Consider the following 63,805-nt stretch of genomic DNA (forward strand, 5'->3'; position numbering starts at 1 on the left):
ACAGAGGAGGGGCAGTGTCACTTATTTGTGATCCTATTCAAGAAGCTCTCTCCCTGTGACTTCTTTTTTAGTACGTTCTGAAGCTTGAAGATGTCAATTGAGGGGAAAATACAATTAACAACAAAGAGACTAGCTGATCTTGGTTGGGAAAGGAAAAGTTTTTCAGAGTTTGTTCTAGTGAGACATCTAGCTGCCCTTGCATGCTAGTATCAGTACAAAACAGAAAGAAAATGGTTGCATACAAAGCTGAAAGTTTCAGATGCAATTAGGAAAAAATATATATTTTTATTCATCAGTGAGAGTAAGCTGAAAAATCGCATCCTGGCTGAGGTCTCTTTAAGTCTAATACATGTGTAAATTCAAACATGAGGGCTTCAGCACAAATAATCAGATTATTCTCAACCTTAGAGTTATGTGCTTCTCTGGAGTAAGATCTTTGTAAGAGAAAAAGGACCAAGTCTACCCAGCTGCAATCCCAGAGAGCTCATACCAGGTTTGAATCTACTCCAGGAAAGATAAATGGCTGCATATCCTTAATTTACAGGACTATAAATATCAAGAATGCTGCTGCTGTCAGACTGGAGTGTACAGTCCTCCATCAGGTGACATTTCTGTTTGCTCTGAGATGAGTAGCTTTTAGAAAAGGACTACAGGACTGAGCTGCCACAGCTTATTTTTAAAAATTCTCCTTAAAACCTTCTATGTCCCAGTTCCTGTTCTTTCCCATTGAGGGTTTATAGCTTGTTTTAGCAGAGCTCTTTTATGACATGATGTGACTGTAGCAGCTTTAGCATTTGAAAGATTAAATGCTGTCTGTCAAGTTACTCACATGGGTCTTAGCACTTGCCCCTTTACTGAGATTGCTGAGGGCTAAATTTTACCCTGACTCATTCAGTTTTTGGGCTCACAACAGAAGTTTGGCACCTGGAGGGGAAGACAGACACTTAGAGGTGTCTATAATGTCTACAGTTCGACCATGTACTGTAGTTACTAAACTACAGTTCCAGTTCTTGGCATATTCAAACTGTGCCTTGAAAAGGGAACAGAAAAGGTCAAAAACTTAGATACTACTTCTCCATTATAATGGTGAAGTTTTAAAAAGTCCAGGGCTTTTATTCTGAAATTTATTATGCATTCTTTATTTTGGCAGGTCTGAGATAAACCAGCAAACATACTAATGAAGACAAGAACTGTCCTGAGGAAATACCTCCTATTAGTTAATAAGCAGACACAGTGGCCTGGATTAGGAAGAAACATGACAACATTGTTGAAAATGAAGACATGTATCCTAAGTGAAGCCAATGGGTTCACAGAAGCCAGGGCTGTGTAACCTGCTGCTGCACATCAGGGTTCCAGCAGAGGAAATGAGCATTACACATGGTGAGAGCAATGATACACCAGGGTGAGATAAATTTACTGCTTAACTGCATTTCATCTCAGAAATATTAAAGTAGCATTTCTGTACTGAGAGAGATTCCGGAAGAACGGCTGTCCGGTGCAATGTGCCTTCCAGACGGAAAGATGATTGTCAGCTCTCTGGTTCATTAGTTTTTATCTTCACTGATAAATGAACACTAAGTGGTCAGTTGTTGACAAAAGCCCTCTTTTTAATTGGATACGTGAACTGGACCTTACACAACCTGGCAACATACTATCATCCCTGGACCTTGTCACTCAGATAAAGCCATCTTGGCTCCTGCAGGAATGCGGGTGTTCAGTGTCGACATTTCTGCTGTTTGGAGGAGAAGACCCCAGACATATATGCTCTAATATAAAAACAGAAAATCTTCCAAAGTTTTTGTTTAGCAGAAATTTGCCCAAAATAGGCAATAACCAAGAGAACCACATTTGAAGCCAGATAGAGAAAGTTGCATAGCTTGCACGTTGTTCATAGGTCTGATATGACCAAACACACTGAGAGCAGTTTGCAAGAGATTAGGGAGACCAAGGAGCCCCTTAGTCAGGAGTTCTGCTGTCACTCTGTCTCTCTATGGGCTTCCTAGGGAAAGGAAGCTCAAGATGTCACTAAAGAGACTGTGCCCACATCTGCCAAAGCTTTCTTAGACCGTGGTGGGTCCACTAGTAGAAAGAATTTGCCAGCACTGTCTCTTTTTCCTGAATAGATTTCCAAGATATTTTCTATGAGAATTTCAATGGCTGTGAAAGTTAGAGTTCATGAACTGCATATTTTTCCTTCTTTTTTGTTTTGTCTTCCGGATTTCTTTTTAGCCATTGATTTATCTCTAGCTGGGAAATATCCCAGTCTTTTGAAATACTTAAATTTTTGTTTTGGATTTGCTGCAGGTCTGTATAAGGGTCAGTCAAATTCCCCATCACAACAGATAATACTGCAGACACTCCTCCTTCAGCTTCAGAACAGCTTCAGCTGCTCCCTACATAGATGACTGTTCCAGCCTAGTCCCAAATCCTGGCCATCACCCCACTGCTGCCAGTGGAATGCACAAGGAATGGCAAATAGTCCAGGGCCCTCTCCTCACCCAGAACTACTTCAGACAGCCAAAAATAAAATGGGTAGTTTCACGTCTGTGTGATTGCTTATTTAGCCCATTTCATGGCAAGTGCTCACACAGGATGAGCCACCACAACACCTGAAAGAAGCCTAACTACTAGCAGAAGAATGGTGACAAGCAGCTGGGGGAACAGCAAGAGCAGATCCCATCTGCCTTAACATAGCTGGACCTGGAAAGGACCTATGACCACAGCCCAAACATCCTTCCTTTTGAAACAATCCTAAACATTCACTAGAGAGCAAAAGGTCAGCCTGTCCCTCACAACGTGCTGTTGCCTTGTCATGCCTCATCTCTTGAGCTTTGTGGTCCTTCCTCTTCTGTAAGATAGACATCACAAATTAAGAAGTACTGAAATACAGTTTTATGGTTTGTGTTAGTAGTCCATGGAGCTCTGAAAAGACAGCTTCTGCGAAAGACAAGTTACCACAATTGGCTTCTCAAGACTGCTCTCCTGGTTTCTGTTGTGTGATCCCACTGCTTGATGCAGTTCCAGGAGGCAAAACCAGGAGGCATAACCGAAAGAGAGTTCAAAGAAGGGAGACTGATAATAGGCCTGGTCTTAATTTGATAGCTGTATTGCTTAATTCTTAATTTATTTTGATGTTAGTTTTAATGACCCAGACTGAGTGATAGTCCAGGGCTTCTTTGCTGGGTGTTGATGGATTTAAATTGTTGAGGTTTTCTTTTTGTTCTTTTTATCTATTTCATTATGTTTCAGTTTGTTTAACTAACATAATAAAGTTATTAATAAAGATAAATCATTTCTGTCGTTGAACAAAACAGTTCAGAATCTTTAAAGAACTGAGTAGTGATCATCCAGCCAACTTAAAAGCCTGTATTTAAATCTTACTTCGTAAACTCATTTAAATCACATGTTCTTACATGTTCTGTCACTTGAAAGTTGTTTCCTTTGAAACTTTCCTCTTTATGCTTTCATACAGGAAATACGATAAACTTGTTTATTTCATTTGTCAGTTTTGTGTTTCTGAATTTCTTCATCAAATCTGTTATCTTCCCTAAGTATCCAATCCTTGCCCAAGTTATGTGCAGAGAGGGGAATAGTTTTACTGCTGTAATTCCAGTGCTGGAAAGACAAGAAAAGAGCAAGCAGAGGTGCTGACTTCTGAGAAGTGCAGGAAAAAAAAAGACATTAAATGGGCACTTTATTTTGGAGGTAACCTTGCAGGATAAGAAAGTCCAGTATTTTTAGGATCATGGGATAAATTCCTTTTGGAAAAGTCCTCCAAAGGTTAAATGGCTCAACTTTTCCAGTCTAATGATGCATCACAGTCAAATATTTGCTGATCTCCTTACTCCTTTTTCTGGACTTATATTTTCTTAGTTAACTCTACCTTCTATTGCTTTTTACTTTGAACCGGCCTTATCAAGTAATTAGCATTACATAACAGGAGTACATTTTATTTATTAGTGAATTGGGAAGAGCTAATTAAAAACAAACAATCTGTAAGCTGGAGGTCTGCTGAAATCAGCAATGGAGGTAATTTTTTTAATATATTCGTGAAGAGGACCCTGACAGACATAGAAGCCTCTCTTTTTCCTTGAGTAGTGTGGAGTTTTTCAAATTCTTCAGCTTTCACAAAGGGGAACAGGGTGATAGGCCTCAGACGTTAACAGAGCCAGGGGAAGGAGAGAAGCAACAGCTCCATTTCAAAGGAGAAGGAAGGCTGGGAATCCCCAGGGTCTCTTTAGGCAGGAAGAGTTAGTTTAAGAAGAAAAATATGATAACTGTTGAGAAATAAGCAATTTCCATTTTTTTAACTTTTTTTTTTTTTTTTTTATCATTGCATCATTCACTCTTCAGCAAGAAATTTCTTCACTTAACGCCCTGAGGAGGAGAGACTCTCTCTACTATGGAAATGTTGGTAGGGTTATCCATACTTTTTTGTGCTTTGGAAAAGACAAGAAATGCTATGTCTAGATGCACAAAAAGGCCAGCCTTATTTGCCACTCCCTGGTTTTCACCAAGTACAGATGCTTTTCCAAGGTTTATTGTACTGGTATCGTTTCTCCTGCTGTAATGCCTCTAGTGAATTTGCAGAGAGGAATAGCAAAGTTGTCTCCATTTTTATGAAAGTGGCAAGGATTGATTACAACCACAGTGTAAGGAAGTTTCTGAGCTTACTATGGACCACTGCTAGGAAGAAAACTCCTGGCAATTCTGTGCTCAAGCAGCCTGTGAGCAGATGAAAGGTAACAGAAGTGTTCAATAACGTGCACTGACCCTCACCTAGTTAGCGAAGTGAGGCTGTCAAACAAAACGGGGCAAACTGCACCCCCACGGTTTTCTTTTGTATTGTGTATGCCAGCCTTGGTATTTCTGTTTGTGTGGCTGGTAGCCAAAAATTATTTAAAAGGCCTTTTCAGACTGTAGCAAGGGAAAAAATCCCTCCCCCGTTTTGAACTTGGGGGTCTAACAGACTCACCCTTTCTGTCTAGATGACAGAAATTTGGGATTAGGACTGCTTCTTTCCTTAGTGCTCATACAGTTTACATCACAAATACATACTGATTGATACCTAGAACTTTCCACACAGAATGAACCCGAATTTAATTTAATTGTAGCAGGATTTTAACAGTCATTAACCATGAGTATTTACTTCTATAAGTTTTCTTTCCCATGAAAAACACACATATATGTAGATGCATTTTTAAGGAGTTGGGAACTATTCAAAACAAAAGTTATTTTGAGGGTTAGGAAATAGCTTGTCTTACAGCTGCCAAGTGATTTTGGAATAACTCTTTGTATGATGGAATGGAGAAAAAAATGGAGATAAAAACAGTCCTTCAGTTCAAGGAGACAAGATGTTTAAAAAAGGGAAGCATAAGGAAAGGAGGGAAGGAAAAAAAGCTTTTCACCTTTTTCTGCTCCTCCATCTAGATATACCTGAATTTTCTGTCCTGAAAATGTGAGGAGGAGCATACTTCTGCCTGTGCCCCTTGGCAGGCTAGATATAAAAGGCAGGTAGCCCTTCTTCCAGCATTTTTGTCTCTTTCACTTTAAGCAGGTTTGGAAGAGAGAAGGAAAACATTCATTGATAGACATGTGGAAATGTCATTAGTCAGGTTTAGATAAGTTTATAAATGTACAAAGTAGCTCTCAGGGCTAAACATAGGGTTGAGGTGAAACATCTGAGCCTCATCCAAAACTAGGGACCTTCAGCTGGGTGTAAATCAGGTATTGTGATACATTCCAGCTGAGGCACCAGTACAAGGATTCATCTCCACAGCCTGTAAAGTTCTTGACTTATATTTAGGATATTATAAAACGTTAATGAATAGTTGCAATAATTGACCATTGAAAAGCAGTGAAATGCAGCTGTCCCTTTGATTCATTTTGTGCTTGTTTTGTATTTTAAAGCAGGAAAAGAGGTTCCTTTCATTTACCTTCAGCACATTTCGTTCCAGTTTCACAGGATGATGGAAAGCCTTCAGATGGGCATAGCCATGATGATAAACACTGATTGTCTGACTCCAGCCTTGCACAACCTATGAAAGTTGCATACAGAAACCAACATTTCTATAAGCATGATACTGCTTTACTTTCATATTGTGGACTAAGATGAGGGTAAAACAACAAAAACAAACCATCACTCTTCCTTTCTTTTCCTTCTTCCTCTTAAAAACAGGCATTTTTGAGAGGAGAAAGGATAAAACCTTACCCGAGGCCTGGACAGCACACTGAAACAAGTGTGAAACAAAAAAAGATGAAACAAAATGTTTTCATCTTAAAGCACTTAAAAATACAAAAAAAAAAAAAAAATACAAATAAAAAAAGCAAAATAAAACCAACTCAGGACATTAGAAGTTATAAGTACTATTATATAAAATTGCTAAAATTCAAAGTCATGCCACTAGTAAGTCTTTTTGCTAAATAGATATTAGCAAGCTGAACAGAAACCCCTACCTCCCCTCCCCACCTCCAAATCTTGTTGACTTTTTGTGTTGTCTCCCAAGATTATCCTTTTACCCAAAACATAAGAGTACTCTTTCTGGAGGTGGTGAGTACATTCTACATTTAGGATGGTTAATCTGATCAATCCTGCAGACAGGTAAGTTTTAAAATATGTATTTAGGCAGTCAGAGAAATTAATTTTGGAAATACTACCTTTTCTTCCCCCAAAGTCAGCAGGAAAATTCAGCACTTAGATAAAGTTTATCAGTGTAAAATTTACAGAGGAACAAGGGAAGAGGAGGAATGAGAAAGAGTATGGCACTGAAAGAAAAACAAGCACCAAGCCTTTAAAATTTCTTGAGTGTAAGTTGAATGGCCGCTACTTCTTCAAACAAAGCAGACATCTCTACTCCTTCTTGGTATCAGGGTACATTGCTTGCAGTGACATTAACTCTTTTGATTTGCCATTAATGGGAAACTGCTTGCTTGGATGTTGCTGTAGAGTCAAATGTCAGGGGGAAGATACATATTCTGAAAGCACAGAGGAACAGGCACATAGAGTTTGTCTTGAAAAGAAATCTCAGAGTCCTTCACCTGGCACTGTCAGGCCAGAAGGAGATGCCACACTGTGGGAATCCTGCAGTGTGGCATTTCGTTTTATCAAACCCAGTCCCCACTTGTGAAATCTGAGGTGTGACAGACAGAGCACTGTCAGAAATTGTGGGGACAGTCAGTGTGGGATCTAAGTAAGACCCAGAGTGCCGCTTACACCCTGAAGCACTCCTAGCCTTAGCAGCTGCAACTTGTTTTCACAAATATCTGACAAGTTTCTTTGGCTTCCAGCCAGCTTGAGCTGTACCAAACACTTCTCTCCTTCCCCTAGTTCCTCAGTCCTTTGTAACTGCTGCTCGAAGCTTAGAGCATGTACCAAATGAAGCTCCTTTCCTCCCCTCAATGTGCAGACATCCCACCCCAATTAATTAACCCAACAGTGGCTTAGTCTCTAGGAAGCTGTGACTTCCCACACTTTATCCCCCTCATTCAGCTTAAAGACATCAGCACATTCCTGACTTCATCACTTGTTAACTCCCTTTTGTTAATAGCCAGTGCATCCTCTCTCGATGGCCTCCTCTGATTTCATATGACTTGAACTCAAACGCAAAAAATGCTGCGGGTTGTTCACTTGCTATGACGGCATATAAAAATCTCTAAAGTTGTGTTTTAGCATGGCTTCTGCATCCAGAATTGAGAGGCTTTCAGACCTTCTCAGTCTGTGTTACAACACTGCTCATCTTCTGAGCACCTGGTAAGGGGCAGCAAATCCTGAGTCACAGGCTGCTGTTTTGTGTTTGATTACCAAAGATTAGTCCCCTGGAAAAGTGCCAGAGAACTTAAGGATGGTGGCAACAGGGTCATATCAAACATCAGGTGAGAAGTTATTTTCAGCAGCTATTCCAAAAAATAAAAAAAACACATTAAATATAGCATCATGATGTGTCTCCAGACAGATTTTTAGCTATGCCAACAAAGCCTAGAATTTATGATATTTTAAAAAAAAATTCTCTATTTATATTTTAGAATGATAAAAAGTATTTCAAGAATCAAAGGGTTCTCCAGAGATGATCTGCAACACTCCCTTGCCTAAGTACAGGTTAATTTACATCTGTTTCATTCCACACCTGCTTGTTCAACATGGTCATTAAAAACCATCACTGATGCAGACCCCCTGATGGAATTCTCTCCTTTTCTTGAAATAGATTGCAGTGTTTAGCTTTGCATTTGATAGAGAGATTTTAACTTGTTTGCTCCTAGAATTTAGTGTTGAAGTAGGCAGCAGCAACAGCTGCTTAGAAAAGAAGTCTGAAGTACAGGAAGATGGAAAATTGTAAAACCTTAAAAATTAAAAAAAAAAATATTTTTTTGTAATAATATTCCACAAAATATCAGGCATACTCAACTTGAAAAGTCAGAGGACGCACATAAATTTTCAGCTGTTCATTTGACTCCAGACTGCTTGGATTAAAACAATTTAGATGGTCAGACAATAAGTAAGCATTCCCATAAGATTTCTTTCAGCAATCTTCATATCCAACTATAATGAAATAAACTTCACCTGAATTAATCAAGAGAAAAGTTCCTGAAGTCAGGGATGTTTTAAAGTGAAAATATAAGTTGTTTGTCCTTTTCACACTACACAAAATGCATTCCAATCATTTCTAGCTGATTTTTTCACCTGTTCAGAGGAAAATCTAAAGATGTATTTGTTTCTAAATCAATAACCTTGAGTTAGCAGAGGTATCCAGCCCCAGGCACTGAAGGCTGTATTTTAGCATAATGTTTCCTTACATCTTTTTCTCTTCTTACAGACCTAATTATACTCACCCTTGAAAGTCACTACGAAATCAATTGAATAGCTGGCATTTTACAGCTGTTGCTAGAGTTTGTCTAGTAGATACTTCAGTACATGATCTGTTCCTCTCCAGACAAAATAGTCCACAGTCTCCTGTGCTTACATCACTCCCTACATCCAAAGGACTCTTCATTTTGTACATCATCACCACTATATTTCCTGGCTCTCAGTATTTGCTGCAATTTTGCAGGTTTTTATCACACCAATGTCACCAGACCAAGTTGTTACTGTTGTTAGCCTTCCTTTCTGCTTTGAGGTCTCTAGGCTGGCTTGAGGGGGAACAAGCTGACACTGAAAAGGATTGCTCCAAGCCATTCCCTTTCTTTCCTTTAAGCCTTAGTTTCTGCCAAGGGCTGGACTGCAAGGAAGAAGAGAAACATATGGGAGAGCTAGCAGTCCTGCCTGATGGTTGCTAAGAAGTGCACAGACAGCTGTAAATTAAAGCAGCCTCTGTAATATTTTACATCAATGTTCCTCTGAGCATGCCAAAACCTGAAGATGAGAAGGTGCTGCTAACTTTGGGCTGTGAGTAGAGGGGCATCGCAGACCTTTAACCCAAAGATCCTCAGCAATGATTTTTTTCCCTTCATTGTAGACAAGAGATTGCCAGGACAAAGCTGCGAGGAACAAATCAATGAATATACACATTTCATCTGGTAATTCCTTTGTCTCTAGAATCTGCTGTGACATTTTCCAGAAACTATTGCAGTCATGATGTGATTGTGTTCTAGTTGTGATCTAGAACTGCAGGAACATGTCAGCAGCTGACATGCAGCTTGGGAAATGCTTCTGAAATTGAGAAGGTATGCCCAGACTGAGGTCCACCTCTCAGCTTCTAAACACAAGTTTTCAGGGTTTGACCATGGATTAAATTTGTTTTACAAATCAGGCAGACAAGGCATTTACCTCTCCAGCCATCTCCCTTTGGAACTGCTGTAACGCTGAATTTTGTATGTAGAAAGAACAATGGCTAAGCCAAATTTTTTTCATAGAATATTGCAGAGAGTACCATTCAGAAAGTTTTTACTGATAGACATTTCACATCTATAGAGTGGAAATGAAGACCATGCCTGCAGAACACTGTCTTACAATCTACGTAGATTTTGCCCTATGAACAGTCCTTCACATTTGCATTTCCTCCTGCTTCCTTTGAAACCAGCACCTAAACTTTTAACTAAATGAGAGTTGAAATGTTTGCAGTTTATGTGTTTTCTGTCAGAAACAATTGGGCACAACAGTAAGAGAAGTTTTCATCATACCTGTAACAAATACATTTGTTAGGAAGCAAAAGACAAGTTTGACTGCTGATGATCGGTATGTTTGCCTCTTCATTGTAAAATGTAAGTAACAATAACATAAACCAGCCCTGTTTAAACTCTTGTTTATAAAATTCAAGTAGTATTACTTTTTTTTTTTAATAGCTGGCCTAGAATAAGCATTAAAGTAGCTTTCATGCAATTCATAATGCCAAAAAATAAATGCAATTCTGCACATTCTTTCCTGAGAGCATCCACAAATGACGTGCAAGGCATACACATTGGCCAGAGGCCATGAGCAAAAGCATTGTGTTAAAACTTTGTATGACATCAAGCCAAAAAACTACTTAGCATTTGTATCTCAGATCTCAACTGAATTATGAATTAAATAACCAAATCAAAACAAAAAAGCATACAGCACACTACATCGTGTATCTTGTTATACACACACATATACACATGTATGTAAGTGGCATGGATCTGTTGTGAATGGATATAACCTTGGTGTTCTTGTATGTGTGTGTGTGTGCACTCGAATGCAAGACAGAGAAAAAAAAAATATTTGGAGCTACATTCAGAAAAGAACACACTCCCTATGCCAGTAAGTGGATTATATCCCAGGTGGGCTCCCTCTGGTGTTGAGAAGATAATGTATTTCCCCATTCAGCCTTATTTCTTTATGTCCATCAATGAGGGTGTTAAAAATTGCTAAATGTAGTCATGGCTTTATTATGGCAGAGTTCCTTATTCACATAGCCCCTTATGGATGGCACAGAATAGTACAGCTTTTCTACTGTCTCTCATCCAGTGTTCATGAATAATATGAGGCATATACACATATATTTATCCAGATATCTGTACACTTCCTTATGCCCAAGCAGCTTTCCATGCATGTACAGATTGCTTCTCACCTGAGATACACTGCAGTGCCATACTGTGAAACTCATTACCTGTAAGCAGTGTAACTCTTCACAGTTAAACAGGAGAATCTGAATGCCCAGAGAACAGCAGACCCCATAAAAGCCAGGATCTGATTCTCCAGTATGTGGAGAATTTTCACAATGCCTCTTAAGCTCAGATCATGTCTCTTCATAACACCCGTGCACTTGTGAAAGTCCAGCCCAGGAAACATATGAGGCACCCCAGCAAGTGGGGGAGTGAATACATAATTATCTATTTAACTGCTAGATTCTCAATTTTGGAAACCAGGACTCAGCATTGTTTAGGAGCATTGTGTCATAGACAATGGGTAGAATAATTTTAGCCATGAATATTAACTAGGCACCTTAACCCCAATCTTATTCTGCTTTATTTATCACCAATTTACCACCTTCCACTACACCTAAGGAAGTAGTTCTAGAAATTATCTCCCTCTTGTGCTGTAAAACTATCATTCAGTGAGAGAGTACAAAAAAACCATCCTCGCCCTTATTTCCCAGACGGTAAATGCTTAACTGTTTTTTTTGTGATGCAATCCTTTCCTTGGAAAAACAGCACCTTCCTTTTTGTCCTGTGATGGAGGTGGACTCAAGGTGACTCCAGCCTGGCTGGCTGGAAGAGCATGACCTCCCTGCAGCCACAGCACACCTCTCCCCTGCTGAAGTTCACAGCGGAGCTGGGTCACTTCCTGCAAACTGACACAGAAGGGAGAAGGAGACAATAAACACACGTGTCCAGCTGTTGCTCACAGATGTTCACTGACAGGAGAGAAGTAAGGAGACCAGGCTCAGCTCCCAGGCCCAGGGAGAGCATGTCCTCATGATCCCAGACCTCTGCTCCTGCTCCCAGCACGCCCAGCTTCCCCCTTCCTCCTCCTCAGCTCCTACAAGCCCTCCCTCTCCATCTCATTCTTCCCTTCCAGCCCACGGCTCATTCATTGCCACCCACGCCTGGCTCCTGCCTCCTCTGTCCTCACACCCTGTGTGCTGATAGACGCTGGCAACACAATGCTTGGGCCAGATCCCAGGCCTGGTAAAAGCAGGGGAAAAACCCAACATTCACTTAGTGGCCTTCTTGGACTGAGTCCTGAACACATAAAAGTAAAACTGGTGTTAATTTTCCTTTCCCTGGGACAGTGCCGTTAGAGTTGGCACGTTCTCCTTCCACCGGTGAAATAAGAAGCGGGGGGGTGGCAGTGGGGGGAGCAGGAGCAGAGGAAGAACAGAAAGCATACGTAAAAGGAGGAATGATTGCACACATGTGCTATGAATTCTCCAGCTCAGATTAATGTTTTCCTGTGAATTTAATTGGCTGCCTTCTGGTTTCGACCAGATGACCAGTTACATTTCAGGACAGTTATAAAGTGGAATCTAAATGAAGTATTTGGACAATGGGTGCCAATATCTGTGAGCTATTCCAGAAAATTATTAAATAAACAAAAAACATTGGAACTTCTAACTGCAGACAATAATTATTATTCTTGTTAATTCACATGTAATATTAATTCCTACTACTGACAAAAAAAACCACAAATCAACCAACTGCTGTTTCAAAAGATAAGCTGTCCCTGCATACTCATCACATGTATGGCACTGAGATCTTCTCTTAATGAGCAATCTAGCATCATTTATTGGAACAACTAGAGGGTTTCACTGCAAATTGACTAAATTTCAATTTTCTTCTTATTAAAATGTTCACCTTCCCAATTCCAAATTGTTGTTAAATGTCACTGAGAGAATAAAATTGTGATAGTAGTTACAGTGGGGGGAAGCACATCTGAGTAGCAAAACTTTAACTGCTGTCCTCACTTAGATGAGGACTTAGTTCTTTTCACCAGCCTGTCCGCTGATGTATGCTGGTAAATTAGCTCTGGTGCAGCCAGTTCATTCTCATGAAAGTGTCAGCATGATCTACCTGTGGGCCAGGTTCCCCCCATACTGCCTCTTGTGTGGGCTAATCTTAAACAGCTACCGAGAGTCATCATCCACAAAGGAAAACTTCCTGCTGGCATCAACCCACCACAGCTTCCTCCTAGACCAGCTACTCTCCTTCCTCTGTGTGGGTGTGGACACATGGCACAGGGCATTTTCTCATAGCTTTGGCAGTTCTTCACTGGCTGGTGGCATAATTCACTGGGGAAAATGTCCCTGATCCAAATGGCAATCTGTCCCGGCCTTATGAGCTTGCAGAGCTAAGCAGCACAAGAGAACAAAGCGGAAAGCAGCTGTTCCTGCCTGGGGACAATTATGAACAGAATTAAAGAGGTCCAAATGCCTACTCCTGCATTTGTTAGGAAACATCCTCTCCACCCTGCACCCCAGGACCCCCAGAGTGTAGTGCCAGAGGCGAGGCAACTGATTCCTGACAGCTCTCAAATGCTCTGTAACCAGATCAGGAGGCACCATCTGAAGAAAATGTGGTTCAGTGGATGCTCCCCCTAGAAAGGGTGGAGTTACATAATACTGTCAGAAAGAACAATTAAAAAGGCAAATTGCAGGGCCTTGGCTGTGCCTTATCATTCCAATCTAGCTCTGCCATCTTGGTCTGGACAGCATTTGTCAGAGCATCCTCAGGGAAGGGGTCATCACATAATAGAAACATCTTGTAATAACATGACAGCACCTTTCAGAAACAGATCTCAAGTCCATTTTTCAGCTCTAACTCATACGTGTGTAGCATCAAAACTATGATATCTGAATTCACTTTGGCCTCTTCTATGTGCTGAATTGGCTTTGCAAATAAAATCCTCTGCAATTCTGGGTAAGCGGACATTTCTCTTTTGAAAATGTACCCAGTCATCCTTAAAAGCATCTACTGGGAGTTAAACTTCCCCAGGTACTGGAAAATCAGATGCCTGCAATTCAAATGCCACAAATCTAAATATTTAGAATGATAAAAAATTTTTAATCTGTTTCTCAGAAAACTTTCTGACTCTGTTCAGACTCCATTTCTGCTCGGAAGGCAATAATGACTGAAAATATTTCTCTAAGTGATATATATAAGTGCCTAATTAGCATCCCATTCTCTGAGATGACTCTGGAAGGAAATCTATGGTTACAGAGACACAGCAAGGACAAGAGCCATTGTCTGGGAATTGAAGCTCGGCAAATCTAAACTGAAGTAGGATGGAAATTTTTTAACAGATGGGGTAATTGACCATAAGAACAGTTTGTGGGGAGTTGTGATGAATTCTCTCCACCACTCACAATTCCTAAATCAGGACTGGATGTTTTTCCAGTAGATAGACCAAACAAGAATTAAGCCAGAGAAAGCTAATGGCCTCAGTTGTAGCAGAGGTCAGACAAGAGGATACCAAAGGCCTCTCTCGGCCTTATAGTCTTTGAATCTCCTAAATAAAAAGTTCAGGGTTTGCAGATTGTAGCATAAATCCTATTCTATTTCAGGCTGCTTTCAAACTTGGGCAATGAAAGGAGAAGGAAAATAAACAGATGCTGCAAGACAAAGTCATGTGAGTGATGAACAAAAAGCCCTATCCATGCATCAAGCCTGGCAGAGCATCTTCCCAGGGGTCTGTCTTATCAGTGACCTGGTTTACTTTGGCCTATTTGTCAGTGGCAGAAAAAGAAAACAGCCCCAGAACCTGATAACTATATAGAAGTGATTGTATCATGTAGTGATAATGAATTTGAATAGCTCTATCAGAAGAGCAGTGTGGCCTGAAATATCCCTCCCCTTTTCATGGATGGTGACTTTTCTGGGTTGCCCCTTATCTAACAACAGGGTGTTTTTCCAGGGCACAAATTCTTTAAAAGCAGAGAAGTGTTAAGAGATTCCTTCCTTGCTTGATAGGAGTTACCTCCTCTTGGATGTGACAATTTGATGGCTGAACTCCAAACCAGACCTGGGGAATGGTCAGGTTCTAAAAGAAAAAAGAAGAACATAGATATCTGTTTTGAAAGCAGGCACTATGACAAATCTGCTTGGGAGCATAGCCAGCCAAACAGTTGACTCATCACAGCAGAGCAGACCGTGAGCTCCAGCACCACGGGGAAGAGGACAGGAAGGAGCAGCAAAGCCAAAGAGGGTGGTGAGAATCTCTTCAAGTGGGTCTGCGACCGCAGGGTTTGGCCTGTAGAAAAACCATGTCCAGGACTGCAAAATACACTGCTTTATAAGGGTTCCCTCAGAGGAGGGCTCATTTTGGACTTTTGTGGAACTCTAAAAGCTGATGACTTGTGATCCATTTCATGTGTTGGTGTTTTCCTATCATAAATTTCTCAATACGCATTTTCTGAATGAAAAGGAATTTCTCAAAAATATTAAAAAGTCTGGGAAGACATGCAAAATTTCAGCCAGCTCCATGACAACTCCTGCTGTTCTGCTCCCTGTGTTCTTATACCCACACCACCAGCATGCACTGCAAGGAACTGTGACGTTTACAGGGATGTTTGGGAAGGGAAGTTCCTGGATGTCAGATTTCTGAAAGTCCTTAAGTACCTGCTAGAAGGTAAGAAAGGGATGGAATTTTATGCTACTTGGAACTGCACTTTCAGGATCTTTTTCATTATTTCAATCCCAAAAGAGAGTCTATTTCTCAAGCAATGGTGATGTTTAACAGATTGGTGCCATAAACAGGCTGGGTAGACCTCTGATAGTTTTGAAAGATCAAAATTAAATCCATTGTTTGCAACAGATGGTTTTGCCTCAGTAAACCCCATTCAGGATGCAAACACTATCTTTGTGTCAGATACAGCATAAAATTGATGTAAGAATCCTCATCTAAATAACCAAAGAGAATGGTTGAGACAGTAAGACACTGAATGAAAGAAATCACTCATTTGGAGTGGGTAAGCTAATGTGTAATGCAGCTATGCATGATATACTCATGATCATATTGCAAATGTTTGAGCATTAGGATGTGAATCTATGCTCCTTAAATGCCAGCATTTTTCCAGAACCACAGCACTCACATCACAAAGCTTTCCAGGAATGGTAGATTGACCTCATTAAATTTTCATCTCAATGAAGAATCACAGCCCACTACCAGTACCAAACTTTCAGACACCTCTACGTGAAATTCGAGTTCACAACAAACACTTGAAATATTGCTGCAGTCTTGGGTGGAAGTGAATGCAAGCAAATAATCTGGTACCCTGTGCCTAATGGTGCTCTCTGTGTCTCTTAGGTATCAGAATAAGGATTAAAACAACCTATTGGATAAACAGTCAATCATTCAGTCTTTCCTGTGTCCCCAAGGGGGTTTATTTTATGCTGTAAAATACGAAGTTGGACTGGCATTTTCATGATCTTCACTTGCATAGTTACAGATGTTGCTGATGGTGATAAACTTATCTAGCTCTTTTAGAGTTCAGCCACAATATATTATCTTGATGACTGCTTATGGCAGTGGGAATTCCACAGATTAGCTAAATATTGGGAAAAGTAGGAATTTCTTTTTATAGGGACAAAATTTCCTACTTTTTAATTTTACTGATCAGGGGCACACCTCTCAGAGTTTCTATTATGTGAAAAGGTATGTCTCATTTCTCTCCTGGATCAAAAATAGTTTCAGAAACTGTAAATACCATATGATATTTATCAGATGGAAAAACGGCACTCATTTGCCAAAGTGCAAACTGGAATGAGACTTACAGCTCCTCACATGCTGGTGGTCTCCTGTAATGGGTTTGCATTTGTGACACCACAGCCCCCCTTCCCTCTCCCCCTCACCACTGCGTTCCTCCCAGCCTCCAACCTTTAGCTTGTCAGCACTAAGCTCTGTCCAATTATTCACCTTTTCAAAAGTGATTTATTTTCAGGATAACCTAATAATGTCAAAACCAACACTGTTATGCTCTATCACCCCCCAGGATGGGCCAGAGAAGGAAGGGGGTAACTATATTGATCTATTTTGCCTTGATGCTTTTACCTGAGGACAGATGAATTTTACAGTCAATGACTTAGGAATCGTTAGGTCAGTTTATTGTAAACAACTCCCTACTCCTCCTTCACACTTCTTTATAACCTTACTCTGTAGCATTTCTAGCACTGTTCCCTACCTCCTTTTTCAGAGGGAATTGTTTTTTTCATGCAGCTCCATCTCTGCTGATAAGGCATCACACGAGCTGACCAGTGATTTGTGCCACTGAAGAAATGAGGTGGAGTTTGTCAGACTGTCTTCCAAAGATTTTGTTGACTAAAATGAGAGCACTTTTGGCAAATAGTTCTTTTTCATCTTACAAGGGATTGGTTGAGTCTCAAAGATGTGCAAACTGGCAGTTTTACATCCCAAATAAGTGTTTCAGGAAAATCAAGACTAGCAGAATGCTTTCTCTGTTCCTGTTTCCTTTCTTGTAAGGAATAATTTCCACCACTGGCATAATCTCTGTCCATTTCTACCACATACATGTGTTACCTGGCTGATGTTGGCAGAATATAACTTAAGGCTGTTTTTACTTCCCCCTCTTTTTTTTGTGGCCACTGCCCACACAGTTGCTGCAGCACCAGTGAAGCAGTTTGTGCTCCCTCTGTTCTCTTCGAATGTGGTACCTGGAGGAGCAAGTCACTCTCTCCCTGTTCCTGGCTGTATGAAAACCAGGCAAGACTCTGCACAAAGATATGTGATGCTTTAAAAAAAAAATTGTAACTGCAGCTGAAAGAGGGCTGGCAGAACTTATTAGTGTTACATTCTTTTACATATACAAGCAGTCTCATGAACTCTTGTTCCATGACTGTGTTCATTCTGGTTTTGATGCAGCAGCCAATTCACACAGTGGCAAGAGTGTCTTTAAGGCTGCAAAGATACTCGGGTTTGCAGCTCCTGGAGAACGTGGAGAGATCCCTGTACTCTGTTTAAAGTAGGAGTCAGCAGATGACTTGGGATAATCTAATTTGTGCAAGGAATATATTTCATTTGCATTTTGCTCCCAGAAAAAGCAAAAGCACAGTAAACAACATCTTATCTACACCCATATATTCAGCTCAGTTCCATGGAGTTTTGCCATTGACTCAAACTGGAACAACATCAGTCTTTAATCATTAAAAAAACACACTTTTACTCTTGTTCTTCTGCACTTTATGCAATATATTATATCAGAATGGAAGAGACTTCTTTTTAGGAATGAACAAGCATTCTGTCATATTCCACAGGATTCTGGATGACAAATTTCTAGTGTAATAAATTGCCCACTCCATGGCAAATTCTTACATGCAGTCATTTTGCAAATGTTTATTTTATAGGTTCTTTTTTTTCTGTCATGGGCAAAAGAATATTTGTTTCCTGACATTCTCTCTACATTATTTTTCATTTAAAAGTTGGAAATTAAAAAAAAAAATCATCTATTCTGCTTGTTTTCTTCATGAGGAAAAATTTAAAAACATAAAGATTTAAAATAAAATTCATTTCTATTTCAATTATAGGGCCTGAAATGAATCCTCGTTATTGTGTCCCTGTACTTTTACTTCAATAAAGTTATATAAAAAGTAGGGTTATCTAATTTATGTAGCTAAATAACTTTAAATGTTTTCTTCAATTATCATCCTGGAGATAATAAATCTGTATTATTTATTATAAGACTAAATGAGGAAATGAGCACCTGAAATGTCACTTTTAAAAGTGCTTATTTCTGGTCTCTTCTGAAGAATCCTTCTCACATATCCCATATGACTATTAACAAAGCTCCTTATATTGGAACACATTAATATAAAGCAATTTGCTGATTATCATGCAAAGTCTGTAAAAATCCAGAGAGCACAAATAAAAACCACAAGTAGAATGGGACAGTGTCAAACCAAGAAGTTCCTGACCAAATTCCAAACACTGATCTACTTCTTATTGCCAGCCTGATTCCTGAAACAGGAGATAGGGAACTGTTACAAATGAAATGTTTCTTCTTTTTTGTTTGCATATGAATGACACTGAAAAATGTCTTTTGTTTAACTGTCTTACCTGGCACTGGGTCCTGATGCACTCACATCCTAACATGGAAGGATGCTTCTTATTAGGCAGAGCTTTGTATTAGGTACAAGCCTATCTGAATAGGTGTTACCATTCTGGTCATCACTTTGGGTCAGGCTAAATTGCTCCCTTTGTCTCTCTTTGCTGAACTGTGAGCAGAGGTGTCTGCCCAGCAGACTGTTAACCTGACATAAATTATCAGACAAGGCTACCACAACAGGAGGAGGAAGCCGAGGAAATGTGTGGGCTAGCAATCACCAAGCCTATTAAACTGCTTGGAAATCCCACCCTTTGGATTGGCAATTTCTCATGTTTTGGCTTGACCAAGAGGCAGGTTGGTGAAGCAAGAGGATCTGTGAGAGTGTGAAAGGGATGACCCTGGAAACAAAATATTGGTTTTACATCGCAGGGTATCTGTTACAGGAGAATTTCCTCTGGCGCCAGCAGGTATTTGAGCAGGCATCTGGATGGATCCCAAAGGGGGGAAGGAAATGGAGATGGAAGTTTTAGAGGGGATCAAGACTTTAAGCCTTAAAACTGTTTGAATGACCCACCACAACTAACCTGCAAGGTTTGATCTGCATGATGACTTTTGGTGATACAGGGTTTAAGACTGATTTCTTTTATCTTTTCCTTTTTTTTTTTCCTCTTTTTTTTTTTTTTTCTAATTTTTTTTTTTTTTTTTCATGTTGGTGGGAAATTCCAGCCAAGACTGCAAAAGGGAACCAGTAAAGGAATGCAAAGTCCACCCTCCATTAGTGATGAGGAAAATTATCTGATCCATCGCAGCCTCCTTTTCACTGCACAGGACACATTGATCATACAGCTGATCCTGAGAGATCTTTGCTGCATTCCCAGTGCTTTTCAAAACACTGTTAGTGGTATTGCTAACTGCAATCACAAAATATTACTGAAAAGATTGATAGAATTTTATCCTGCAGGCAAATTTTGTTGAATATTTGTTCCCCTTGGGCTTGGGAAAGAAAATCTTCCTTGGGGGTCTGAAGGCTGATTCATTAAATCTGAGCTGTCTGCTGAAGTGCTCAGTAAAAGTGACTCTGATTTATTTGGATTTGTCACTATAAAGGTCTCTGGAGACAGGTATTTATCCTATGGGATTCTTGACAAATTGGCCAAGTGGTCTGGGCAGTCCAGAAGGAGAATGGTCTTCTTTGACCCCTCACACGGCCAGAGAACAGGTAATTACTCCCCCAATCACAAACATGAAACAAAACCATGCCGTTGCCAAGACTTCTCTCCCCACACAGAATCTGGTTATCTGAGCTTAGACAAGGACTCAGCTCTATATTTGATCTCACTTAAAGACACATCTGAGATGAAAGTATAGTCTATAGATGTAGGAATAGACAGATAATGGGATGGATTTATGCTGGTGAGGGTACATCCTGCTGAGCTGGACCATAAGGAAAGGTGTTTGTCCTGCTGTGGTCAGAACTTATAAAATACTTGATTGTAATGCTGAAGGATCAACTTGGACCCTAACCTTGTCAGTATATTTTAACACCTTCCCACTGGGGTGAACTAAGTCAGGCATCCTTCTAACTGCAAGATAGAAGAGTCTGAGTTTGTCAAAAAGAAGGGAATTTGCTGTTTTCTTACAATCCCACTTGTGTGACTTTCCCCACATCATAGTGCATAAGGTGGAGTAGTGTCTAGTGTCAGTCCTTTCCTTTAATTATCTGCTAGCCTGCTTGAGAGCTGTATAAACACATTATGGTCTCTTGCAAGAAACAGATACTGCAAGTGCAACCATCTTTCCCTTTTAACTCTTTCTGTCTTTCCTGCCTTTTGTGCTCCTCTGAATTTTATGAAACTGTTTGATAAAGTGCACATTGGCCGAGTTTGTTTTTGGCTGACTAAAGCCACTATTAATTTATAGTTGTCACGAGGAAATATGCACTTTCAGGACATGATTAAAGACACTTAAGATCTATGTTACCTCTCAGACGTGGGTAAAATAAATTCAGGATGCCATATCCAGAATTGTTGTTCCAAATTACTAGAATGGAGTTGGTAAGAAAAATTCCTAATTACCTAAGTAAAGGGAAGTGCAGGGAAAAATCTGGGACAATGACAGCCTGTCTTGGAGTTAGCTTGCCACGACTTAGGGATTTTTACCTCTCAGCAAACAATTCTCCTCCCCATTCACACCCATGAGGTGAAAGAGAGGTTTGACTGATGTCAGTGTACTAGCACAGGCCTGAATCATTCAAATTAGAGCTAAACAAGTTCAGTGGCAGCTGAAATAAAGTGGGTGGGGAAGGTGGAATTAAACACAGTGTGATGGGGAATTCTGCACCAGGGACTGTCCTTTGGAAGACATGCACACAGATGAGTTAGTCTCAGCCTGTATAACAGTGAGTATTTGAGCCCCAAATAAACAATTCCATATTGTGTTCAGCATAAAAAATGGTGTGAAAGTAGCTAGAGTTCATATTTGAACCTCAGAAAGAAACACCATAAACTTTTAAAAGGCACTGACGTGGGGGTCAGTCTTGTAAAGGTAACAGCAATGGTCTCTTTACTCTACTTGGTGGTTGGATGACTTCAACCCAGAGGTTTTGCCTGGCAATCTGTCTTGCTAAAAGTCAGGGTAAGATAAACTGTACTCTGTCTCTGATTTCTGCAATAAAGAAAACAATTGAACGACTGGTCATTCATCACTGAGCCACCCTCCCCCCTCCCCAACACCTTGTATAGGGTTGTATATTCTGGAGATGTTTAGCTTTCCTCATCCATTTCTTCAAAAGAAAACAAAAATTTCAAGTAGCAAGATATGCACTTTACATCTTTCCTGTAATAACAATAGTTCTGAATTGAAAGGGACAGATCAGTAAGGAAGTTACTTGACTATTATAATTGGTTGCACATCACATCACATCACATCACTTGTAGCATTACGTGCTACGTGTTCAAGTAAGTTTAGTATCAGAGGGCCTCATGATATATTACAGGGCCCACCTTCTACAACTTTGCTCATAAATATATTTACCTCTTCATAAAAATTTGCATTCATTTTTATATATTGAGGAGCTCAAACTCAGCTCAGATCTAGCTTATGGAGTTACAAATGGGTGCAAATGCAGAAATTAGAGAATATTATTTGAGAAATTTCTTTAGCAGCTTTAGTTAGATGAGTTATTTAAGTTGTTGAGAAACAAACCTGGACAGAACAAGCTGCAAAATTTATAAGTTTGCTGTGACACAAGCAGTCTGAAAAGGGGAAAGATTGCATACAATGATGGGAAACAAAAGTAGTCACCATATATTATTGTAGGAAAAAGCAGTACCTTGGGTGCGAAGAAAACATCCAGGTTTGCTGTGATGAGCTGAGCATATGCTCAGTTATCAGGGAAGAAAAGGAAGCTCTACCCCTCCTTCTAACAGAGCCAGCTTCGTTCTGCTTGTGGTACAAAGTGCTCTGCTGCGGGTGCCATGCCTGCCTGGCTGCTTCCCACAGCCCTGCAAAGAGATGCTTCAGAGCACGTTATCCTGCACATGACATGGCCACTGCACAGGTGAGTAACAGGAAAGTCTTAGAAAGCTGTGGATGGAGTGGGGAAATTTTAAAAAAATCACTCAGGAGGAAGATGGGCATGAAAGCTGAGTTCTCTACAGCCTTGCTGCACCCTGAGAGACTGCATTAGCTCATGGTTCGAGGAAGTAAGACCCTTCATGGAAGAGACAATTAGTTACAAAAAGGCATAAAGAAGCCTAGTAATGGATTTTAACTCTCCTAGGGGAATCCCGTGTTTTTACTGGGGAAGGATTACAGGAAACCAAAGTAACACTTTATTTTTCTTCACAGAGTGCTCGGGGACTTTGGAGTAATTTAGTCAATGGTGATTTGCTACTTGTGCTATAGTGTTACCAATGATGGTACTCCTGGTCTGTTTCTTAAACTTCTGGCTTGTCACTCATCACTAGCAGGATCAAAACTCATTGTTTTTCTTCCTATGAAAGCAACTTTTCTATCTTTCAGAATTACTATGAGGTTGAGAGATGAGTGCTTTCATCTAGAATCAAAGTCAGGAAAGTATCCATTTTGTAAGACATGTGGGCATAAAAATGCGCCAATGTAAACATCAGGTATCTGAATGAAAAATGTTAATTGGCATTTCAAGAAATGAGGAGGCATCACAAAGATATTTTAGGCTTTCAACATATTTGTAGTATTCTAACATCAATCATTTTCTTGCATCTATCAGGTTATTTATCTTAGCTACCCTCAGTATCCATTACCATAGTGCCTAAGCCCCTTGTAATGTTTCTGTAGGGCAGGGAAGTGTCCTCATCCCTGTGTTACCACTGAGAGATTGCAGCAGAAAGGATCCTGCTTTTGTGGACACTTAGAAAGCCTGTAACACAGGAGAAAACCATTGCACATATGCCAGGTCTCTGGCTAGAGTCTTAATCAGAGAAGAGTTTGTCTCTTTTAAATTAGCCCGAGTTTGCACTTGGTTAATTTGCACCATAAATTGTAGAAGCAAGGTTGTGTTAGACATGTCACTGAGCCATTAGCTACACGAGTAATTCCACCAACACTTAGAAATGCAGGAAAAATCCAGGGCTTGCACTTCTGGCTACATACAGCCAAGGAAAGATGAAAGGCTACAGCGAGTCAGGGCATGGGAGGAAGAGAAATAGAAAGATGGTGTGTTGTATTGCTATGGGTGCTGCACCAGGCAGTTCCCAGAGACTTTCCCTGGAGCTGCCAGTTCTTCAGGACAAAACAGCTCTGCCCTAGAGAGCCCAAGCTAGCCCCAGACACCCAGTGTGCATTGGCACTCTACAGAAGTTTGCACTGATTCCCCTTCAAGTCCCTGTGCTCAGACTGGCTGGGCAGCTCCCCAGTGAGGGATCTGCATACATGGAAAACCTTTTTGAGGAATTCATTCACATTGTTAAAGAAAACTTTTGGGTGTAATGTTACACATCTTTTCCACTCTGTGGAAATTTCAGTCAATCCAGCTCCTACTGATCCCAAGTACATCTTTGTTCAGGCCTCACAGAATACACATCAAGATACTTCTGATACTTCTGCCAACAAATTTTGGTATCTGTTAAATGGAATTATATGTGATATCTGTAAATTTGCTATGTAATCCAAAATGCTTGCATGATAAAGAGAAACCTGCCTTATTTTGGTGCAAAATTTGGCAAACAGAGGTCTATTGTTCAGGGTGGAACAAGATGAAAAGATTTAAATAAGACATCAAAATCCTTCCTTAATGTTTAAAATCAGGAGGTTCTGGCTAACATACCTCTCCACACTAGCCTCAGCCATCATCTCATCTGATTTTAAAACATTAGCAAATACATATCTGAGTTCCATTCTGTTCTTTCTTAAAAAAAAAAAAAAATAGAGCTGCTTTAATCCCTTGGAACAGATGCCTTAACTTCCAGGCAGTTTCAAAAAACTTGCTTCTTCTGCTTTGGATAGACTTAGAGAAGCTCTTAGACGTTGTTTTGTACCTCCCCAGACTGAGCTGCCCAATTGTGCTGGACCTGGCTAACAGAAGGTCTGATGACTCATCTCTCTGCTTTCCTCCTTTCACCAGCTTTCCTTCTGCCTTAGTCACACCCCCAGTTAACAACTGCATACAAGGGAGTCTGAGCATCACCCCAGATCCGTATACATGAAAGAAAAAAAGAAAAGCAGGAAGGAGAAAGAGAGCCAGCCTACCTCCATAGTATGTACTTGAGGCTTTTTCCTCCCTCACTTCTGTACTTTCAGTACTTGGTCCTTTCTCAGCCTTGTGGGACTCCACTACAACACATGTTTATGGTCTTCTTTGCATGCTATTCCTGGTTCGTTGTGAAAACTATTTTTTTCCCTCCAAATTACTTAAATAGAGTTTTATTACGTGCTTTTGCAATACCACTTTCTAAAACAACACCATTTTCTATATGTATTATGAACTACGATATGCACCATAAAATCAGAGGACTGCACTGTGGCAAAGTGCCATGACCCCACTTTGGGGATGTTCCAGGAGCTCCAAGAGTCACAGTTTGTGAGGCATGTATAAGGCCTGTCAGAATCAAAAGAAATGCACAGTGACTGTGGTCTTTCTATGTCACTTGAGTAGGATGTGTATTCTGCTTTCTCCTCTGTCTTGCCAGCTAACATTTCAGACTCATCCACAATGCATACGCTATTCAGCTGACTTCTGAGTTGGTTGAACCCCTATGAATGATCACACACGTGGATAGCTGAGTATCACCAGTTTGCTGGTTTATTATATCAGTATTTTTAGCCAAAATATTTTTGCAGTTATGTCACTGTAGTTCAGCATGTGTTTTTAAAGGCTTAATGTGGCCACCTATGGTAAAATCCAAAGCCCCTGTGACAAATGGAGCTCAAGGGTGTCCAGCAGCACAAATTGTGGCCAAATCAATTTCTAATAGAGTAAAGCAGCCCACAAAGTGTGGGTTCCAGAATGTGATGTTTCACTTGGATGGGAACAGAGAACATAGCCCAGCCTTTAATATATACATATATAAACTATATACACATAGCCCATGCATTCAATGATGGATGCTGTGGGAATCCAACTTTCAGAAACTGTGAGCACTTTAAGTGAATAGGAATTTCAGAAAATCTGTGTCTAGGCATACACACATCATGCCATAAAACATGCGAGTAATAAAGTCTTACCAGAATAGCTGACATTCTTCCTGCCACTCCCCTACAAAGAGTTCTTCTTTTCCAAACTTCCCTCTGAAAAAAAAAACTTATACTTTCCAGAACTTGATCCAATGTGCTAATTACTGCAAAGCAAAGAGAACTTATTTCTTATCAACAAATTTCATGTCCTAAAGTCACAAAAATGCAAAGGATTAGCCAATAAAAAAACATCACAGAAAGAGATATTCAAAACCAAACAGTTATGCCTGCATTTTAATCCTTCAATGACTATTTTAAATAAGATATATTGGCTTTTTTGCATATTTCTCTTTTGATCACTTCATAATAGAGTCTGCAGTTTACAATGTAAAAGTATTTCAGAGATGCATTCTGGAAGCAATGCCTGGTAATGGTCTCTGCAGTAGAAACTTAAGAGGATACCTCTCCTCACTGTCTGTGAGGAATAAATAATATAGGAACAAATTTGTATAGGAATAAATAATAAAACAAACATGACACAGCCACTTAGGTTTCACAGAATATTCTGAGTTGAAAGGGACACTTCAAGGATCATCAAGACCAATTCTTCAGTGAATGGCCCATACAGGGATCAAATCCATGGCTCTGGAATTATTAGTCCCATCTAATTATTATTAGTCCCAGCTCTGACCAAATGAGCTAATTTCTCCTAGGTTTCTTTCATACAAGCATCTTGCTGAAGGAGATTCACTGGCACATCCATTAGCAGTACACTGAAAGCTTGGGCTGAGCACTCATGCCAAGGATTAGGAGTCTTGCTTCTGCTTCAATAACTTGTATATCTTACATGATTCTTGTTTCTGGTGTACACAGGTTCTAAATCACAGCAAGTCATTACTTAGCACAGCGTTAGAGCCAAGGGCCTCACCATAGATCTGGAACAGGAGGAGGATGTGAGCCACACCAGTATTTGATGAATTGATGATTAAGACTTGTCTTAACTCCTGATTAAGACACTGACCTTGTTCTAGGTATCTCTCTTAGGCATTAAGATATTTAATCATGGCTTTGCTTCTATAGAGGCAGTTTTTGCTATACTCATTTGTACAGGATGGTTTACCCTGTGAGCAGTCCTGCTGATTTTTGTGGAGCCACCCAAGCAAAAGGTACTTGGTGGCACAAGGATGGGAGGTAAAAGTCATCCAATTATTACATGTACAGGTACTCCCTGTGGTAAAAAAAATCACTATTTACTTTTGTCACAGATTTTGTCATCAGTGTGACAAAAAATATTAAAATACTAAATCTGTAATTAGGTATTTTGAGTTTCGCAGTGTTTTTTCAATATCCACTGAAGAAATTTTTCTTGAACTCCACAGCGGAGTTCCACCCACTTCCAATGGGTTTGTGATATTTCAAGGTTTAAAAAAATCACATGAAATGGAACTATGACTCCTGCATAATTTTCTACATAAATTTTCTTGGAACTACAGCTTATTCCCTTTTAAATTTTCTAATCAATAAGACTGAATTTTTTCCATTCTAGGTATCCACAAAACCTTCAGTTTAAAATGATCATAGAAGGAAATATTGCTGGGTTAGGGTTTTTTCCTCACAATAAAGTATTCAAGAAAAAAGTTTCTCAAGAAGCTCTGATTTTTCAGGGCTGTGAAGGAAGAGACTGGGGTTTCTTGGGAAGGGACAGTGATGCTGATGTCACATACCAATATGTGCCCCTTGGGCCAGTTCTCCTGGACAGCCTTTTTGCTCTCTTGGCAACGACATCACTTTTTTCCCTTGTGTATTGTTTTATGTTATTTTTCACAATGTTTTTTACCTTTCAAACTAAAACTGTGACCAGAAGCATACACACACCACTGGAAATGAGATGTGAAAGGGATTCAGACTCTTCCCACAAGCGACTCCACTGTTATGAACAATTTTGCTCAATTTCTCCAGCACAGTTCATACTCTTACAATATCTTATATTACTAATACTGGTAGTGTTAGTTATTTGTATATATTATATTATGGCATTATTTCACTTAAGGTACATTAAAGTATGCTTCTAAAGCATACTAACCATTTCACTTGGTTTCTGGGTGAGACCAAGAGTAACCAGGAGAATTCTGAGTGCAACCAGGATTTTTTTTAAAGCAGCAACCTGAAAACACTAATGCAGTTGCACCTTTCTTACTGATTATTCTCAAACCTGACTGAACATGATTCATGATCAGCTGGCTGCCTGTGGGTGACTTCCTTGGTTATTCTCCAAGGAATACACCTGTATTATATTTGGCCAAATGATTTTAATATCAGCAACTGATTATGTTTTCCTCAGCTCTGGGTGATCTGAGTTTCTTCTTGGGTGACTGTTTAATATGTACTGAAAATACAGTGCCTTGATAAATGACAGAAAAAATCAGAAAATGAACCAAGCTGTGTCATGCAAAACCATTAAATACTTGCAGAAAGCTTGGGCTCAAGTCCCAAAGTTGTTCTTGAATGTTACACCTTCACAAGAAAGGGAAGATTGGAGGCATAAAAAGTGGGACTTCTTTTCTAGAGGGAAATTTGTAACCTTCCAGAGACCAGCACAAGCCTGTGGCCTGTCTTAGTGGGTCTGTTACCTAGGAGTGAGAGAGAGATGCATGGCCCTGCATAACCAGAGCACTGCAGAGGAGAAAGTAATCTACAGGGTAAATCCACAGAGTTGCCAGCATTTCAACGTCCTTTTTAAAAGATGAATGAAGATGCAAATGCTCTGGAACAGCCAAAAGGACTTTAGCTCCATCTGTCTTTCCCAGCCAGTTATTAACCCAGTGGCCATTCTGTTAGTACCAGTCATCTAACTGGAGAAGCAAGTGGTTCCACCATTATCTGGGTGGATACAGCCCCCCCAGTTTTACCCTTCCCACAGGTCTGGGTTGGTTTCCACCCCATCAGTCTCTACTCCAAACCAGGTGCTGTTCAGAAAGTCAGAAGGACTGGGCTAAAGGTGAGGGAAAAAGGATTAAAAGTGGTAGTCAGATTAAGGGTACAAGCCCTGGAATTTCCAGGTGAGACATAAGGAGTGTGAAGGTCATGAAAGTCATGTAACAAACAAATAAGGACATAGACTAGAAGACATGTTGTTTTTCTTAAATCTGCCCATGCTGCCCCCCTTGGAGAGGGAATAATGGATAAATGTGTTTAAGAGTGTATAACAGTTTGTATGCATAAAGAACTCAAAGTATACTCTATGTATAATATGTGTAATATAAATGTATGTATAATATGTATGTGAGTATACATCACATACATGCAGAAATTAATACAAAATGTACTGCAAAATGAGTACAAAAATGCGGCCTGTGTCTCTTCAAAAGCGTGTAGCCTTTCTTAGGTCACAATTTTAATGACCACGAGTATTTAAAAATGTAAAAACTACAAATGTGTGGCAATTCTAAAGGCTCATAGCACACATGCATGCATATCTTGATATTCAGAAAGCATATGTAGCCTCATACTAAAGGCATTTTTAAAAAGCCATATCATTCCTTCTGTTTTTTACAACAAAAGTTTAGAAAGTACTCAAAGTTAAAAATAAGTGATAGAAAGGCTGTAAATATATATTGTTGTAGCTGTTTTGTCTTTTGGAAATTTCTGATGCTGAAAATTTGATGGACTCTCTGGTCACTCATGCTTACTTCAACTTGGTTTTCTGTCATCCTTGCTCCAGTAAGAGTCTTTTAGCTCAATTGTGACATCAATCACTTGGACTATAAATCTCTGCAATGGATATGGCCATTTAAATCTCCACCTGCACAAACAACAATCAGGCCTAGAAAATAAGGAGACTCATAAATCTCCACATTGGTGATTATTAATATATTGTATTTGCAAGAGCAATGTTATTAAAAAAAAGTTATTAATTAATTAGGACTGATATACTGACAATCTGTTTAGTTTCGTTTATATGCAGAGAAAACACAAACAGGGCAGAGTTAACACAACGTGAATTTAGAAGTTAGTGAATTCCCAAGAGCCCGGGGCTTGGAGATATGATATCTTAATGTACTTATCCTATTGTGAGTGGGAAGGTGTTATCTTCCAGACAAATGATAAAGAGGTGGTTTAAAGTTTAGATCTACTGTTTTTTCTTCTGGCTTACATGAGCCAATGAAGAAAGATGGATCGAGAGATAGGCAAGACTTCCTTGCTGGCTATCAAAAATTACACGCTGCCTCCTACTGAAAATTTAATCTGCAGACAGTACATAGCACTCGGCATACCAGCTTGGCCCTCCACAGTTTTTGTTGGGTTTTTTTAATGCATTCAGAAAACTCTATGTGATGCTTACACAGATCAGCAAGAGACTTTTCCTGTGGCTCCAGTGACTTTGGATTAACTATTAAGTCACTGGTGACATCTGAGGCTGCACATCTTTTTCTGGAGCTACATGAATGCTCAGATAAGCAGCTGAATAAGCGGAATTGCTGCTGCAATAAGATCAGTCCCTGTGTGCAGTTCTTTAGTCCCTTGTGTTTGAAAACTCAAAAGGCAACCTTGAGGTTTCAGGAAGAGTGTGAGTGGGGAAGGAGTTACAGGAGCAAGTTTGTGATTCACTGACCTCTTCGGGCTCCAAATGTGGATTTAGGAGACTATTTTATATGGAGAGGGAGAAGTGATAATACAAGGTCAACTGCTTTCAAAAGCCTGCTCTGCTGAGACTGAATACACATGTGCATAGGTTTGTAGGGGTAGCATAAGTCTGTTCATTAAAACTACACAGAAACCCCCTCCCTCACACTTGTGGTAAAACCACTGGGAATGTTTGGCTTCGGGGGTTGCAGAGCCCGGCCTAATGCCCTCAGTCCCACCACTCCCACAAGAGGGGCCTTATCCCTTATCTTGCCTCTTTATTCAGGCAAAACCCCAGACTTTTGAGCATGCACGAATCAGCAGACAAAACAGTCCCACAGGTACGGCAGAATGAACCGCTGACATCTGCTCTGCACACCAAGTAAAGGTTTATTTTCTGTGGGAACCCTACCACCCAATAACCCCTCCCGTTTCCTTCATTTCATGCACACCCTTGCCACCCCATCCACAGCCACACAGACCCTCCCCAGCAGAACAACACTCTCCCTCGGCTCAGTGGGGCTCACAGATTGCTGGGATCTTGGCCCACCTGTGGACCAGGAAGCCTCGGCAGCATTCACAGCTGGGAGGACTCAAAGGCCGAGAGTGACCGGGACTTGTCGGACGTCACCCAGGAAGGCTGGAAGAAGTCAGATCCTCCTGCCTCCAGCCCCTGGGCTGTGACGGCAAGGTCCACGCCGCTGGCCAGGCAGCGGAGCACTCCCTTCCTGGAATATGCTACTAGCTGGACAGGATGCGTTCGCAAATATAATCATCCACAAATCTCCCCCAGATTAGGTTACAGGACAGCGTTTCGACGGCACGCATTACAAAGCTCCCTGGAAGGCTTGGCTGGTGGATCTGCTGCTCTCTCTGCTCATGACCCATTTTGGCTTTCATCAAGAATCATGACACCAGCTGCCTGGGTCATCTAGAAGGCAGAGAGGGGGAGAGTAACCCTGGGCTGTAAAGGGAAGTGGGGAAGGAGAAGAGAAGGAGGAGAAGGAGAAGGAGGAGGAGGAAGCGGGAGGATAGAAAGACAGAGCAGGGGGAGAGAGAGTAAGTGTGTTGCTTTACTCCAGTTGTGAAGATTTGAATCCCAGTTCCGTGTTCTCGGCAAAGGCTTGCTGGGATACCTCATTCCCTGTCCTGTGCAAAGGTCTGTGATTGGGGATGTGGTGTGCTCAGCGGGAAGGGCCCCTCCCCTGGGCTGGATCCGCCTCTCTTATCCCCCAGATAAATTACTAGTGTCCTCACTAAATTCCTCGGCTTTCTCTCTCCCTCTCTCTCTCCCTCTCTCACACAATCTCACTCCCTCCCTCAAACACAGGCAAAGCGGGGTTGGGGGGCGGGAGGGTGGGGATCCTCTCTGGACTGGTATTGTGCCTTAGGTCCTGGGCGGGGAGGGAAGGGGAGGAAAATACTGGCACCCCTTCTCTCCTACGTCGCCTTGAAATAGATTTGAGGAGCTGCCCTTCTTCCCCCCTCCCCCCTTTCCTGCTGGTCGTTTGGCATCATCCAGACCATGTCCACTGGGTCCCTCAGTGATGTGGAAGATCTGCAGGAGGTGGAGATGCTGGAGTGCGATGGCCTGAAAATGGATACCAACAAAGAGTTTGGGGCGTCCACCGAGAGCAACGAGGAGGGATCCAATGGCGAGAATGGCTCCCCTCAGAAGGGGAGAGGGGCCTCGGGCAAGAGGAAAAAAGCTCCCCCCAAGAAGAGCCCTTTAAATGGAGTGAGCCAGGAGGGAAAGCAGGTACAGAGAAATGCTGCCAACGCCAGGGAGAGGGCGAGGATGAGGGTCCTTAGCAAAGCCTTCTCCAGGCTTAAGACCACCCTACCCTGGGTGCCCCCAGACACCAAACTTTCCAAACTGGACACCTTGAGGTTGGCCTCCAGCTACATTGCTCACCTGAGGCAGATCCTGGCCAATGACAAGTATGAGAACGGCTACATCCACCCAGTCAACTTGGTAAGTCGCAGTCTGCCGGGGACAGGCGCTCCGTGTCTGTGCATGGGGAGAGGGGGGTGAAGAGCTGGAGTGGGGCATGTGCGGGGACACAACTTTGCTGTGCTTCTCACAGAGAACCTGGTGCCAGTGGGGTGGAAAGCGGCACAGTACAAGGGAATAGGCTCCCAGCTACCCTGCTGCCCTGTGCCCTGAGCACCAAGCCTCCTAGGCCTCCTCTGCTGCTCCTGGCAATCCCTTCCAGGAGACAGGCAGCCACGCCGGACACAAATAAGCAGGGGCAGGCTTTACACTTTACTGCCCCAGAAACCACATCGGGTTGGTGGCAGCTTTCTGGGCAGGTATAGCAATTTGGGTAGAAGAGGGTGTGTTTGAGGAAGGACCCAGGATTTATTCTTATCCTGTGTCTCTACCCTAATGTTTCCTGACACAATACTGTCCCCAACCACTAGCTTTTCAAAGACAGGACTCGTGCTCAGCAGCTCAGGTTTGCTGAGTCCAGGACATTTCTCCTATCCCTGTAAACTGGCACAGGAGAAATAAATACCAGTGCAGACTCCCCAGAGGTGTCTGCCCCAGGCACACTCTACAACGCCTCTCCCTGGGCTGTGTGGCGTCCCTCCTGCTGCTCCCACCACATAAAATTTTACTGAGCAGCCCTGGATCTCCCGACCGTACCCGGCCGCCAGAAATATCCAGTTTCCAACTCTAAAAATATGTACAAATGATGTAAACTGGGGATAAGAAAGATCTGCCTGGGCTCTTTTTAGACATACAGCCTTTACACTGCCCACACGTGCAGACCCTGACTCATAAATGGATCACAGAGGGGAGCTGGGGATGTTTCACTGAGGTCAGGCTCTGCCTTTTGAGCTCTGGGCTCTGGGGGCAAGTACGCTACCCGCTGTGTCAGCTGCTAAGGGCCTGGGAGATAATTTTTGATTAAAAACAAAATCCTCAGCGCACCAACACAGGAAAAAAATAAGTAAACCAAACCAGCACCCAAAATAGATAGAACCTCCCTCCTCTTCTGCACAGAGGCACACCAAAACATTCTCCCGGAGCTGCGGGAGGCCAGGGAGAGCGGCCGGGGGCTGCGGGGGCTCCGAGCAGCTCCGGCGCCCGGGGTAGCGCGGCGAGGCGTGCGGCGGCTCCCGCTGGCCGCAGTCCCCACGCCGGTCACGAGCAGACGCGGGGGGAGGCGCGGCTACGGCGGGGTGACCGCGGCGATTATGCCGGGGGGATGCGAATTGTGCCGGAGCCAGGCGGCTCCTTTCTCGCTCCCTTCTGCCGCGGGTCAGACGGGCTTCGCCGCCCCGAGGACGCCCGGTGGGGACCGCCGGGGCCGTGAGGCGAAGCGGCATCAGCCGCCGGCGAAAGGCAAAAGGGTCCTTGCCGAAACCAGCGGCAAATGCCCAGGCCTGAGCCCCGCTGGGCGCTGCCCGAAGTGGACTCCGGTGGGGAATGCCGGGCTCGGTCCCCCCGGACGCTCCCGAGCCGGAGCCGCCGGCGATATGAGCGTTGCAAATGTGCATTTCTCCATGTGTAACCCCCTTCCCACTCGTGTCTTTTCCTGGCTACAGACTTGGCCTTTTATGGTAGCCGGCAAACCCGAGAGTGACCTGAAAGAAGTGGTGAACACAAACCGCTTGTGCGGCCCGACGGCATCCTGAGCCCCGCGGCCGGGCCAGCAGCGTCCTTCCCTTCCCGGCGCGGCCGTGGAGCGGGCGGCGGGGCGGGCAGGGACCCGCCGCGGCCCCGGGCCCCGGGCAGAGCCACGGGGAGAGCCGCTCTGCCGGCGCAGAGGAGAACAAATGTGCCCTAGCAAAGACTCCATCCACCCCGAGAGATCCTGACTCTATTTAACTTTATTGAATGCGTGTACAGTCGAGTGTCCCGCAACCACAGCCTTGCTGGTTCAAGAGCTACTAGAGAAAAGACAGAGATCAAACAAAACCTACCCCGCGTGTATCTTTTGTCTGAGACCTGTGAAATATGTAGATGCCTAGAAAAACTGACTTTGACAGTCATCTCTATGAAGTAATTCACCCTAAAGATATATAGATATATTTTCTTCAAGCAGATTCTGCTCTATTTCTGTGAATAAACCTTCCTTTCTACTGAGCACGGAGCGGTGTTAAGTGTTCGTTTGAGACTCTCGGGCTCGGCGGGGGAAGGACTGAGCCTCCGCCGGCTCCGCCGCCCCACGAAGCGGCCGTGCTGCGGGGATCCCACCTCTCCGCCCCGGGCCACAGGAGGTCTGCTCTCCCGGAGCTAAAGACCTGGAGCAAACCCCTGGGGGAGGGGGTGGCTGTGTCCGCAGCTCGCCGCGGGAGCCCGGCCCGGCTCCGCAGCCCGGCGCCCGGGCGCTGCGGGAGCCGCCCCCGCCGCTCCGCTCCGCGGGGACAGGAGCAGTGATCTATTGATGAAGTACAGTCGGTCCTCAGCGCCGGGAATTTTTAACTTAAACATCTCCTCTCTATCGATCAGCGAGTCCGTGGGAGATGAGGCTGAGATAAACAGGAGTGCGGGGCGCTCCCCCTGCACCGGCAGCGGCCGCCGGCAGCTGATGCGCCAGATCCCACCGCGCTGTTTAATGTTTCAGGGTTATGACCGCACTGTTTACAAGATGTCTTCGGTTATTTATACTGTTATTATTAGCAGAGGGGCTTTAAATTTCCGCCTCACTTGCTCTTTCAATACCGTCCTTCGGTTCCGTTTGATACCTGGGTACTTTCTTGCCGAAAGCAGGAGAGGGGCAGCAGGGGCTGCAGGGCCGTCCTCCGGACCAAGCCCTCCGTCCCCGTTAGTTACTGGGACCGGCGGCAGGGCCCGGGGCGCGGTCAGAGGCAGCGCGGGGGCCACCGACCCTCCCGGGGGCTCCCTCCCCCGGGTATCCCCCACAGGCCGGTGTTGAACTGCTCCGGGCATCCGTGCAGCCTGGATTGTGTTAATTCTCATCCCTCACTTTCCCCCGAGATGACTGGACGAGGTGGCGCGTCCTCCAGGTGACCCAAATTCACCGGTCGGGTTCATGCGTGGGCTAGGTTAGGTTTAATTAAAGCAGCTCGCTGTGAACTGAGAGCTGTGCAAACATCCCGGCCCTCATTATGAAAAGGGCCAGGACCTGCTGTATCATCCTAATGGTTGTGAAGGGGAGAGCTGTTTAATTTCACTTTTGCTCAGCTTTATCTCCATGCCACACAATTAAGAGCATCTGTGCCTGGCCTAACCACGTGCAATTTCACTGTTGTGGACAGGACTGCCCCAGGTGAGACATGCACTTACACACAGGGGCTTGACTGACTTTGCGGCCACACACAGACCCTGAGCAGCCGCAGCTTTTGCTGAAGAGACGAGCGGCTCTGGTAACCACAGCTGAACAGGCTGATTTGCTGATTTCTTTGGCACAGGAAATTCAGAGGGAATTGCTGGTCCGTAAAGGGAGGCAGAATAGAGGCCCCCGGCCATAAGCTGAGTGCAGGTGACTGATACAGCAAACGCACATTTTAATCTCTAAATTTACTCACTGAATTGAAACTAGCCATTGGATTTAACCACTCAAAATCCCAACTTAAATCCATACTAAATAACATCTGGTCAAGACAGCAAGATGCTGATTTCCTTCTAGAAAGCAGAAATTGATACGCATCTGAGATATGCATAAATTTGAGTTAAATTCTGTTAGAATACTCTAACATATGCTTCTTTGCAACCTGGTCTTGCAATTCTTGCTAACTGCACTCAGCATCCTCCCACCTAATTAACCATATGCAGTGTTCATTCACCACCTGAAATACAACATTGAAGAAAGGGAAGGGAGGAATACAATGGTACCTTGTGAAATGTGAGGAACACAACTATAACCATGTGCCAAAAGCTGCTGGAACAGTTGAAGATGCTTGCTGTGTACACACCGGCAGTAGACACCATTGCTTCTTGTACTGCTGTTTGCTTTATCTAGCAGTCTACATTGCAAGTCTCTTGGGGACTAAATTATTCCTCGAGCATCCTGCACCTTCCTCAGTCCTTGCCTCTGAGCAACAGTTCAGCAACAAAAAACCAAAAAGCAACAAGAAATAAACAAAAGCAACCAGCAGTACACAGAAAGGTAAATAATGACTTCACTCTGATTGTAAAACTATTAGTGGTTTTATATAAATTTTGAAGACAATGAACATATTTTCCAGAGGCATTTATGTGGCTGGGAACTCCTGGTCCACTGACCTCTTGTGTTAAGGGCACAGACCAGACAGTAATGGCACAGTGCTGGCAGCTGGCTTCAACAGCCCAAGTTTCTTAGATGAATTAAGAGTTCTACTATGCACTTCAGGAGAACAATGAATGAAATTATTCTACCCTGCTGCTGAGTGCAATTTTACTGCAAAATATTTGCAAATAGAAAATGTATGTTTAGTCTGACTGAAGCAATTTATACTTTTGAAAGGAACTCGCAAACGTGCTAAGGAAAAGAGGGAACAGGTTTAAATATTGATGTCAATGACTTTAAAGAAAATATTTTGTTTGCTTTTTTGCTTTTCTGTACAAAGTGATGCATTTTAATATTTACCAAAATATACTTATACCCCTTTTTCATGTGGAAAAAAAGTTGACTTGGTTTATCTTTCTGTATCTACATGGATGTAGATGCAGCTGTGTGAGTGTCTGTATACATTCCCTCCTAGTAATGTTTGAACTCATTGCCTGATTTCAGCTAGATTTGACAGAGGTCTCAAAGATAAGTAAGTTACTACAATTTTTAATATTTTTGTGTGCGTGTGTGAAAACAGGCAGCTGAGTAAAGAAAAAGTCTATAAATTTTGCAACTGAAGGGTTTCAACATGAGTTCAGCCTTTATTGGATACGAGAGCATATAGAGCAGTGTGTCAGCTGTAGATGAAGCTCCAAATGCCGCTTCAGTCACAGGATACAAGTTCATAGAAAACTTGCTTATGGACCTACATGTTTTAAGATAAGAACTCTATAAAAGTAGTTTAGTTCCATTTGATTTTGATACTAGTATTTTTTGTTTCTTTGTAAAGAAACTAGTTTCAACCCAGCTACTTCATGACCACTTTCCAATTCAGCTAGAGACTAGCAAATCCTTTATTTGCAGCGCTGACTCAGTGCTCGGGCTCCTGGGTTTGCTGCTGACATTGTGCTCCTTCGAAGAAGTTTTCACAGTCTGTAAGGTCTTAAACAAAATACCTTTTAGGCTTATCTTATCCTCTCACTGGGATGGAAATCTGCCAGCCTGGAGCATCGGCGTAGCAAGAAACCCACTTTGCAGACACCTGCAAAATGCCGCGCTGTTCTGGGCGCTGACTGGGGCAGCAAGGCAACAGTGTTGGTCGTGCCCTCAAACTTCAAGGTGCATAAGGAGAATATGTGCAAGATAGCTTATTCTTTAAAGTGCCTCTGAAGTCAAAATTCCCAGCTCACCTCAGAAAATAAAAGACACAGAAAATCTGTGGGGTTTATTCTGTAGGGAAGCTGTTTTGAATCCTGGACATAATGATAAGATCACAAGCAGAGTTTTGCTTGATGTATTTGTATTTGTAACCCCTCAGTTGTGTCTGCCTGAAAAAAAACTTGCTTCCTTTTAACAAATCACATACATTTTTCAAAAGGCAATTTTTGCCAAAATTCTGTTATCATTTCCTCTCATTATAATTTGTAGTAAAAAAAATTAAATACACAAAATACATTATCTAATTGCAGATTATAAACTTTCTAAAAGAGAAAAAAAACCTTACACATATCTAGTGTACAAGTGGAGGGTATAATCTGATAAAATTTCTGGGTATTTAAATTTTTGTCTGGATGTCTGAATGCAGATTAGCACTCACAGCCTCCCAAAATGACAGGATTACAAAAGAATTTTCAATTGCATTGACACAAATTTCAGTTTCAGGGAAATTGAAATTTTTAGCAGCAAACAACCAAGCATCCTGTAATTGCCATGTATATACACACCTGGAAAATCCTCCATACAGAATTTTTCCCAACGGTCAGATTCAAATTACTTGTGTTCATTGCTGGCCCATGTAGCATTGACTATTCCCATATTATGGCTGTGCTATCAAATGCAGGCCCACAGGGTAAATACCATCTTGTGCTCACTATTCAGCCACAGATTGCTTCATGCTCTTCAGCCCAGAATAGTTCATGGCTGGGAAGTGGCACAACCCGTAATAATGGCACTTTTTTGTCACTAGTGCTGCAAAACTACTGATGTGTCATGGCTTGAGGAATTTCTAAAATTCTGAGATGACATAGGTCTGACCTAAAAGTAATGCTCCAGGAAGGATAGGGTAAAGGCATGTGTTACCTTTGAGAGGACTGTTGCCAGCAGACTGCAAAACCAGCAAAGTTCTGCAAGTAACTGGTTTCACTTCAGACACTGGTGTCTCTGAGTACAAAACTGACTTTGAGTAGGCCCAGGCATGCAAGTCATCCCATTTCCCAAATTCGGCAGGGACATACCCTAGGGTCAAAACAGTCCAGAGATGACGCATTTTCTTGCCTTAGGGTTTTGCCCTTAAACTGAAACTTGTAAACAGATGAAACACGTTTTCAAGCCAATGCGCATGCGTGCACTCAGTTACACCATCCTGAAAACCTCCTTGCAAGGAAGAAAAGATCATAACAAAAGCAAGAAAATAAAAACCAGTATAAATCCTTCCTTCACTTCAAATTTTAAGAGGTCTTTCTCCATGAGCATATTAAAAACCCCAATCCTTATTTAGACCTCAGGCTGTTGTGTAAACTATTAGACCATATCCAACTGTAAATATGGATTATCTACAGTCTTGAGTTTTCTCTTGGTTGTTTACAAGTTGTTTCAGAAACAAGGCTCAGAAACACTAGGGAAAGAAAGCAAGGGTTTAGCTACACAACCAGGAGACAAGAAGAAAGGGAGAAAAAGTTATAGAATAATTCCTCTTCCTCTGATTACCACAGCTCAGTCCTTGTGGCAGGATGGGTTCAGGAAGGGAGGAACTATCAGCAGCTCCATCACAGACGGGTGGAGCCAGACCACCGCTGAGATGGAAACCAGGAGGTTGAGAGCTGCAGCTGCCTTTTCCTGGGAGGAACATCTGTGAAAGCCCGCACGGCAGCAGCAGGGGAGGAGGAGTGGGCACAAGCAAAGACCGTTCCCAGGGATGTGCTCACACATATATATAACTGTCCCTGGATGGTTTCCCAGGCTGCTGCAGCGGCACTTCCCTCCCCTGTCAGGGAAGAGGCAAAGACCATCATGAGGGACATGCAGTTGAAGTGTCAGCACACTGACTCTCAGTGCTCTCGCTGCAGCGTCCTGTTTCCTGTGATGCTTTTTGATGGCTGAGGTGACCAGAATGGGAACAGCTCTTCCTCGTTGATAACATTTTTTTTTTTTCTTTTCTTTTACACTTGGCATCTAAGATTTAATACACAAAGTACACAGAAGACGGGAGTCATCTTGCAGCATTTGGCTGTCCCCTCATGACCAAATGTTTTTCTACAGGAGGCCGCTATCAGTATACAGATGGGAAGAAAAAGAGATGACAAATGACTGGCTGAAGGTTCACACGTAAGTTTGGAATAGGCACCAGCTTTTCTGGTGCACAACCATGTGGGTTGTTCTCCTAGGCACACTGAAGTCACCAGGGATGTTTACTCTTTGAACTCAGTACAAAGATAGGAATCAGGAATCAGTAAAGTCTGGGGAGTGATTCTCTCAGGCTGGATATCCATATCTACAGCTACACTTACTAGAACAGACAAACCAGGCTATGGACCATGCTCTGCCTCCAACAGTCAGTGCTGTGGCTGGGGACACATCCACACAGACACGAGTTTCAGTCTATTCACCAAAGGTTAAGAGCAGCTCCCTATACTACTCCAAAACCATGCTTAGATACTTTCTGGGAAAAAGTCAGACATGCCAAAGGCATAGCAAGGATCCTGCTAAAATCGAAGCACAAAGAAAGATAAGCCTCAGCCCTGTTTTATCTATCAGTGTCACTACAGCCTTAGCAGCTACAGCAGTTGAGATACTTGATGCCATTTTCTCACCTCAGTCTCATGCTCTTCTCACTTTTTCCTAGATCAAACTGCTTTCTTCTTTTATGGGCCAAAAATTCTTAGTTCCTCTTTGCTATTTGTATCTTATAACTAATATATATGAAGACTAAAAGTCACTAGGAGCAAGAGGCTAAGCTCAAGAACAAACATAACACAAAATATAAGCAATATTATACCCCAAATTATGACCTGAATGAAAACCTCTGTTCATTTGTTACCTAATTCTGCAGTACCTTTTTTACCTGAGTTATGAGTTGCCTGACACCAACATTTGACATATGCCCTCACAGTAGCTCTTTCCCACCATTGCCAATTAGCACCAAGTTAACCTCATCTCAAGATCTGGAACTGAGATATTCCTTAAATCCATGGGAAGAATTCAGACAGCCAGTAGGTGCTGTCTGTACATGCTTCAACATCATTCTGCTGGCATAGGAAGCAAGCTGGACAAGGGGGAGCAGAGGCCAGCACCCTCAGTTTGGCTACAGATTCAGCACTGCAGGGAAGCTGCTGGGGAATCAATGTTACTATCTTCCCACAAATTTTTCTTCCTCATTTCCCTCACACTCAGTCTTCTAATTCTACTTTCACCATGCTTCTCTTACTGCCAACAAAAGTAAGCATGCATAATATGTAAATACCGTCCAGTCATAGAGGCTGAAACTACAGATATGTATAGAATTATTGTGAAGTTTACTAAACAGAAGTCTCATTCTGAGAGTTTGACTTTTATGTTGAGATACTTCACTGCCATTTTCTTAATATGCTTATTTTATATTAAATAGTATACCTAGCAATATATATTATGCAATATACAGATATACACACTATGCAATATATATACTATATAAAAATGTGACATAAATATTTACATACTATGTAGTAACTGTATTTATCTTTTCTATAAACAAACATATAAAATAATACATATTATAAAATTAAACAAGGTTTAAATATTGTGGAGATGGTATAAGTGCCACTTACATCAGGGAGGAAATTGTTCAACAGCGGCAGCATGAGTTATCATATCATACATCATCAGAGAGGTGTGAGAAAGCACAGCTGAGTTTACTGTTTCACCTGATAAACTAAGCCCTGGAGCAAAGGATTCCCTCCCTGACTGACTTCTTGCTCATTCCCTCATGGCTGCCAGCCTGGGAGATGTCTCATAATTAACCTGCAGTATCATGTTTGCAGCTGATGACCATTTCACACTTGGTCATTTTCATGGAACATCCATGACACTGGTTGCTACTGCATACTTCCTCTTCAAACATGAATACTTTAATGCAATCTTCCACTCAGACACCACAGTACTTACAACACAGCTGCGTAAAACTCTCCAGCTAGCCTTCATTGTGGGCTGCCTCAGGAGGCCATCAAGATTTCTTCTCTCCCTGCTACACTTTCCCATAGTCTACCTTGCACAGGATCTCATCTGATTGAAATTTAATCCTGTAAAAATAAAAATATCCTGATAACCAAGCATTTGTCTGATGAGTGATTTCCTTTTACAGAAACCTGCAGCTACAACTCAATAACATAATGAAATTGCATCTTCATTCAGTCTCACTGCTGTAATTACTGAACTAAAAAACATGTGCAGTGTCCTAATGTTCAGTTGCCTTGTTTTTACTGCACACTTACCAGCAGTCCCAAGCAGCCCACAGTTCCATGCTACAGAATGTCCAAGCACAGAAAACACCCGCCCCACATCTCCATCTCCTTTTTACTTCCCAAACAAGAGATTGCAAAATAAAGGCATAGGAGAATGAAATAATGTAGTAAGGAAGTGACAGTGTCAGAAACGGCCTCTGTGCCTTCTCTGTCTGATGTCATACAGCATCTGGTAATTTAGAACCTCATGAAGATCCAGATCCCTGGCATCTCAGTCATACTAGTGGAGGAAGCCATGGAGACAAGTTAGAGTTGCATGGAAGAATGGAGACCGAGAAGTGGAGAAGGAAAGGAAAGGACAACCAGTTTTGTAAAATATATAGGTATGGAATAAAATTGCAGCACAACTGATAAACTTACAAGTCAAATTAGGTAGGTGCCAAATCACCTTATTTGCATTCCACATTAATGTGATCATAGCTACTTGCTTACATTTGCACATTTTCCAAATATATATCTAAAGAGGAGATCTTCAGAACACGTCGTAGTCTAAACAGGAAGAGCTTAGGCTGACAAAGCAGTCAAAACTTTTAAATGATAAGGGTTCATCTCTTCATCAGCAAGAATAATTTTCTTAACATCCAGGAACGACTGCACTATTCTGAGGAATACGTGCTAGAAAAAGTTATACCCTGAAAACAGCAAGCAAGTGGAGACAGTGATAGTGTGTGCTTGCAGACATTTTGTTTTGAATTTCTGTAGACCTTTATGCTGAAATAAATATAAGCTTAGTCAAAATTCAAGAAAAATCAGGGTTTATAAAGATTTTCTTCATAACTTGCCGATGTGATCAGCTATTCAGAAAAAAATAAATCAGCATCTATTGTGACCTGAAAAAACTGTCAGAGCGAAGACATCACAGCACTCTACCCCACTTAGGCTGTGTAATTGTAACGCCTCAGAGCCTGAAACCCATAAAGAACAAAACCAGCCTCAAGGCACTCTGTGAAAATGCTGGAGATGCAGTGCAGAGTTACTGAACTATGGTAAATTCAGAATCCTGCTTTCCAAAACCTTGCCTTGCTTGCCTCTGCTCGCCCGAAGGCGGTGGATCGCCGTGGATCCGTGTCTGTAGGAAGCCACAGGGTGGCAGCGCTGCCCCATGCCGGTGTGCAGCCAGCCTGGGAAGAGGAAAGAGAAACCACTTAGTCGCAGCTGATTTGAAGTGAGAACTTGAAATACTTATTTTTGACAAGCGAACCTAGCCGTGCATTTCAAGGATTAAAGTGAATCTGGCAGAAGAAAACACGCCAACTCTGAAGAATTTAAAATTTAAATTTCATACTGTTCCTTCTATCCTAATTAAAGCTATTTTGCTACCCCGTCACATAAGCAAAGTACATAATTACAGAACCTCGGTTTCAGAAAATTGTCGATTCAATGAATACTCTGCAGTACACCCATATAAATATACATTTATATAATTTTCTTATAAAGACCAATATTCTTTATAAATCTGAAGTCGACATCTGTTTCATTCGTCAGTCTGGGTGGTGAGTCTTTATAATGGATCACATTGCAGGCACATTCCTGGGCTCCAGTGTGAAGCACAATAGCTTTTCCAAGAGAAAATATAAGCGTAGATGAAAAGCAGTTCATCACAGGCTCTACTCCCTACAGACAGCACAGGTGGGACAGTGTCAGATTTAGAGGATCATCCTGGACAGTGAGAACCAGTGCTACCCAGGCACCTCCATTGTGTCCACGTCCCATTCTGTCTGCCCACTAAGTGTGCACCGTGTGCTCACTTTGCAAGGATAAAACAATCTGCACATTGAAAGAGTGCAAAGCAACAGTCTTACTTTAGTCGTTTTAACTTTAGAATCATAAAAAAAAATGTACCGAGATCCTCGCAGAACTCATGGGACTTGGGCATATTTGAGACTTCTCGGTCACCTGCTCATATCTTTGTTTCACTTGGGGTGAGCAGTCTGCTCATATACCAAATTCCCACAGATTATTGGTGCAGAGTATCTCTTCAGTACCAAATAAAGTCACTTCAAATTAATACTATTATTATTATTATTATTATTATTATTAGTGTTAGTGTTAGTATTAGTATTAGTATTAGTATTAGTATTAGTATTATGACAAGAGGCGGTGACCAGAGCCCTGCTGCAGTGCAGCATGCATGCATGGAGCGGCAATACTGGTGCAGTGCTGTTGCGAGCCCTAATGCCTGCTGTCTCCGGCCAGACCACCGCTGACCACTCGCTTCAGTCAGAGAGCGCGTGTGGAGCGGCCAGGCCACAGACCAAGGGGCGCAGCAAGCTGAAGAGGTGCCAAGGCCGGCGCCCCACAGACAGGCCTGGTCCGTGCCACCGGTGCTCGAGTCTGAGCTGAAAACTGCATCAGCTCCCCAGCGGCTTCGCAGGAAAAGGCGCCGCCTTGGACGAGGCAGCCTGAAGCCTGTTATTAGTTTTACAAGCTTTAGGACACAAGACAGACATGGCAGAAACTGATGCACAGGAAGTTCCAGCTGAACATGAGGAAGGACTTATTTACTGTGTGGGTGACAGAGCACTGGAACAGGCTGTCCAGAGAGGGTGTGGAGTGTCCTTCACTGGAGATACTCAGGAATGATCTGGACACAATCCTGTGCCATGTGCTGTGGGACGACCCTGCCTGAGCAGGGAGGTCGGACCAGATCACCCACTGCGGGAATCACTTGTCCCGCTTTGTGACTCGGTGCGGAGCTGCGCTCCGCGGGCCCGTCCCGGGGCGCTCCGCAGCTCCGGGGCCGGCGGACGACAGCGGAAGCGCTGCAAGCGCGGCCCCCTCCCTCCCTCCTCCCGCCCTCCTCGCTCCCTCCCTCCGCCGCCGTGACTTCCGGCGGCCGCTCTAGCCGCGCCGCGTCTATGCCCGCGGCGCTGGGGGATGTTTATTGTCGCGGGGAGTCGGCCCAGCACCCGGAACGCCGCCGGGCGACCGGCACGCACCGACCGGCACCGCGCTGCGCCCTGTCCCGCCCTGCCCCGACCGCCGCCCGGCCGCCCGCCCGCACGGTAACGGCCGCCGCCCGCCGACGGGCCGCGCTCCTCCTCCTCCTCCTCCTCCTTCTCCTTCTCCTCCTTCTCCTCCTCCTCCCTCCCCCCCTCGCCGCCGTCTCGGGTCCGCGGGCCCGGCCCGGCAGGAGCCGCCGCCGCCGTTGAACCCCCGCCTCCCGCCCCTCTCCGCCGCCGCCGCTGCCCGGCCGAGGTGAGAGAGGCGGCGCGGGGCCTCCCCCGCCTCGCCGCGGCCCTGCCGGTGCCTCCCGCCGCGGTGCCGATCACGCCCGGGGCGGGAGGGTGTGCGTGGCCGGGGCCGCCGGGGCAGGGAGGGGGAGGAAGAGGCAGGGCATCCTGCGGGGGAACGGCCCGTTCCCCGACAAGCCCGGCCGGCCCGCGCCCGGCCCCGAGGGCTTTGTGGCTGCCCCGTGCCCTGCGGCGGCCGATGTCCGCACAAGCCGGCGCTGCCGAGCGGCGGAGCTCGGCGTGGCCAGGCCGCCTCGCTGCCTGCGCTTTGTTTGTGCCGTGCTGGCCGCAGAAGTTTCGGGCTGGGGTTGAGGGGGGAGAAGAAATAGTTGTTGACCGGAGCGTTATGGCACTGTTGCGTGTAGGGCTTTGAGTGAGGTTCCCAGCAGCGGGAATAGGAAGGGTACTCGTGTTTCCTCACCTGGGGCGCGCAAATGGTAAAAATGTTTGACTGAGAGGGGTTGAGAGGCTTATCCGTTGCCTTAAAATACTTTGTTTCAGCTAAACATTTTTACTTTTCTTATGACGTTTCATCATTTTGGAATGGCCACTGAATTTGTTGGTTCAGACTTTCGTCATGCTTATGATGATTTTCCACGTATTATAGCGATCAAAAGGATTCTTCTTAATGCCTGGCATTCAGGTATTCCTAGATGTTCTAAGAGAAAGATGGCACAAACTTGAGTTCAAGTGCATCTTGCTTTGAATATGAATGGGCCTTTTGATGAGAGAAAGATTTGAGGAAAGTGGCGTGTTATGAATTATTTAAAATATGCCTTCTTGTCTTGCTCTATACACTGTTTGGTTTTATTCTTGCAAATGGATTTGTGTTGGATGACCCCAAGGAGATGCAGTAGGCTTATCCAAGAGCAGGACTCAAGTCCTACTTGCTTATGATGTAGCTGATAGTATCACTCTGTGGATGGATCCAATTGAGCAAATCCATGCTTTGATACTGACTTTGCACGTATTTGAAAATTTTCTCCTCCAAAATATAAATAGTCATGACTCTGCAGATCCTGAAAGGTGAGAATAGTAGCTTCAAGATGGCCTTTTGCTTTAGGCACAGTTTAGCTTGCCATTGCAACAGAAAGTAAAAGCATGCCCCACTAGCTCAGTGGCTGGAACTAAGGAAGTTGTTTGGAGCAGAGGATGTTTAGCACAGATGGTAGTAGCTATGTTGCTCTCGGTTTTTGGGGAGTCATTCACCAGCCACTGTGACCATATTGTGTCTAAGGATTCAAGCAGATTTCAGAGGTCTGTCACCTCCAGGGTTTCATATGGACCCCTTTCCTGAGGGGCTAAACACAAGTACATCTAGAATGGAAGGATATAATCGTCTCTCCCCGTTCCTGACAGGCTTTATTTGTTCTCCATTCTTGTATGGAAACGTCCTGTAGAGGTTCATGTTAACTTCTTCAAAGATTCCTTTCAGGCATTAGTTTGACAAATGTCTACTGACACAATAGTGACCAATATCCCTTCAGCTGGGCTGTTGGAATTGTTTGTGGAGTTGGTCAGTTTGTGAACTGCTTTGGAGAAAGGTTAAAAATAACCAGTAAAAGTTGCTTATACTTAGATTGCTGGTGAAAAAGATGTTTATTAAACTGTTCTGACATTAACATAACCATTGTTAGATATCCCCCATCTACCTTTATAGCTCCGAGTTTATTGGATCAGAGGTAGTCAAGAGCTTAAAATAATACTTTGTTTATATATCCCGTCCCAAGTGCCTTTCTTTTTCTTTGATGATGGTGCTGTGGTTGGTTTGGAACTTTCTGAAGACAGAGTGTTGGCTTTTTTAAGGTTGTAACATTTCCGTGCAGGGTGTTTTGTCTTCATGTGTGTTTATAGAGTATCTAAAATAGCATGTCTATGATTCTAACAGTGGATGTAGAGGTAATCCTTTAAGAACTCTAGAGTTCATTCCTCCCTCCAAAATATTTCTTATTCTGTGGAGTTTCTCTAGTTTCAGTAAGATACATCACAGTCTCAAATATCCTTGCATTAGCTTTTTTTGTTTTTATTTTTGTGTTGTCATGCTTAATCTAGCTACTTTTTTTTTTTTCTTCTTTTTTTTTCCCTCTTAGGGTAATATTCCAGATGTATCCCTGAAATCTATGTTGAAAAGAAAGAACAATCTTCTAAAATTTCCCTTTTAAAACAAAATAATGCAAACTTCTGCAGAGATGTATTTAAACTTGTTACCTCTGTCGGGATAAATTGTGTTATCAATGGTGCAAAACAACTTGAAATCAAAGTTAGCTAGTTTCTTGTGTTGGAGAAAGTAAAATGAAGTACATAATTTAAAATAAATGCTGTACATGTAGACAAATTATTTTCAGTTTTAACCTATTATTAATTAACATTAGCTGGCAAAATATCATTTTAGAAATGAGATTTCGACTGCCAAAATTCTACAGTTCAGATGAGAGAAACTTCAAAAAGGGCAAAATTAATCAACAAAACCTAAGCTGAGCTCAATAAAATCAACTTAAGCATTTGCAAATCTAGAACTGGAAAAAAACAGATGTTCAGTTTCTACTCAGGCTCTCTGTTCTGCAAGTGTAACTGCATAAGTATGGAATATAAATAAGCTTATATGTAAGGAACGGTATTTTCCCCATTTTGCAGAAAAGATATGGAAATGCAGAAATTCAGGTTTTGGGAAATAACAATCAGTGCTATGGTAGCGCGTATGAATAGAAGAGAATACAAGAGACAGCTGGGAAAGAGGAGGATCAGAATGTTCCAGCTGGTCATGCTTGCTGGAGATATGTGTAAATAAGAGCAACATCTTTCTTTCTTGGACATTGTTAGACCTTTTTTTGTAAACATGTTCTTTTTTTTATGTAGCCCATGTATTTTTATATTTTAAGAAAGTTTAAGTTGGTTTTGTTCTCATTGTTCCTCTGAATCTGAAGTTATTTAAGGCTTCTGAAAAAAAGGTAACAGGACATCTTCTCTTGTAAGTAAGGTGTGACACATTAAAACGACTGCTTAAATCAAAGATTGTGATGTGCTAACACTTGCTTACTGCTTGGATCACAAGTATCCAAGCTTGGAAACATTTTGATTTACTCAATCTTTCCAAACCATGCCTTGGAAGAGTTTTATGTTTTATTTGTATGCTTCATAGGAAGGTGTGTCTTCAAAATTTTTGCGGTAATATATACAATTTCAAATTAAAAAGGCCCTCCATTAGTATCTGTTGTCTTGAGCTTTCAGAACGTGGCTAATTAAAATGGGGGCACACCACTGTAATCGGTGTAATTTTTCTCCTCTTAACATCTATGCAAGTAGATTGCACTTCTAACCAAGATACATTGTAATTGCTGAAAACATTGTTACTGACAGCTCCACAGCCGCCTTTTTGACTTAATAATAGATCTTTTCTTTTTAAATTGTAATTTTCCTCTCTTTTCAACCACTGTTTCCTTTGTTCTGAGTGAGCACATGACTTTTCTCCTTGGATCTTTTTAAGATAAGCCATGTTTTATGGGGACATTATCATACAATACTATGGTTTGCCTAGATGTTAGCAACCTTTCAATGGTGTTATGCACGACACTGATGTTCTTTCAGAATGTAGAGGCTGAGTGTGCCAGCAGATGCTTGCTGATAATTAGGAGACCTGGGTTCCAGTAAATGAACTCAGCAAGAGCCAGGAGTTGAGGCCAGGGTGGAAAACAAATGCCTCTCTGAAGATGCCATGGGTTCCAGCTCCATGCTGGCCCTGCCTGCATGCCATTCAAAATCTGCACATGTGCTATCTTTGGATCTGGTGCCATAAATTACTTGCCCAATCTGTAGTAGTCCATCAAAACCAGATGGAATAAGTAATTTCTAACTTTGAGGATTCATGTAATTTTTGGTTCAATAAAAAAGATTAAAAGAAGGATCTGGGAGTACTAATTAGTTACTGTTTGTTCTCTTCTTTGCCTGCATTCCCTCCACCCCCACATGTAACCTTTGGTTTTTCTGTTTTCCTCTTGCTGTTTCTTCATCTCTTTTCTGTATTATCATTCATCTTGCCTTTTCTTGTATTGGACAAGCCAACAATTACAGAATAATTCTTTCAGCAGGGAACAAGCTGCAGAGTGTAAGCAGTAACCACCACAGCAGCTGACCCAGTATGCTATGCACATCTGCCACGTAGTTTGTTACTTCTGTGTTGTCAGAGAGTGATAGTCAAAGATGCACCTTGAGTTCGTGATTACAGATTATAACATAATGTTTAGGAAGGCACAGTCAGATGAAAGTACTGACAATAACATTAATGTTGTATATTGAAGATTTCTGACATAGAATTTAAGGCAAAAACATTTAAAGCTATATAAATACATCATAGTCTGTTAGGTTTGTTATTGTTCTTAATGCACAGTGTCCTGCTTCTCCCATGGCAATGACCATGTGGAGCATTTCACATATGTGACAGTTTTTCTTTGATTTGGTTCTTTGCTTTTCTTTTTGTTTATTTTGGATGAAACACTGCTAAAATGCTTATATAAGTCCGTTTCACTGTATACCAATGATTTTGCTCTTGTCCCTTCGCATTTCTTCACCTGAGATCTGTTTGAGATGCCTGCTGTCTTGGCTTTGTATGGTTACAGAAGAGATGTTGGGCTGAGATGAGTGGTAGCCCAGCTGCCAATGTTAGGATTCTCTTTCCTAGCTGAGGTGTGTTGTGAGGAATGTCATCTTTGGTGTGCGTGGGCAACCTGGATGCTTCCTGGTGCCCTAGGTTTGCAATGCGTGCACTGGGCAGCCATGCTGTGCCTTCACAGTTAGCTGTGCTTTTCCTCAGAAACATTCTGTCTCACTCTGCCCCTACAGTGCCTTCCTGTGGGTCAGCCCAGGCTGGTGCTGCCACCAGGACACTTTGTATAGTTTGCTTTAAGCTGTTGTTGGGAGAGATAGGCCAAGAGTGCTGGATGAAGATGGGAAAGCTGTGGTAACAGGCTGTCTACAGACTGCAGTTTGTGTAACCAGTGTTAGTTCAAAGTTATTCATAGGCTCATCCATTCCAACACAAATGTCAAACTATTCAGAATTATCAATTTTAGCAGCCACAGAAGTGTATTTTCCTGAGGTGTCTAATGACATCCTCAAACGACCTGAGGAAAGATTATCCACTGGAGCTATGGAAGAAGTTTCAGTAATCTTTACAGTGTCTTAATATACTTAGTAAGAATTGTAACATATTTAACCAGCAATTTAAAATACTCTTATATATGTGTATATGCACTTCATTTCTGTTAAGTCTGGCAACATAGCTTTGAACAAATTACCTCCTATTTTCTAGCACAAAGGATGCAGACCTCCCGCTCCACGCACATTGTTAAACGAGTCAGAGTGTAGGGACTTCTGCTTCCTGTCTCTTTTAAGGGGCAAATGTATACAATGGCATTGATAGGCAATTTTCTATTTGTATGTTTAATTTTATCATTTTTGCTTCTCAGGATGTGATCTTCGTGGTGAGCTGGTGGGAAAACTGAGTTGTAAATCACCCCAATGGATGCGGACAGTGATGTTGCACTGGACATTTTAATCACAAATGTAGTGTGTGTTTTTAGAACAAGATGCCATTTAAACTTGAGGAAGATTGCATTAGAGGGAGCAAATGTGATATACAAGCGTGATGTTGGGGTAAGAGATTCAGCATATCTCAATTATCTGTTCATAGAAATGTTCTTTAAGTTAAACATTATTCTGCCTAATACCTGTGTATGGTGGATAGAGAAAAGCAGAATTTTCTTTCTCTATTTCTCTTGCTGTAGTTATTTAGTCACTAATACACTACTTGTACAGTAATGGGAGTGATGAAATGCTGTCTCAGGAGACAGCTCCTGGTGAGGTGAATATTGTGTACAAGGAATGTGAGGAGGCCTTTTACACCTCAAGGTCTGTTTTTCCTCCCCAAAATTTGATGGCTGTGTCAAGAAAATATATCTTGATAAGGAGTCAGCAATATCAAAACACTGTAATAAGAAAATAATCTGCATGATGCTTGTAGTTTTCAGCTTTTTATTCAGTGAAAAATGTCTTCATTTAATCTATTTAGTGTACACTGAAACGTTGGCTATTTCATGCTTATTTTGCTCTTCTCAGGAGCTAGGGTTTTTTAATTACTGAAAGAGATGGAGCAGTTCAAGCCTACCAAAACTAAAGGGGGTTTTAGTGTAACCTTAGTTGATTTGGGTAACTGTTTTTGGTTTTTTTTCCAGTATGAAATTGAATTACTGCTAATTTCCAATTTTTCTACTTTTCTTTTTTAGAAGGTTTTAATGAAGCTTAGGAAACCTAGGATTACGGCCACAATTTGGTCCTCAGGAAAAGTTATTTGCACAGGAGCCACAAGGTGAGTTCCTGAAGATTCTTTCTCTAGCTCTAAATCCTTGTGTATTTTGAAACACAGCATTGTAAATGACGAAGAGGTGGTACTTGCTGCTGCTTAGATTGGCTCACACTGGATCACATGTAGACCCTTTTCAAGCTATGTATTTGGGCAGAAGTTTTCCATGTGAAGTGTTTGCCTTAGAAAGTGTTGAAATCTTAAACATCAGTTTAGCCTTCTTGGGGGAGCAGCAGGGAAAGCTGTCTTATTAAGAAAATCCTAAAGAGATTTGAGGAGCCTTTAAGGATTCTATGTGTTTAGCTAGAAGCTGAGACTTGGGAAGGGATGACCTTTCCTGAGGATATCTCTTTATTTTTTCACAAAACCCCACCTGAATTTAATCAAGTTTTACAGTGTTGAGGGACTGGAAAAAAGCAAAAGCAGACTCAGTTCAGATACATCTGACACTCACTAAACTCTTAAGAGCTAAATTCCTTTAAGATATGTTTGCATTTCAAAGTAAGGATAAGGTAAGGTAAAATAGTAAATTTGCATACTTTCTGTGTATGATCTCTGTTCCAAAATTAAAGAGGATTGTTCAGGATGTTAGCTCCAGACTACCCATAACCTTATTTATCTGTTAAGGGTACTTAAAATCATGTATGATTATAACATGTCTCTCACTTCAGCTGGGACCAAGTGCCAAGATACTCTTTAAACAAGGTATGAAGCATTGGAATGTCTATCTAGTTAAAATACTTAGAGTAGGATGAAGTGAAGGCTGTCCATGAGATCATGGTTGATGTGCTACATTATATAATGGTTCATTTTGTCATCTGAGTAGCTGTTGTGGTGTGTGTGCACAGCTATACGCTCTATTTCTGTTGATGTTAGATCTTTTTCTTTCTCCTTTATAGTGAAGAAGAAGCTAAATTTGGTGCCAGACGACTCGCTCGTAGTCTACAGAAACTAGGTTTTCAGGTAATTCTGATGAAAAAGGACTTGCACGACTCAAGCAATGCTGGTAGTTAATTTTTTAGAAAGAAACAAAGAAGAGGGAGCATAATGATTTAGCAGTTAATGTGTTTTCACTCAGATGCCCTTTTTCTGTCAGAATACATTTTCCAGATGCTGGTTAAAGAGAAGCTGTTTTGTTTTGTGGATTTGAGTTTTGTTTGGCAGCTCAGAGCAGTGCTTCTTCACTGGATAATGAACAACAAAATTTGTTTAATATGTGAACCACCCACAGATGAGTCTTAGATAGAATTTACAATATCTCAAAAGATTTATTTGGAAAATGCTGAAACTTTACTGTAATTTGAACGTAATTTTCACTCACCACTGATGGAATAGCAGATATATTTCCATCTTAATAAGGGCAAGTTTGAGCCTTTTAAATTAAAGAGGAAGGAAAAAAAAGTGCTCCTGCACTGTCATGTTGCACAGCTGGAAATAAGCCAAATAAAATACTTGGGACAGGAAACATCCTCTTTTATCTGGGTTTGGGTTAACATTACCAGTCAGGAACACCACTTGCATTTCACAGTAAGGGTTGAAAAACAGCAACATGGACCACTTAAGTGCTCTAAAACTTCCTGATAGTCTGTTCTGCTATTTACACACAGGTTCAGTTTAGGGACGGACAATTAAATAGTCACAGTAGCTGTCATTTTCAGGGAGAAACTACTTTTGATTATAGCACATAAAGGCAGTGGTGGCAGTCTGGTAATGCTGCATCAGACCCCAGCAAAATGTGACACTCATACTGTCACAAATGTGTACTTTGGACCCAGCCCTCTAAAGCTGGAATGGACTATTAAGTTAGTGAGGTTCACAGTACTTCCAGGGTGGACACACCAACTTTTGGCATAAAGTGAGCAGCTTATATTTGAAGATTAAGTTGATTTAAGGCTAAGTCGCTTCTTTCTAATATCTTTCTAAAAAGTATAGATTGAAGAAGAATGACCATTTAAAGTTTAGGCAATCTCAGAAAATGAGCAAAAGTTTCCCCGGTGACACTGCCAACACTGACCTCTCAGCAGTGCAGTTTCATTATATAGCAGTTGTCTTTTGGCTATTTTGTTGTCATCTAAAGTGTCTGTGGTAAAGAATAATTGAAAGTTATTCAAGTTGTTTGAGTTGGGTTTTAGAAAATTGCAGGGTAGAAAACCAGTTTGCTCTTCTGGCCACTGGACACTTAAAGCAAAACAGTTGTCAGCTTTTTTCTTATTCTTAGCTTTAATGGAGATGGTGTATAGCAACAAGGCATTAAAGAAGTTCCCAACAATATTTAAGCTTTGTCTCTGCTTACTTTGATGCTCCATGAGCTGTTAAATTTAGTTTCTTTTGAGTGGGGAGGTGTTTAGTACAGCAGTTTGAGTTGTTTCTGTGTCTCATCCTTAAACTGTACTGTAACCATACTGCTGTAGTGACCATGATACAGCTGTGAGGTATCTAGTTCAGCAGTTACTCTACCACAGAAGGATATAAATGTAAATGTAAATGATCTGAGTCCATTAACTACTCTTTAGATGCCTATTAGAAAGGCATCAGTCTCAAGGTTCTAATTTTGACTCATCAAAATATTCAAAGTAGTATCCTTGTCTTCTTATTTTTTTGTAACCCATGCATCTGACTTGCTGTAAAGTAAATTTCTAATGTCTTTTTTTCCCTTTCTTTTGAAAAGGTAATTTTCACAGATTTTAAAGTTGTGAATGTTTTAGCAGTGTGCAACATGCCCTTTGAGATCAGATTGCCAGAATTTACGAAGAATAACAGACCTCATGCGAGGTACGTAAGATTTTTAAGAATTTTCATCCTTTCTTAAGCTTTTACTTTTCAGTTCTAGATCTCTCTTTTTTACTTTTCATTTTGTTTTCTAGTTATGAACCAGAACTTCATCCTGCCGTGTGTTACAGAATAAAATCTCTCAGAGCTACCTTACAGATTTTTTCCACAGGCAGTATCACAGTTACAGGTATTTTAATGTCAAAAAATAAATATTTAACTTGTTGGGAATATTTAACTTTAGAGCCAGTAGGTTTGGGAAAGCAAGATGTTTAAAAGAGTCAAAAGATAATGTTGAAAATATTTAGTTTCCCCATGCTAGCACCTAGTTTGTTTTTGAGTGAAAGTGCCAGAAGAGTTGTAGGGCAAGTGTTATTATTGATAGGTTCAAAAAATTAGTTAGACTGAATGTACACAGTCTGTTTTTTCAATGAAACCAAAAGTAAGATAGCACTTAAGAGTGTGAGTAATTATTGTTTCTTTAAATACTTGAATTTTCTTCTTTCTTTTCTTCGGTTTGTAGAGGTGTTAATTACACTGCATTTAGCATTAACATCCCTTTCATAAATACATATTTCCAAACTGCAGATTTATGGAAACTCAAAGGTATAGCATAGCATTTTGTCATAAACAAAGCTGACCAATATGCCCAGTTCTTCAGACTTGTGCTCTCTTCTGTTGAAGCTTAGCTAGGAGAACCACCACTGAATCATTGGCATCAGTGATTTTTCCCATGTAATCAGAGACATGATTGTCCTGGGTCTTGGAGAGGCCATGCCATTTTTTCCTCTCTCTTCATCGTTTTCATTTTTCATTCTCTTTTTTGTTTGCTTGTGAGATGTCTACCACTGGTGTCCAGGTACAAGAAGTCAGGTTTTTGCTACAGAGCCAAAAAAATCATTGTTTATCACTATAGCAAGAATTATTCTTGCAGTTGTTAGAGCTCAGCTACTGGTTCAGAGGCTGGGTAAGGATTTTTTTTTTTCCACATCTTAATTCCTTAACAAATTACTGTGTTTATGCAGAATATTTCCCACAAGATATTGGAAGCAGTGTTTTCTAGAGAACCAAAGTTCCATCAGATTCAGTAATCTAAAAATGAAGGGCTAAAAAGTATTTCAAGATTACAGTATATGTTCAGAAGAGTGCAACTGGTCTAGCCAAAACTAGAAACTAAATTTGAAATAAAGAAGCCTTAGTATCACTGCAGTAATAAAAAGCCCTCAGCATGTCTTGTCAGCCTCCTAATGAGATTTAGCTTCTCCGTAAGATTCTTATTACTTCGTTGCTTACAAAATCACTTTCATATTTTCAGAATTTTCCTTTCAAATAGGAAGGTAAATACGTTAAACATAGAAGTTTTGCATCCTTCTAGTTTAGTTGTTGCAGTGAGTTTGAAAAATTAACTCAGACCTCTATTGATCTTGTAGGCTTCTGCCTTGCCTTTCTTCTAGAGGAAAAAAATTGTCCAGAGTCTCACACTTCTTATTCTAAAAATGTTTTAAATTGCTTTTCAGCCTTGGTGCACTTCTTCTCAAGTGGGTTCAGATGAGGTTTCTTTTAACGATTCCTGTTTTCTGTAGTACTAGTACTTGTAATACCTCTGACTCAGAGAATTTTATTTGAGATACATAATTAGAAATGTTACAAAAAACCCAGGAAGGTGGGTTCTTTTCATGGGACAAGCATAAGAAGATTTTGTTAACTTTTGTAAAAGATAATAAAAATCACTAGTATGTAATAGAAAGAAGTATTGTTTCTTTGACTCCAAAATGAGAAATGAGGGGGTTGTTTAGGGGGGTTGTGTTATTTTGTTTCATTTTTTCCTTCTCTTATATGCCATAGAATGATAATCCAGTTTTTACATCTCTTCAGCCTTAGAGAGAGTAGCATTTTTTTCTGGAACTATTTGCCTACTGTAGTCTCACTTTTTGAAGGCTTCTCCTTTCCTGAGAACTTTCTTTTCTAATAGCAGCCAAATTTAAGGAGGGTGCAGTATCTACCCAGAAGACAAGTATCTTTCACCAGGCTTGTTTTGGCTGAGTGCGTCACTCAACCAGCTTGAAAATACAGGAAGAATCCTATTCTTGTCCATTTGCATTCTGACTGAGCACATGAAACAGTAATTACTTAACTAACTTATGACTGAGTTTTGTTTTTGGGAGTCATTTCAAACCTTTCTCTATACTTGGAAGAAACTTTTGAAGTCTAAAGTGGGGTTACAAAAACCCTGAGCTCCTACTCATTAAAGTATGCGAGAAATTTCTGTTATCCTTTATCTGCATCACCAAGCTTCTATCCAGAATTAGTATCTTCTGGCATGTTACTGCTCACTTCTTTGCAGTCTTAATTTTTCATTGCATAAAGTGGTCTGGTACCACCAGAAAGCATTGCTAGGTCACTTATCCTTTTCTTTGCCTGGGTACTCGTAGATCATGTTAGATAACCTTCATATGCGTCATCCTGAGACGATAAAACGATTCCCTGGCTTGCCGGTTTTGTCCTGAGATCAATGATGAAGCTATTTGCAAAACCAGGGATAGAGAGTAATAGTCTATAATTTTCAAACCTAAAATAACCTTGCTTGAAATGTTAACTTCAGTTAAACCCAGCATTATTTAACTAGCTTTTGTTGGTAGGTTTTTAAAATGAGCTAAAAGTGGCTAGGCTTGAAGAAACACAAATTCCTAGAAGATTGACATAAGTAAAGTAACTTATTTTACCTCTGCCACTCAGCCTCTTCTTTGGGCTGTTTAAGCCAGTAAATTGAAAAACAGCCATGTTGTTATGAAATTAAATGACACTATTATTTAATTGTAATCTATCCATTGACAAATGTAGGACATCTTGAAGATTTACTCACAAGAAGATACTTTCACGTGAAGAGAAAAACTTTGTTAAGTTAGGAGAAATGGGGGAGAACTTGTTGTCTGTGGTATGAAGTTGTGATTGCTAATAATACTAGTTTTTTTTTAAAGATTCTGTTGTTTTAATTTCTGATTCCCTGATTTTTCTCTTCCTACTGCCTTTTTTTTTTTTTTTTTAATTGTGTCTCAGGGCCAAACGTAAAGGCTGTTGCCAGTGCTGTTGAACAGATTTATCCATTCGTGTTTGAAAGCAGGAAATAAATTTTGTAATTCACCACTTGATGGTTAGGTTCCCTAACCGAGCACCTTCAAAGACTGCTGCACATTGGACTAAAAGCAAAAAGGAAAACTGGACCAACCATAGCAGAGGAATACAGACTCTTTTACTTGCTCGTGGCTACAGTATAGACTCCAGTTCTTTTGGATTTTACTCTTAACAGTGCTGTATTGTAAAAACGGAAGTTTACAAGATATGAAATTGCTGCTTTTAAAAAGACATTCTATTTATTTTTGCAGTAATTTCTGTGTATTCATAAGCAAAGCTGTCACGATGTGCACTACTTTTAAGACCTTTTTTTTTTTTTTTTTAGCTTGAGCTTGTGTTTTATTTGTGAATAGTCTTTTACATTTTTGTATGCTGAATATTGGGCACCAAAGAAGCTGTAAAAGTTACCTTTTTCACCTGATGAATGTGCACAAATAAAAGTTTGGAAAATATTTCTCTTCATACCTGTTCTGTTATATTCCTTCCCTTTTTATATTACAATTTAAATTGTATAGTTGCAAATTAATTTGAAACAATGTAAGAATAGTCTCTTGCTGATACCTTCTGTTTCTGTTTGTAGTATGTGTAAAACTTTGTGCGTGGGTTAGATTGAAATCTATAGTAGTTACGTATGTTTATCTGAGGATGAAATTTGGTTTGTTCCCAGTTCTCTTAACTACATGCCAGACTTCAAGTATTTTCTTGTTGTTACATGAAGAGAAGACATTTCTAAATATAAATGTCTACAGCAAGTGTTTTCCTGTAGATGAATTGTAGAATACGCTGAGTTGGAAGGGACCCATCAGGATCACCGAGTCCAACTCCTGGCCCTGCACAGGACACCCCAGGAGTCACACCATGTGCCTGAGAGCATTGTCCAAACACTTCTTGAACTCTGTCAGGCTTGGTGCTGTCACCACTGCCCTGGGGAGCCTGTTCCAGTGCCCAGCCACCCTCTGAGTGAGAAGCTTCTTCCTGATACCTGTACTAAACCTCCTCTGGCTCAGCTTCATGCTGTTTCCTCAAGTCCTCTCACTGGCCACAAGAGTGAAGAGATCGGTACCTGCCCTTCTGCTTCCCCTCCTGAGGATGTTGAAGACCACAATGGGGTCTGTCCTCAGTCTCCTCTTCTCCAAGCTGAACAAACCAAGTGACCTCAGCCCCTCCTCATAAGGCTTCCCCTCCAGACCCTTCACCATCCTTGTGGCTCTCCCTTGGACGCTTTCTGATAGCTCAATTACATTATCAATTTATGAAGCTACTGTAGAAAAAACAACTGCCTTGTCCACCTACTCAATGCAAACGAAAAAAAATTAAATGTGAACTTCAGGAAAATTGTGCTTCAACTGGAGAAGATGATGTGGTCACTCTAATCCAGCCCCAGCCTATTTCTGAATGATTAACACAGACCTTTTCTACACTCTTCTTACTGTATACTGTTTTGATGACAGGAGCTGCCAACAAGCAATGAAGCTTGATTCTGGCATGTATTATTATTATTGGTATTAATCTTGGACTTGGAAGCCAGTAGATGTTTCTCTCAATAAGTGCACATTTGAAGCAGAAGAGAGGTGAATGCTTAAAAGTAACTGCAAATGCTACTTTTAAAAAGATACAATAAATATGTATAAATGTATGTATGTCTTTTTTCCCTATCTCACTGAAGAGAAATGTAACACTGCTTTTGCATGCTGCAGGTAATATTCAGTCCTAGGGGATGCTAAAAATAGTAAACTGAGCTGTTACTGTACCAGAAATCACGGAAATCTTTGAAAGTAGGGTGGAAGAACACCTGGAGGAAGCAAATGCCTGGCATGACAGATTTCATCTGCGGGGTGGGGTGGTATAGAACTTGGGGCTGTCCATAATGACTTCATGCAGGAAGTATGTAAAGGAAGGAGTAGTATGGGAAATACTTCACCAAGTCTCTCAGAACAAAAAAAAAAAAAAAATCTTTTCCGTAAGTCCTAAGTGATATATTCATAAAAGCCTCTTGGAACTCTGTAGGTGTCAGAGAATCGTTTGGGTTGGAATGATCCTTCAAGATCATCTAGTTTCCCCCCCACCCCCACCATGGGCAGAGACACCTTCCACTAGACCAGGTTTCTCAGAGCCCCATACAACCTGGCCTTGAACACATCCAAGGATGGGGCATCCACAACTCCAGGCAACCTGTTCCAGTGCCTCATCATCCTCATAGTAAAGTATTTCTTCCTTATACCTAATCTAAACTTACCCTCTTTTAGTTTAAAGCTGCTCTTCCTTGTCCTGTCTACATGCCCTTGTAAAAAGTCCCTCTCCACCTTATAGCTTACCTTCAGGTAGTGGCAACTCACAATTACATCTTCTCTTTTCCAGATGAGCAATTCCAATTCTCTCAGCCTTTCCTTGTAGGACAAGTGTTCCATTCCTCTAATCATCTTGGTGGCCTCCTCTGGACTCACTCCAGCAGGTCCATGTCCTTTCTGTGCTGGGACCCCAGAGCTGGAGGCAGCACTGCAGGTGGGGTCTCACCAGGACAAAGCAGAGGTGCAGAATCCCCTCCCTCCCCCTGCTGCCCACACTGCTTTGGATGCAGCCCAGGATAAAATTGGCTCTCTGGGATCCAAGTGCACATTGCTGGGCCATGTCCATCTCTCATCCACCAGAACCTCCCAGTCCTTCTGGCCACGGCTTCTCTTGGTGTGTTCACTCCCAGCCTGTGTTGATACCAGGGGTTGCCTGGACCCAGGTGCGGGACCCTGCACTTGGCCTTGTTAAATCACATGAGATTTGCATGGGCCCACTTCTTGAGCTTATGAAAGGGGGCTAATAACCATGAAATTATGAAGCTGAGTTCAACAGTCAGGGATATATATATATATATATATATATATATATACACATATATATATATATAGCATGTTATATGTAGAAAAGCTTGCTATACCTAAGTTTTAGAGTTTGTATCAAATAATGTGGACACTGGCACTTCAGACATAAATAAGGAGGATCTTGTGCATAGTCAAAGAGCAATGAACAAACCACCATTAGGGAACACTAGTTATTTTTATTACAATTTAGAGAAAGCAGAAGGTATTTGAACAATGAACAAAACTGTAATGGGTTTTGAGGGACGAAGTGTAGTCCCAAACTGATGAATGAGGTTTGGCCATTACAACTACAATAGCTGTCATAGATTAGGCTCGCCTCTTCAAATCAAATTACAAAACTCTTGAGTGCTACCAGTGAATATCTGGAGCTTTTATGAAGCATAAGTATTTCCTAAATTTATCTGTGGAGAAAGAGGAACATTTCGCTTTGTTAGCACTGTCATGTAGTGTGAAATCTGTCTCTTAGAACAGAAATGAAAGCTAATAATGAGCTGCAATGTATTAAAATGGGCACTGTTCTTTTGAAGTGCTGCCTAGATCCATGCTAGCAGTTTGAAGCCTTTATAACAATCCATAACAGAGCCAAAAAGCACACTACCCAGTTTGAAGGGTAGTATTGAAAAGAATAATAACAAATAAAAGATCCCTTGAAATGTGTGCCCACCTGTCCTTCTAGCTCTAAGGGAGCCTCAAACTGTGAAAAGTACATTTTAAAACCTCTGATGATGAAGGGCATCTGGTGGTGTATGCGTATTCTCAGGGATATCACTCCTTTTCCTACTGCTCTAAATAGGTAGGTCCCCACCTCAGTTTGGAACAGGCCTTGCTGCTGATGCTTTCTCCTGTGTGCACACACAGCTCCCCTTTCCCATTGCCACCAGTCACACTTTGTTCCTTTGCTGTGTTGTGCTGCTGCCACCCGGGCTCTCACTACCAGCTCCTGCATCCTCAATAGGCGATCCAGGCCAGACAGTGTGTCCCAGCGTGGTGGCTCTCACCGCCAGCGTGGGGAGCAATGCCTTGGATAAACTCACCTGTCAGTCAATCATCTCTTCCTCAGTGACCATGTTCCCTAGAGCACTGTTCATCATGTCCCTGTTTCTCCATGTGGATCCCATGGAAAACTCCCCAGAGTGCTCAGCTGTAGCACTGGCAGTGCCATAAAAAGTTCATTTCACATTCTTTAGAGAGAAGGGTTGGTTCTATTTATACACCCTACTAAGGGCAGTAGATTGATAACTCTGACTCATTGCTGGCTTGTGGGTTGTCACAGCTACTGGAACTTTTCCTGCAGTTTCTATCACCATTTTATCATTCTCTGACTTGAAGTTAGTGTTACCAGAGAAATTTGTGCTTACATTTTCAGAATTGTATCCTGATTTTTTCAGGATATGGAACGGATTTGCCAAGTTATGAATTCCAATCCAGTATTTCCCAGCTTAGTGTTGCCTGCATATTTAATAAGCAAATTCTGTTCTTTAATCCAGTCCATTGATGAAGATACTGAATAATTTTAGATCAGGGACAAATTTATTTGTGGAGTGCTTCAGAGATCCAGGGATGTGATTTGTAAAATGTATCCCTTTTTTCCCTTGTATTTTCATAGCTGATGAGCTGGTTGAGTGCCAGCTCAGTGTCATCAGATGTGCAGGCTTTGTTTTAAGAGACTGTACAATTATTGCTACATTTATAAGCTATATAAGGCTAAGTCTGTAGGACTACAGTTGAGACTGTAGATATAATGATTTTAAAAATCCTTGACCACAGCATCATCACTTTTAGGAGTTATCTGAAGGTCTGTCAGTGTCTCATCAGTAAAACATTTATTGAAACTATCCCTTCTTCAGGAATATGGCATTTTTATTTATTTGTTTCCACACTAAATAGGTGTGCATAGGAAAAGTTTAGAAGAATTTGCAATGATCCCAAAACCTGTAAACTGGGGAGTCAATTTCTTTGGTATGTTCTAAGTTAAATTTATTTTTGTAAGAACATTCAGAAAATTTATTGCAGCAGAGGTTTGTTTGGGAAGCTGCAATGCTAAGAAAGATTTTGCAGAAGCCCCTTACACTGAATGCAATGTAATAGAAATTAAAAGCCAATATGATCTTGGATTGTATGTGCAAACATCTGCTCTCTAGGGGCAGCTATCAGAAAACAGTACCAGCCAGAGAAAATGGGGACACAAGAGGAAATGCAAATAGTCCCCTACCTGGTAAAGTCCAGGATCAAGAAATGGGTTAATTTCCTGCAATATAGTCTTAAAATGCAGTAATACTAAACATTACTGGGTCTAATCCCAGGTACTTTTTAGTATAAGAATGACGCTGACAGCATATTTGTAAGGCTAGCCAGAGTCACCTTAATATCTCTCATTTTGAAGCTGACCCAGTAGAATGCATGATACTGACAGCTGTCCTCCAGCATAAACATGAAGCAGGTGAAGAGATTTTCATAGAAAATATGTGCTATAAAATTAAGGCTCTCATCCTGAGGTAGCTAAATTTTCAGTGACTTCAGGCAAATAATGGCCTTAGCTTCAATGGTTTGTTTTCAGATTTTCAGCATGAGCTCCCTGTCTTGAGTAGACATGCTTATATAAATTTGTGGTGTCAGTATCTAGAAGCGTGAACATGTGAAAATCTGTTTAGAACTGATCTGCTTTGCTCAGAACTAAAACTTCCTCTGTGTCAGTAAGTCACTTTTCCTTCAGTGCAGAGCACAGTCAGGTGGTTTTAATGCTATGAGACAGCAAATAAAGTGGGATCATGTGCTTAGTTCAAACTAGTATCTGCACTCCAGCTGACTCTGTCAGTCTTGCTGCCTCAATGAAATGCTGGAAGAAATGCCACTTTGTGGCTACAGAGACAGTCAACATGCTTTTAAAGCATGCTTTGGGTTTTTCTCTTTAAACAAAGAACCATTTATCTATCTGCTAATAAATATTTATCTTCTGATCACTCTAACAACGTCTGTTAACCCACTAAGAAAAAAGAAGGCCAATGTTCTTTTATGGGAGCCATATGGATAACCCTTTGTAGAGGCTTGTTGAGTATTTCAGGATACACTTGCTAAGCAAAAACCAAGAATTGGACAGAATTTGTGATCTGCAGTGATTACGGTTCTTGAACTCCCTGTGTGCTGCCATGTACCACACAATTCTCAGTTTCTGAGTCCAAAAGTCAAAGTCTAGTGTGCCCTGTGTTGAGAAATAAAATTATTTTGGCATCAACTCTTGTGCCTTCAGCTTCCAACTTTCCTGGAAATGAGAGGCCAGAGAAATCCTCTCTCTTGTTCGGTAAGGCTGTCATCAGTTTAGATTAATTGATTATGCAAATCATAGAATCAATAAGGTTGGAAATGCGCTCCAATATCATTGAGTCCAGTCTTTGACTAAACACCATCAAGCCAACTAAACCATAGCACTAAGTGCCAGTGTCCAGTTATTTCTTGACCAGTCCCAGAGACGATGGCTCCACCACCTCCCTGGGCAGCCCATTCCA

At 41.6% G+C, this 63,805-nt stretch overlaps 2 protein-coding genes and 1 long non-coding RNA gene across 6 annotated transcripts; 2 read left to right on the forward strand and 1 right to left on the reverse strand.

Annotated features, from left to right (window-relative positions):
• The first annotated feature begins 31,488 nt into the window (after positions 1-31,488).
• TCF21 (transcription factor 21) lies at positions 31,489-34,317 on the forward strand. Its single transcript, XM_086877154.1, has 2 exons — positions 31,489-32,196; positions 33,777-34,317. The coding sequence occupies exons 1-2, from the start codon at positions 31,747-31,749 to the stop codon at positions 33,864-33,866; spliced, it is 540 nt and encodes a 179-aa protein (XP_086733280.1). The 5' UTR covers positions 31,489-31,746; the 3' UTR covers positions 33,867-34,317.
• A 6,821-nt stretch (positions 34,318-41,138) lies between these two features.
• Positions 41,139-44,771, reverse strand: LOC147654830 (uncharacterized). Its single transcript, XR_015283219.1, has 2 exons — positions 44,446-44,771; positions 41,139-43,061 (listed from the first exon to the last, which is right to left on the reverse strand). It is a non-coding gene; the product is annotated as an uncharacterized LOC147654830 (long non-coding RNA).
• Positions 44,648-59,065, forward strand: TBPL1 (TATA-box binding protein like 1). 4 transcript variants are annotated; one of them, XM_086877150.1, is made up of 7 exons: positions 44,648-44,945; positions 50,636-50,822; positions 51,452-51,534; positions 52,428-52,491; positions 54,197-54,300; positions 54,393-54,487; positions 57,355-59,065. In XM_086877150.1, the coding sequence occupies exons 2-7, from the start codon at positions 50,688-50,690 to the stop codon at positions 57,423-57,425; spliced, it is 552 nt and encodes a 183-aa protein (XP_086733276.1). In that variant the 5' UTR covers positions 44,648-44,945; positions 50,636-50,687; the 3' UTR covers positions 57,426-59,065. The 4 variants fall into 4 exon arrangements, with proteins under 4 accessions (XP_086733276.1, XP_086733277.1, XP_086733278.1 ...); XM_086877151.1 differs by having other exon boundaries at positions 44,677-45,138; XM_086877152.1 differs by lacking the exon at positions 44,648-44,945 and adding an exon at positions 45,294-45,610.
• The last annotated feature ends 4,740 nt before the right edge of the window (positions 59,066-63,805 follow it).

Source organism: Cyanistes caeruleus, chromosome 2 (assembly GCF_971803275.1).
Source record: "Cyanistes caeruleus chromosome 2, bCyaCae1.hap1.1, whole genome shotgun sequence".
Taxonomy (NCBI): domain Eukaryota; kingdom Metazoa; phylum Chordata; class Aves; order Passeriformes; family Paridae; genus Cyanistes; species Cyanistes caeruleus.

Excerpts from the sequence above, each read along its gene's own strand:
- TCF21 (XM_086877154.1), top strand. The coding sequence starts at position 31,747 with ATGTCCACTGGGTCCCTCAGTGATGTGGAAGATCTGCAGGAGGTGGAG. Across the intron at positions 32,197-33,776 it reads ACATCCACCCAGTCAACTTG|ACTTGGCCTTTTATGGTAGC; the intron begins GTAAGTCGCAGT and ends TCCTGGCTACAG.
- TBPL1 (XM_086877150.1), top strand. The coding sequence starts at position 50,688 with ATGGATGCGGACAGTGATGTTGCACTGGACATTTTAATCACAAATGTA. Across the intron at positions 50,823-51,451 it reads TATACAAGCGTGATGTTGGG|AAGGTTTTAATGAAGCTTAG; the intron begins GTAAGAGATTCA and ends TTTCTTTTTTAG. Across the intron at positions 54,301-54,392 it reads AATAACAGACCTCATGCGAG|TTATGAACCAGAACTTCATC; the intron begins GTACGTAAGATT and ends TTTGTTTTCTAG.